General features: G+C 44.7%; 2 protein-coding genes, 2 long non-coding RNA genes and 6 other non-coding genes across 11 annotated transcripts; 8 read left to right on the top strand and 2 right to left on the bottom strand.

Moving 5' to 3' along the window:
• Positions 1-26937: 26937 nt before the first annotated feature.
• On the bottom strand, positions 26938-27008 carry LOC142661330 (small nucleolar RNA SNORD31). The gene has a single exon (XR_012850697.1). It is a non-coding gene; the product is annotated as a small nucleolar RNA SNORD31 (small nucleolar RNA).
• Positions 27009-32761: 5753 nt separating this feature from the next.
• Positions 32762-50818, top strand: LOC142660624 (uncharacterized). Its single transcript, XR_012850539.1, has 11 exons — positions 32762-32806; positions 33180-33204; positions 41988-42034; positions 42207-42248; positions 47127-47171; positions 47448-47478; positions 47647-47685; positions 48723-48790; positions 49757-49801; positions 50407-50428; positions 50627-50818. It is a non-coding gene; the product is annotated as an uncharacterized LOC142660624 (long non-coding RNA).
• On the top strand, positions 38758-38829 carry LOC142661328 (small nucleolar RNA SNORD26). The gene has a single exon (XR_012850695.1). It is a non-coding gene; the product is annotated as a small nucleolar RNA SNORD26 (small nucleolar RNA).
• Positions 47200-47327, top strand: LOC142661335 (small nucleolar RNA SNORD22). The gene has a single exon (XR_012850702.1). It is a non-coding gene; the product is annotated as a small nucleolar RNA SNORD22 (small nucleolar RNA).
• Positions 47516-47583, top strand: LOC142661333 (small nucleolar RNA SNORD31). The gene has a single exon (XR_012850700.1). It is a non-coding gene; the product is annotated as a small nucleolar RNA SNORD31 (small nucleolar RNA).
• On the top strand, positions 47717-47782 carry LOC142661326 (small nucleolar RNA SNORD29). The gene has a single exon (XR_012850693.1). It is a non-coding gene; the product is annotated as a small nucleolar RNA SNORD29 (small nucleolar RNA).
• On the top strand, positions 50480-50548 carry LOC142661332 (small nucleolar RNA SNORD31). Its single transcript, XR_012850699.1, has one exon. It is a non-coding gene; the product is annotated as a small nucleolar RNA SNORD31 (small nucleolar RNA).
• A 6160-nt stretch (positions 50819-56978) lies between the features above and the next one.
• LOC142660273 (uncharacterized) lies at positions 56979-60592 on the top strand. Of its 2 annotated transcripts, XR_012850442.1 has the most exons (4): positions 56979-57641; positions 59591-59670; positions 59756-59866; positions 60051-60592. It is a non-coding gene; the product is annotated as an uncharacterized LOC142660273 (long non-coding RNA). The 2 variants fall into 2 exon arrangements; XR_012850441.1 differs by lacking the exon at positions 56979-57641 and having other exon boundaries at positions 58999-59670.
• A 3916-nt stretch (positions 60593-64508) lies between these two features.
• LOC142660272 (uncharacterized) lies at positions 64509-66422 on the bottom strand. Its single transcript, XM_075836862.1, has 3 exons — positions 65776-66422; positions 65290-65453; positions 64509-64594 (listed from the first exon to the last, which is right to left on the bottom strand). The coding sequence occupies exons 1-2, from the start codon at positions 66413-66415 to the stop codon at positions 65419-65421; spliced, it is 675 nt and encodes a 224-aa protein (XP_075692977.1). The 5' UTR covers positions 66416-66422; the 3' UTR covers positions 64509-64594; positions 65290-65418.
• A 386-nt stretch (positions 66423-66808) lies between these two features.
• Positions 66809-69369, top strand: LOC142660271 (uncharacterized). Its single transcript, XM_075836861.1, has 3 exons — positions 66809-68102; positions 68425-68588; positions 69284-69369. Exons 1-2 carry the CDS (start codon positions 67022-67024, stop codon positions 68457-68459), a joined length of 1116 nt encoding a protein of 371 aa, XP_075692976.1. The 5' UTR covers positions 66809-67021; the 3' UTR covers positions 68460-68588; positions 69284-69369.
• The last annotated feature ends 1889 nt before the right edge of the window (positions 69370-71258 follow it).

Raw genomic sequence — 71258 nt, 5'->3', positions numbered from 1 at the left:
GATGAAGTGGCGTAGGTAGTTCTCCAAAATCTGGTTGATCCTCTCGACCTGACCATTAGACTGAGGATGGTAGACAGAAGAAAAGTCCAACTTCACGCCAAGAAGTCCGCAGAGTGCTCTCCAGAACCTCAAGGTAAACTGAACCCCCCCGATCAGACACAATATGCTGTGGCAAGCCGTGCAGGCGGAAGATGTGTTGGATGAATAACTTGGCCAACTGAGGAGCAGAAGGAAGACCGGTCAGAGGAACAAAGTGGGACAACTTGGAAAATCGGTCCACCACCACCCAGACAGCACTGCATCCAGCAGGTCCGTGATAAAGTCCATCGTTATATGCTGCCAGGGAGCATTGGGTACAGGCAATGGCTGGAGCAAGCCAGCAGGTCTGGAGTGGGTGGCTTTGTTGGCTGGACATACAGCACAGGAAGAAACGAAGTCCACAATATCCTTGGGCAGAGTGGGCCACCAGAAATGACGAGCAATCAAATTCTGGGTCTTACGTAACCCCGCGTGACCTGCCAGTCTAGAGGAGTGTCCCCAGCGGAGGATTCTTCCATGATCAGCCAGGCGCACAAAAATCCTCCCTGGTGGAATGTCCCCAATTTGCAGCGGATTGACCGGGACAATGCAAGATGGATCGATAATGTTCTGTGGACTCTCAATGGTGTCTTCTGTCTCGAAAGACCTAGACAAGGCATCGGCCCTCACATTCTTGTCGGCCAGGCGATAATGAAGCTCAAACTGAAACCTTGCAAAGAACAGTGACCACCTGGCCTGACTAGGGTTCAGCTGTTGGGCCGTCTGGAGGTAGGTCAGATTCTTGTGGTCCGTAAATATCAAGATCGGATGAGCTGCGCCCTCTAGTTACATAGTTACATAGTTTGTATGGTTGAAAAAAGACACAAGTCCATCAAGTTCAACCAAGGGATGGGAAAGGGGAAGTAAAAAATTTCTACACATTGGAGCTAATATTTTTTTGTTCTAGGAAATTATCTAAGCTTTTTTTAAAGCCATCTACTGTCCCTGCTGTGACCAGCTCCTGCGGTAGACTATTCCATAAATTCACTGTTCTCACAGTAAAGAAGGCTTGTCGCCTCTGCAGGTTGAACCTTTTTTTCTCCAGAGGGAGGGAGTGCCCCCTTGTTTTTTGAGGGGGTTTTACATGGAACAGGATTTCACCATATTTTTTGTATGTGCCATTCATATATTTATATAAGTTAATCATGTCCCCCTTAGTCGTCTTTTTTCAAGGCTAAGTAGGTTTAATTCTTTTAATCTTTCCTCATAACTTAGATTCTCCATGCCCCTTATTAGCTTCGTTGCTCTTCTTTGTATTTTTTCCAACTCCAGGGCTTCCTTTCTATTAACTGGAGCCCAGAACTGAACTGCATATTCTAGATGAGGCCTCACTAATGCTTTGTAAAGTGGTAATATTACATCCCTGTCCCGTGAGTCCATGCCTCTTTTAATACATGACAATATCTTGCTGGCCCTTGAAGCAGCTGATTAACATTGCATGCTGTTATTTTGTTTATGATTTACAAGTACACCCAGATCCTTCCCAACAAATGACTCCCCCAGTGTAGCTTCCCCTAGGACATATGATGCATGCAGGTTGTTCGTACCCAGGTGCATAACTTTACATTTATCTACATTAAACTTCATTTGCCAACTGGATGCCCAAACACTTCGTGAATTGCTAGTGGATTTAAACAAACTAACATTTTCCATAGACAACTATATTACATAGCTTGATGTCATCTGCAAAAATAGAAATAGTGCTATTAATCCCATCCTCTATCATTAATAAATAAGTTGAATAATAGTGGTCCCAGCACTGAACCCTGGGGTACTCAACTTATAACCGGGGACCATGCAGAGTAGGAATCATTTACCACAACTCTCTGGATACGGTCCTTGAGCCAATTCTCAATCCAATTACAAACTATACTTTCTAAACCTATAGTCCTTAATTTACCCATTAGACGTCTATAAAGAACAGTGTCAAATGCCTTTGCGAAGTCCAAAAACACTGTATCCACAGCGGCCCCTCTGTCTAGGCTTCTGCTCACCTCTTCATAAAAACAAATCAGGTTGGTTTGACAGCTTCTGTTCTTAGTAAAACCGTGCTGGCTGTCACTTATAATACAATTTTGTGTCACATAATCCTGTATATAGTCCCTCAATAGCCCGCCAAACATTTTCCCCACAATGGATGTTAAGCTTACTGGTCTATAATTACCCGGGGAAGACGTAGAGCCGTTTTTGAAAATAGGCACAACATTTGCCCTGCACCAGTCCCTTGGCACTATCCCAGTCACTAGGGATTCTCTAAATATTATGAAGAGGGGGACAGAAATAAATGAACTAAGCTCCTTAAGAACTCTAGGGTGTAACCCATCTGGTCCCGGGGCCTTGTGTACGTTTATTTTATTTAATTTAGCTTGCACCATATCTACATTCATCCAATTCAGTATATTAACGCATATATTAACAGCACTGGCAGCGGCTATATCAGCTGCTCTTTCTTCTGTTGTATATACAGAGCTGAAGAACCCATTTAGTAACTCTGCCTTCTCTTGATCCCCTGTGACCAACTCCCCATTACCACTATCTAGGGGTCCTACATGTTCAGACCTTGGCTTTTTTACATTTATATACTTGAAGAATTTTTGGGGATTTGTTTGTAGATGTCTCCACTCCTCCAGAGCCAATTTGATGGCCAGTAACTCGCGATCCCCAATCGAGTAGTTGCGTTCTGCATAAGAGAAGAGCTTGGAAAAGTATCCACATACCCTTGACTTGCCCTTGGGACCTCTCTGGAAGAGGAGTGCACCAGCACCAACAGAGGATGTGTCCACCTCGAACGAGAACTGCAGAGAGACAACCGGATGATGGAGGATAGAGGCTGACGTGAAGGAACTCTTCAGGCTATTGAATGCGGACTCTGCCTCGGGAGTCCACATCTTGGCGTTCATACCCTTCTTAGTAAGGTTAGAGATTTGAGAAGTCAGTGAGAAATTCGGAATAAACTGCCTGTAAAAATTAGCAAATCCCAAAAAGTGCTGTATGGCCCTCAAGCCTTGAAGACGTGGCCACTCCAGGACAGACTTTACCTTTTCAGGATCCATCTCGAGGCCTCGATTTGAGACGATGTAGCCCAGGAAGGGTAACGCATCCTTGTCAAATACGCACTTCTCCAACACAGACGTACAGACGATTCTCCCTTAAGTGTAGCAGAACCTGACGGACATGTTTCTGGTGCGTCATAGGATCTGGGGAGAAAATCAAGACGTCATCAAGGTAGACTACAACACAATCATAGAGGAGGACAGGGAAAATGTCATTCACAAACTCCTGGAAGACCGCGGGAGCATTACACAGGCCGAAGGGCATTACTAGATACTCATAGTGTCCATCACGGGTGTTAAATGCAGTCTTCAATTCATCACACTGGGAAATCCGGACTAGATTGTAAGCCGCATGCAGGTCTAGTTTAGAGAAAAAAATTGCACCACGTTCTCTTTCACATAGGAGGACATGGACAGAGTCTCTGGCAAGGAGAGAGGATATACGCTACCACAGGAAAGGGATGCACCAGGAATCAGTTCAATAGGGCAGTCATACGCCCGATGTGGGAGCAATGTCTCCGCCTCCCTCTTGCTGAAGACGTCCGAAAAGGCAGCATAATGACCCAGCAATCCTGCCAATGACCGAGGCAGCGAAGGCTGAGCCGAAAGAATCCGCACCAGGCAACGACCTTGACACTCAGGGCCCCACTAGAGAACGTCTCCAGAATTCCAGTCCAGAACTGGGGCATGCAGTCGGAGCCAAGGCAGGCCCAGCAACACAGGGTTAACAGCTTTGGGCAGGGCATAGAAAGACAGAAGTTCGGAGTGAAGGGCTCCCACTTGGATCCTCAGTGGCTTGGTCACAGCTATAACAGGATCTGGCAGAGTTAGTCCATTTACTGAAGCAACTGTCAATGGGTTCTCCAGAGGGGTGGTGGGCAATTGCAGAAGGTCCACCAGATCTCTGCGGATGAAATTAGCAGCGGATCCAGAGTCCAGATACGCAGAGACCTGATGCGTTTTCTCGCCAGACACTATGGTCACAGGTAGGGACAATTTAGACGGAAGTCCATCTTTACCCAAGGTCGTCACTCAAAGCAACCCTAGGTTTTGGGATTCATAGGGGCACAGGTGCACAAGATGGCTATCGAGACCGCAATAAAGACAGAGTCCAGATGTGCGTCTGCGTTGTCTCTCTTGGGTAGATAACATATACTGGTCCTGTAAAGGATCTGCCAGGCACAGCTTCTGTGTCAACGCCCATAGGTAATCAGTCTGCACCTGCTTCTATGTCTGTAAGACAACCTCCATCTTCCACCACTCAGGATGGCAGGCTTAGGAGTGGGAGAGCCTATCACAGCCTGGCCAGACGGAGCTAGCTCCCGCCCTCTGTCTATTTATACCTGCCTTTCCTGTTCCTCCTTGCTTGTGATTCTTCTCGTTTGGTTTCCTGGCCCTGCTGCAGCTTCTTGAACTATTTGTCCCTGCTTCATACTGACCCTGGCTTACTGACTAATCTCCTGCTCTGCGTTTGGTACCTCGTACTCTCCTGGTTTTACTCGGCTTGTTCACTACTCTCCTGCTCTGCGTTTGGTACCTCCTACACTCCTGGTTTGACTCGACTCGTTCCACTCTTGTTGCTCACGGTGTCGCCGTGGGCAACTGCCCAATTTCCCTTAGCTTCTGTGTACCCTTGTCTGTTTGTCCGTCGTGCACTTATTGAGCGTAGGGACCGTCGCCCAGTTGTACCCCGTCGCCTAGGGCGGGTCGTTGCAAGTAGGCAGGGACTGAGTGGCGGGTAGATTAGGGCTCACTTGTCTGTTTCCCTACCCCCATCATTACATAATCACAAGCCCATATACCTAGTCTACCCTGGTCCCGGACACTACTATGGACCCCCTTGAGACCCTGGCTCAGCAAATGCAGGGTCTCTCCTTACAGGTCCAGGCCCTGGCTCAGAAGGTCAACCAGCCTGATGCTACCATGGTAGTGCCCCTCACCTAACCTCTTGAACCCCACCTCAAGTTGCCTGACCGGTTCTCAGGGGACCGGAAGACTTTTCTCTCCTTTCGGGAGAGTTGTAGGCTCTATTTTCGCTTAAAGCCCCACTCCTCAGGTTCTGAGAGCCAGCGGGTGGGTATAATTATGTCCCGGCTCCAGGAAGGGCCCCAAGAATGACGCCCCTGAACTTTCCTCCGTTGATCTTTTCTTTTCTGCTCTCGGACTCATTTATGACGAGACTGACAAGACTGCTTTTGCCGAGAGTCAGCTGGTGATCTTACGTCAGGGTAAGAGACCTGTTGAGGAGTATTGTTCTGACTTTAGGAAGTGGTGCGTAGCTTCTCGGTGGAATGACCCTGCCTTAAGGTGCCAGTTTAGGTTGGGTCTGTCGAACGCCCTGAAAGACCTGCTAGTTAGCTATCCCTCTTCTGACTCCCTAGACCAGGTTATGGCTTTAGCGGTACGACTTGACCGACGTCTCAGGGAACGACAACTTGAACGTTTTTGTGTTTTCTCCTCTGACTCCCCCATGATGCTTCCCAAGATTCCATTGCTTCGTTCATCCACGGAAGACTCGGAGGTACCTATGCAACTCGGGGCCTCCGTTTCCCCCCAACAACGTAGAGAGTTCCGCAGGAAGAATGGTCTCTGCTTCTATTGTGGGGATGACAAGCATCAAGTGAACAACTGTCCTAGGCGTAGGAATAAGCAGCCGGAAAACTTCCGCACCTAAGTGATCATCGGGGAGGTCACTTGGGCGCACAGGTATTTCCCGTAAATATGAAACGTAATAAAATCTTGCTTCCCTTTCAGGTCTCTTTTGGGGGTAGGTCTGCTACCGGCAGTGCCTTCGTGGATTCAGGGTCTTCCGCTAATATCATGTCTGTGGAATTTGCTATGTCTCTAGCCATGCCTTTGATTGATTTGCCTAAACCTGTCCCGGTAGTGGGTATCGACTCCACTCCTCTTGCTAATGGTTATTTTACACAGCATATGTAATGATGGGGGTAGGGAAACAGACAAGTGAGCCCTAATCTACCCGCCACTCTGTCCCTGCCTACTTGCAACGACCCGCTCTAGGCGACGGGGTACAACTGGGCGGCGGTCCCTACGCTCAGTAAGTGCACGAGACAAACAGACAAGGGTACACAAAGCTAAGGGAAATGGGGCAGTTGCCCATGGTAACACCGTGAGCAACAAGAGAGGTAAACGAGCCGAGCCAAACCAGGAGTGTACGAGGTACCAAACGCAGAGCAGGAGAGTAGTCAGTAAGCCAGGGACAGTATGGAGCAGGATCAAATAGTAGAAGCTGTAGCTGGGCCAGGAAACCACACGAGAAGAATCACAAGCAAAGGAGGAACAGGAAAGGCAGGTATAAATAGACAGAGGGCGGGAGCTAGCTCCTTCTGGCCAGGCTGCGATAGGCTCTCCCACTCCTAAGCCTGCCAGCCTGAGTGGTGGAAGATGGAGTCAGCCTCAGAGACATAGACTCAGGTGCAGACTCATTACCTATGGGCGTATCCACAGAAGTTGTGCATGGCAGATCCTTTACAGTACCCACCCTTTTATGAGGGGCCACCGGACCCTTTCTAAGTAGACCTGTTTTATTGGGGAAACGAAGGTGAAACTTCCTGACCAATACCCCAGCGTGAACATCTCGGGCGGGTACCCAAGTCCTCCCCTCAGGCCCGTATCCTCTCCAATGAACCAGGTACTGGAGGGAGCCTTGGACCATCTTGCTGTCCACAATCTTGGCCACCTCGAATTCCACCCCCTCAGGGGTGAGAACGGGAACAGGAGGTTTCCTCGAGGGAGCCAATGACGGGGAGCAGCGTTTAAGGAGGGAGGCATGAAACACGTCGTGTATTCGAAAAGATGGGGGCAGCTCCATTCGGAAGGAGACAGGATTGAGGACTTCAATGACCTTATATGGCCCAATAAACCGGGGAGCAAACTTCTTGGACGGGACCTTAAGGCGCAAGTTCCTAGACGATAACCACACCAGGTCCCCGACCATAAACAAGGGGTTAGCAGAACGTCTTCTATCAGCCTGAGTTTTTTGTACGCTCTGGGACGCCTCTAGGTTCTTCTGAACCTGGGCCCAGACTGTGCACAGTTCCCGATAAACGACCTCTACCTCGGGATTGTTGGAACTACCAGGTGAAACGGAGGAGAACCGTGGCTTAAACCCAAAATTACAGAAAAAGGGGGAGACCCCTGACGAGTTACTGACCCAGTTATTAAGGGAAAATTCGGCGAGGGGAATGAATGAGACCCAATCATATTGACAGTCAGAGATAAAACACCTTAAATATTGTTCTAAAGATTGATTAGTCCTCTCAGTTTGGCTATTAGTTTCAGGATGGAAGGCAGAGGAGAAGGACAGATCAATCTCCAACTTTTTACAGAAGGCTCTCCAAAACAATGAAACAAATTGTACCCCTCTGTCCGAAACAATATTGACAGGGACCCCATGGAGACACAGGATGTGTTTGACAAACAAGGTAGCTAACGTCTTGGCATTGGGTAGTTTCTTGAGGGGCACAAAGTGGCACATCTTACTGAAGCGGTCTACTACAACCCACACCACCGACTTGCCTTGAGATGGAGGCAAATCGGTGATAAAATCTATGGAGATATGGGTCCAAGGTCTCTGGGGAATGGGCAAAGAACGTAGTAAGCCCACTGGTCGGGACCTGGGAGTCTTGGACCTAGCACAAACCTCACAAGCGGCGATGTAGACCTTAACGTCTTTAGGCAACCCAGGCCACCAATAGTTTCTGGCAATGAGGTGCTTGGTACCCAGGATGCCTGGATGACCAGATAGTGCGGAGTCATGATTTTCCCTAAGTACCCTTAGCCGGAATTGCAGGGGAACAAACAGCTTGTCCTCAGGAAGGTTCCCGGGAGCTGAACCTTGATCAGCCGCAATTTCAGAGACTAAATCAGAATCAATAGAAGAAATGATTATACCAGGAGGCAAAATACAAGCAGGATCTTCCTCCGAAGGAGGGCTGGCCATGAAGCTACGCGATCGGCCTTAATATTTTTAGACCCAGCCCTATAGGTAACCAAAAAGTTGAATCTGGTAAAACATAGCGCCCATCGAGCTTGTCTTGGGTTTAGCCTCCGGGCAGATTCTAGGAAAACCAGATTCTTGTGGTCGGTAAGGACCGTTACCTGGTGCCTAGCCCCCTCCAGGAAGTGGCGCCACTCTTCAAATGCCCATTTAATGGCTAAGAGTTCGCGGTTGCCAATATCATAGTTACTCTCAGTGGGCGAAAATTTCCTGGAGAAGTAGGCACAGGGACGGAGATGGGTGAGGGACCTGGTACCCTGGGCAAGACAGCCCCCACTCCCACCTCGGATGCGTCAACTTCCACGATAAATTGCTCCATTTGGTTGGGCTGAACCAGCACCGGGGCCGAGATAAAGCACTTCTTAAGGACCTCAAAAGCCTGGACAGCCCCAGGAGGCCAGTGGAGGAGATCAGCACCTTTGCGAGTGAGGTCCGTAAGAGGCTTAGCGATGACCGAGAAGCTAGCAATACATCTCCTGTAATAATTAGCGAACCCCAAGAAACACTGTAACGCCTTCAGGGAGGCAGGTTGGACCCATTCCGCTACAGCCTGGACCTTGGCGGGGTCCATGCGGAATTCATGAGGAGTGAGGATTTGACTGAAAAATGGTATCTCCTGTACCCCAAACACACATTTTTAGGTTTTCGCAAACAGTTTGTTTTCCCGAAGGACCTGGAGCACCTTCCTGACATGCTCAATGTGGGAGGACAAGTCCTTGGAAAACACCAGTATGTCATCAAGGTACACTACACTAAATACCCCCAGGTAATCTCTTAAAATCTCATTTATGAAATTCTGGAATACCGCAGGAGCATTACACAACCCAAAGGGCATGACGAGGTATTCGAAATGACCTTCGGGCGTGTTAAACGCAGTCTTCCACTCATCCCCCTCTTTGATGCGGATAAGGTTATACGCCCCCCGTAGATCAAACTTAGCGAACCATTGGGCCCCCTGAACCTGATTAAAGAGATCAGGAATCAAAGGAAGGGGATACTGGTTCCTTACAGTGACCTTATTCAAGTTACGGTAGTCAATGCATGGCCTAAGACCACCATCCTTCTTCCCTACGAAGAAGAAGCCAGCACCTACCGGAGAAGTAGAGGGGCGAATGTAACCCTTGGCCAGGCATTCCTGGATATACTCTCTCATGGCTTCACGTTCGGGACAAGACAGATTAAATATCCTACCCTTAGGGAGCTTAGCTCCTGGTACCAATTCGATAGCGCAATCGTATTCTCTATGAGGAGGTAACACTTCGGAGGCCTCCTTAGAGAAAACATCAGCGAAGTCCTGAACAAACTCAGGTAGCGTGTTCACCTCTTCAGGGGGAGAAATAGAATTAACAGAAAAACATGACGTCAAGCATTCATTACCCCATTTGGTAAGCTCCCCAGTATTCCAGTCAAACGTGGGATTATGCAACTGCAACCAGGGAAGGCCTAAAACCAAATCGGACGATAGTCCCTGCATCACCAGTACAGAGCACTGCTCCAAATGCATGGAGCCAACAAGGAGTTCGAAAACAAGGGTATGCTGTGTAAAATAACCATTAGCAAGAGGAGTGGAGTCGATACCCACTATCGGGACAGGTCTAGGCAAATCAATCAAAGGCATAGCTAGAGACATAGCAAATTCCACAGACATGATATTAGCAGAAGACCCTGAATCCACGAAGGCACTGCCGGTAGCAGACCTACCACCAAAAGAGACCTGAAAGGGAAGCAAGATTTTATTACGTTTCATATTTACGGGAAATACCTGTGCGCCCAAGTGACCTCCCCGATGATCACTTAGGCGTGGAAGTTTTCCGGCTGTTTATTCTTACGCCTAGGACAGGTGTTAACTTGATGCTTGTCATCCCCACAATAGAAGCAGAGACCATTCTTCCTGCGGAACTCTCTACATTGTCGGGGGGACACGGAGGCCCCGAGTTGCATAGGTACCTCCGAGTCTTCCGTGGAAGAGCGAAGCAACGGGACCTCGGGAGGAGTCATGGGGGAGTCAGAGGAGAAAACACATAAACGTTCACGTTGTCGTTCCCTGAGACGTCGGTCAAGTCGTACCGCTAAAGCCATAACCTGGTCTAGGGAGTCAGAAGAGGGATAGCTAACTAGCAGGTCTTTCAGGGCGTTCGACAGACCCAACCTAAACTGGCAACTTAAGGCAGGGTCATTCCACCGAGAAGCTACGCACCACTTCCTAAAGTCAGAGCAATACTCCTCAACAGGTCTCTTACCCTGACGTAAGGTCACCAGCTGACTCTCGGCAAAGGCAGTCCTGTCAGTCTCGTCATAAATGAGTCCGAGAGCAGAAAATAAAAGATCAACGGAGGAAAGTTCAGGGGCGTCAGGAGCCAAGGAGAAGGCCCATTCTTGGGGCCCTTCCTGGAGCCGGGACATAATTATACCCACCCGCTGGCTCTCAGAACCTGAGGAGTGGGGCTTTAAATGAAAATAGAACCTAAAACTCACCCGAAAGGAGAGAAACGTCTTCCGGTCCCCTGAGAACCGGTCAGGCAACTTGAGGTGGGGTTCAAGAGGTGAGGGGTACCATCAGGCTGGTTGACCCTCTGAGCCAGGGCCTGGACCTGTAGGGAGAGACCCTGCATTTGCTGAACCAGGGTCTCAAGGGGGTCCATAGTGGTGTGTGGGACCAGGGTAGAGTAGGTATATGGGCTTGTGATTATGTAATGACAGGGATAGGGAAACAGACAAGTGAGCCCTAATCTACCCGCCACTCAGTCCCTGCCTATTTGCAACGACCCGCCCTAGGCGACGGGGTACAACTGGACGACGGTCTCTACACTCAATAAGTGCACGACAGACAACCAGACAAGGAAACACAGAACAAAGGGAAACGGGGCAGTTGCCCACGGCAACACAGTGAGCAACAAGAGTAGTAAACGAGCCGAGTCAAACCAGGAGAGTACGAGGTGCCAAACGTAGAGCAGAAGAGTAGTCAGTAAGCCAGGGTCAATACGAAGCAGGGACAAGTAGTTCAAGAAGATGCAGCAGGGCCAGGAAACCAACAGAGAAGAATCACAAGCAAGGAGGAACAGGAAAGGCAGGTATAAATAGACAGAGGGCGGGAGCTAGCTCCGTCTGGCCAGGCTGTGATAGGCTCTCCCACTCCTAAGCCTGCCATCCTGAGTGGTGGAAGATGGAGTCAGTCTCACAGACATAGAAGCAGGTGCAGACTGATTACCTATGGGCGTGGATACAGAAGCTGTGCCTGGCAGATCCTTAACAATACCCCTGTTTTTGAACTCCTTGTTGGCTCCATGCATTTGGAGCAGTACAGATACTGTTGATGCAGGGATTATCGTCCGATTTGGTTTTAGGCCTTCCCTGGTTGCAGTTGCATAATCCCACGTTTGACTGGAATACTGGGGATCTTACCAAATGGGGTAATGAATGCTTGACGTCATGTTTTTCTGTTAATTCTATTTCCCCCCCTGAGGAGGTGAACACGCTACCTGAGTTTGTTCAGGACTTCGCTGATGTTTTCTCTAAGGAGGCCTCCGAAGTGTTACCTCCTCATAGAGAATACGATTGCGCTATCGATTTGGTACCAGGAGCTAAGCTCCCTAAGGGTAGGATATTTAATCTCTCTTGTCCCGAACGTGAAGCCATGAGAGAGTATATCCAGGAATGCCTGGCCAAGGGTTACATTCGCCCCTCTACTTCTCCGGTAGGTGCTGGCTTCTTCTTCGTAGGGAAGAAGGATGGCATTGACTACCGTAACTTGAATAAGGTCACTGTAAGGAACCAGTATCCCCTTCCTTTGATTCCTGATCTCTTTAATCAGGTTCAGGGGGCCCAATGGTTCTCTAAGTTTGATCTACGGGGGGCGTATAACCTTATCCGCATCAAAGAGGGGGATGAGTGGAAGACTGCGTTTAACACGCCCGAAGGTCATTTCGAATACCTCGTCATGCCCTTTGGGTTGTGTAATGCTCCCGCGGTCTTCCAGAATTTCATAAATGAGATTTTAAGAGATTACCTGGGGGTATTTCTTGTAGTGTACCTTAATGACATACTTGTGATTTCCAAGGACTGATTGAGCATGTCAGGAAGGTGCTTCAGGTCCTTCGGGAAAACAAACTGTTTGCGAAGACCGAAAAATGTGTGTTTGGGGTGCAGGAGATACAATTTTTGGGTCAAATCCTCACTCCTCATGAATTCCGCATGGACTCCGCCAAGGTCCAGGCTGTGGCGGAATGGGTCCAACCTGCCTCCCTGAAGGCGTTACAGTGCTTCCAAGGGGTTCGCTAATTATTACAGTAGATTTATTGCTAACTTCTCGGTCATCGCTAAGCCTCTTACGGATCTCACTCGCAAGGGTGCTGAACTCCTCCTCTGGCCTCCTGAGGCTGTCCAGACTTTTGAGGTCCTTAAGAAGTGCTTTATCTCGGCCCCGGTGCTGGTTCAGCCCAACCAAATGGAGCCATTTACCGTGGAGGTTGACGCGTCCGAGGTGGGAGTGGGGGCTGTCTTGTCCCAGGGTACCAGGTCCCTCACCCATCTCCGCCCCTGTGCCTACTACTCCAGGAAGTTTTCGCCCACTGAGAGTAACTATGATATCGGCAACCGCGAACTCTTAGCCATTAAATGGGCATTTGAAGAGTGGCGCCACTTCCTGGAGGGGGCTAGGCACCAGGTAACGGTCCTTACCGACCACAAGAATCTGGTTTTCCTAGAATCTGCCCGGAGGCTTCACCCGAGACAAGCTCGATGGGCGTTTTTTTTTACCAGATTCAACTTTTTGGTTACCTATAGGGCTGGGTCTAAAAATATTAAGGCTGATGCACTGTCGCGTAGCTTCATGGCCAGCCCTCCTTCGGAGGAAGATCCTGCTTGTATTTTGCCTCCAGGTATAATCATTTCCTCTATTGATTCTGATTTAGTCTCTGAAATTGCGGCTGATCAAGGTTCAGCTCCCGGGAACCTTCCTGAGAACAAGCTGTTTGTTCCCCTGCAATTCCGGCTAAGGGTACTTAGGGAAAATCATGACTCCGCACTATCTGGTCATCCTGGGTACCAAGCACCTCATTGCCAGAAACTATTGGTGGCCTGGGTTGCTTAAAGACGTTAAGGCCTACGTCGCCACTTGTGAGGTTTGTGCTAGGTCCAAGACTCCCAGGTCCCGACCAGCGGGCTTACTACGTTCTTTGCCCATTCCCCAGAGACCTTGGACCCATATCTCCATGGATTTTATCACCGATTTGCCTCCATCTCAAGGCAAGTCGGTGGTGTGGGTTGTAGTAGACCGCTTCAGTAAGATGTGCCACTTTGTGCCCCTCAAGAAACTACCCAATGCTAAGACGTTAGCTACCTTGTTTGTCAAACACATCCTGCGTCTCCATGGGGTCCCTGTCAATATTGTTTCTGACAGAGGGGTACAATTTGTTTCATTGTTTTGGAGAGCCTTCTGTAAAAAGTTGGAGATTGATCTGTCCTTCTCATCTGCCTTCCATCCTGAATTTAATGGCCAAACTGAGAGGACTAATCAGTCTCTAGAACAATATTTAAGGTGTTTTATCTCTGTCAATATGATTGGGTCTCATTCATTCCCCTCGCCGAATTTTCCCTTAATAACTGGGTCAGTAACTCGTCAGGGGTCTCCCCCTTTTTCTGTAATTTTGGGTTTAATCCTCGGTTCTCCTCTGTGTAATGGCAGGAAGGAGGTGAAGGGAAAGTGAGCCCTAATCTACCCACCGCCCTGTCCCTGCCTACTTGCAACGACCCGCCCTAGGCGACGAGGTACAACTGGGCGGCGGTCCCTACGCTGGCTAAGTGCACAGGAAGACAAACAGGGAACACGCAAGGGAAGGGGCAGTAGCCACGGAACGCCACGAGGAAACGGGGCGGCGAACGAACAGTCAGGACCAGGACGAAGTGAGTACACCCGAGCAGGCACAGAGACAGAAGCAAGCCAGGGCAAGCAAGCAGGTCAAGCAGAACTGCAGCAAGGCAGAAGCACGGCAGAAGCAGGCTGGAGCAAGCAGCAGAGGCCAGGAATCCAAAAGAATTACAAGCACTGAGGGAGAGCACAGGGCAGGTAATAAAGGGCAGGGGGCGGAGCTAACTCCGAGAGACCAGGCCGCGATAGGCTCTCCCACTCCTGAGCCTGCCACCCTGGTTGGTGGGAGATGGTGTCAGTCGAGCAGGTCTGGCCTCAGGTGTGGATTGATTAATCCCAGGAGTATAGCTAGATGAAGTACCTGGCAGATCCCTAACAGTACTCCCCCTTTTATGAGGGGCCACCGGACCCTTACTAAGGGGACCCGGTTTAGTGGGGAAGAGGAGGTGGAACCTCCTGATCAATACCCCAGCATGAACATCACGGGCAGGTACCCAAGTCCTCTCCTCCGGCCCGTATCCTCTCCAATGGACCAGGTACTGGAGGGAGCCCTGGACCATCCTACTGTCCATAATCTTGGCCACCTCGAATTCCACCCCCTCAGGGGTGAGAACGGGAACAGGAGGTATCCTCGAGGGGGACCAGGACGGGGAGCAGCGTTTAAGGAGGGAGGCATTGAAGACGTCATGTATGCGAAAGGATGGGGGGAGCTCCAGACGGAAGGATACAGGGTTGAGGACTTCAATGATCTTATAAGGTCCAATAAATCGGGGAGCAAACTTCCTGGACGGGACCTTAAGGCGCAAGTTCCTGGACGACAACCAGACCAAATCCCCGAAGACAAACCGGGGGTTAGCAGAACGTCTACTATCCGCCTGAATCTTTTGTGCGCTCTGGGACGCCTCTAGGTTCTTCTGAACCTGGGCCCAGACAGTGCACAGTTCCCGATGAACCTCCTCTACCTCAGGATTATTGGAACAACCAGGGGAGACGGAGGAGAACCTTGGGTTAAACCCGAAATTACAGAAAAACGGGGAGACACCTGACGAGTTACTGACCCGGTTATTCAGGGAAAATTCAGCAAGGGGAAGGAAAGAGACCCAATCGAATTGACAGTCAGAGATGAAACACCTTAAATATTGTTCCAGGGATTGGTTGGTCCTTTCCGTTTGGCCATTAGTTTCGGGATGGAAGGCGGAGGAGAAGGACAGATCAATCTCCAACTTTTTACAAAAAGCTCTCCAAAATAAGGAAACAAATTGTACCCCTCTGTCAGAAACGATATTGACTGGGGCCCCATGGAGACGCAGGATGTGTTTCACAAACAAAGAAGCTAACGTCTTGGCGTTAGGTAGCTTCTTAAGGGGCACAAAGTGGCACATCTTGCTGAAGCGGTCGACTACCACCCACACCACCGACTTGCCCTGAGATGGAGGCAAATTGGTGATAAAATCCATGGAGATATGGGTCCAAGGTCTCTGGGGAATGGGCAAGGAACGTAGTAGGCCCGCAGGTCGGGACCTAGGGGTTTTGGACCTAGCGCAAACCTCACAAGCGGCGACGTAAGCCCTAACATCTTTAGGCAACCCAGGCCACCAATAGTTTCTGGTAATGAGGTGTTTGGTGCCCAAGATGCCAGGATGACCAGATAGAGCGGAGTCATGGTTTTCCCTGAGTACCCTCAGCCGGTATTGCAGGGGAACAAACAGTTTGTCCCCAGGGGCGTTCCCGGGAGCTGCACCCTGATCAGCCGCGATATCAGAAGCTAAATCAGAATCCGTGGCAGAGACGATTATACCAGGGGGTAAAATACAAGCGGGATCCTTCTCGGAAGGAGGTTTGGCCATGAAACTACGTGACAGAGCGTCAGCCTTAATATTCTTGGACCCAGCCCTATAGGTAACCAAGAAATTAAATCTGGTAAAGAATAGTGCCCACCGAGCTTGTCTAGGATTAAGCCTCCGGGCCGATTCTAGGAAAACCAGATTCTTGTGATCCGTAAGGACCGTTACCTGGTGTCTGGCCCCCTCCAGGAAGTGCCGCCACTCCTCAAAAGCCCATTTAATGGCTAGAAGTTCGCGGTTGCCAATATCATAGTTACTCTCCGTGGGCGAAAACTTCCTAGAGAAGTAAGCACAGGGGCGGAGATGGGTGAGGGAGCTGGTACCCTGGGACAAGACGGCCCCTACTCCCACCTCGGAAGCGTCAACCTCCACAATAAATGGCTCCTCTTGGTTGGGCTGAATCAGCACGGGGGCCGAGATAAAGCACTTCTTGAGAGTCTCAAAGGCCTGGACGGCCTCAGGGGGCCAATGGAGGACATCGGCACCCTTGCGGGTAAGGTCCGTAAGAGGCTTAGCGACGACCGAGAAGTTGGCAATAAATCTCCTGTAATAGTTGGCGAACCCTAAAAAACACTGTAACGCCTTAAGGGAGGCAGGTTGGACCCATTCCGCCACAGCTTGAACCTTGGCAGGGTCCATGCGGAATTCATGAGGAGTGAGGATTTGCCCTAAAAATGGTATCTCCTGTACCCCAAAGACACATTTTTCAGTCTTAGCAAACAGATTATTCTCCCGAAGGACCTGGAGCACCTTCCTGACATGCTCCACGTGGGAGGACCAGTCCTTGGAAAACACCAGTATGTCATCAAGGTACACAACAAGAAAATTACCCAGGTACTCTCTCAGGATTTCATTAATAAAATTCTGGAAGACAGCAGGGGCATTACACAACCCAAAGGGCATGACCAGGTATTCGAAATGACCCTCGGGTGTGTTGAACGCCGTTTTCCACTCATCCCCCTCTTTGATGCGGATAAGGTTATATGCCCCCCGTAGATCGAACTTAGAAAACCATTGGGCTCCCTGAACCTGATTAAAAAGATCCGGAATCAAAGGAAGTGGGTACTGGTTCCTTACGGTGACCTTATTCAGGTTACGATAATCAATGCACGGCCTAAGACCACCATCCTTCTTCCCCACGAAGAAGAAGCCAGCACCTACAGGAGAAGTCGAGGGGCGAATGAAACCCTTGGCCAGGCATTCTTGGATATACACCCTCATCGCTTCACGTTCAGGACATGAAAGATTAAATATCCTACCCTTAGGAAGCTTGGCACCAGGCACCAAATCGATAGCGCAATCGTAATCTCTATGGGGGGGCAACACCTCAGAGGCCTCCTTAGAAAACACATCGGCGAAGTCCTGAACAAACTCAGGAAGCGTGTTTACCTCCTCCCGGGGAGAAATAGTGTTAACAGAAAGACATGACATAAGACATTCATTACCCCATTTGGTGAGATCCCCAGTATTCCAATCAAATGTGGGATTATGCAACTGCAACCAGGGAAGACCTAATACCAGATCAGACGATAATCCCTGCATCACCAGTACAGAGCACTGCTCCACATGCATGGAGCCAACCAGGAGTTCAAAAACAGGAGTATGCTGAGTAAAATAACCATTAGCAAGGGGGGTTGAGTCGATTCCTACTACAGGGATGGGATAAGGTAAATCAATACAAGGCATCTTTAGAGACATAGCAAAATCCACAGACATGATATTAGCAGATGAGCCAGAATCCACGAAAGCACTGCCCGTGGCAGACCGGCCAGCAAACGAGACCTGAAAGGGAAGCAAAATTTTATTGCGTTTCACATTAACGGGAAATACCTGTGCGCCCAAGTGACCTCCCCGATGATCACTTAGGCGCGGAAGTTTTCCGGCTTCTTATTCTTGCGCCTGGGGCAGGTGTTCAGTAGATGCTTGTCGTCCCCACAGTAGAAGCAGAGACCATTCATTCTGCGAAACTCTCTACGTTGTCGAGGGGACATGGAGGCCCCGAGTTGCATAGGTACCTCCGAGTCCTCCGTGGAGGGGCGAGGAGACGGGACCTCGGGGGGAATCACAGAAAAGTCAGAGGGGAGCACACTGAAGCGTTCTAGCTGACGTTCCCTGAGACGTCGGTCAAGTCGTACTGCTAGGGCCATAACCTGGTCAAGGGAGTCAGGCGAGGGGTAGCTAACCAGCAGATCCTTCAGGGCGTCAGATAATCCTAACCTAAACTGGCACCTTAGGGCCGGATCGTTCCACTGAGAAGCTACGCACCACTTCCTAAAATCAGAACAGTATTCCTCAACCGGTCTCCTACCCTGACGTAAGGTCACCAGCTGACTCTCGGCTAAAGCAGTCCTGTCAGTCTCGTCGTAAATGAGTCCGAGGGCAGAGAAAAAACGATCAACAGAGGAAAGTTCAGGGGCGTCAGGAGCCAAGGAGAAGGCCCACTCTTGGGGCCCTTCCTGGAGTCGGGATATGATGATACCCACCCGCTGGTTCTCGGAACCTGAGGAGTGGGGCTTTAGGCGGAAATACAGTCTGCAACTCTCCCGGAAGGAGAGAAACGTCTTACGGTCCCCTGAGAACCGGTCAGGTAACTTGAGGTCGGGTTCTAGAGGTGAGGTGAGGGGTACTACTAAAGCAGCGTCACCCTGGTTGACCCTTTGGGCCAGGGCCTGGACCTGTAGGGAGAGGCCCTGCATCTGCTGGGTCAGGGTCTCAAGGGGGTCCATGATAGCGTCAGCGTAGGAGAAATGGTAGACTAGGTAAGGGCTTGTAATTATGTAATGGCAGGAAGGAGGTGAAGGGAAAGTGAGCCCTAATCTACCCACCGCCCTGTCCCTGCCTACTTGCAACGACCCGCCCTAGGCGACGATGTACAACTGGGCGGCGGTCCCTACGCTGGCTAAGTGCACAGGAAGACAAACAGGGAACACGCAAGGGAAGGGGCAGTAGCCACGGAACGCCACGAGGAAACGGGGCGGCGAACGAACAGTCAGGACCAGGACGAAGTGAGTACACCCGAGCAGGCACAGAGACAGAAGCAAGCCAGGGCAAGCAAGCAGGTCAAGCAGAACTGCAGCAAGGCAGAAGCACGGCAGAAGCAGGCTGGAGCAAGCAGCAGAGGCCAGGAATCCAAAAGAATTACAAGCACTGAGGGAGAGCACAGGGCAGGTAATAAAGGGCAGGGGGCGGAGCTAACTCCGAGAGACCAGGCCGCGATAGGCTCTCCCACTCCTGAGCCTGCCACCCTGGTTGGTGGGAGATGGTGTCAGTCGAGCAGGTCTGGCCTCAGGTGTGGATTGATTAATCCCAGGAGTATAGCTAGATGAAGTACCTGGCAGATCCCTAACACTCTGTTTCACCTGGTAGTTCCAACAATCCCGAGGTAGAGGTCGTTCATCGGGAACTGTGCACAGTCTGGGCCCAGGTTCAGAAGAACCTAGAGGCGTCCCAGAGCATACAAAAAACTCAGGCAGATAGAAGACGTTCTGCTAACCCCTTAATCCTGTCTCCTTCCGACTGGAGTTGCCCCCATCTTTTCGAGTACACGACGTGTTTCATGCCTCCCTCCTCAAACGCTGCTCCCCGTCCTTGGCTCCCTCGAGGAAACCTCCTGTCCCCGTTCTCACCCCTGAGGGGGTAGAATTCGAGGTGGCCAAGATTGTGGACAGCAAGATGGTCCAAGGCTCCCTCCAGTACCTGGTCCATTGGAGAGGATACGGACCTGAGGAGAGGACTTGGGTACCCGCCCGGGATGTTCACGCTGGGGTATTGGTCAGGAGGTTCCACCTTCGTTTCCCCAATAAATCAGGTCCATCTAGAAAGGGTCCGGTGGCCCCTCATAAAAGGGGGGGGGTACTGTTAAGGATCTGCCAGGCACAGCTTCTGTATCCACGGCCATAGGTAATCAGTCTGCACCTGTTTCTATGTCTGTGAGACTGACTCCATCTTCCACCACTCAGGATGGCAGGCTTAGGAGTGGGAGAGCCTATCACGGCCTGGCCAGAAGGAGCTAGCTCCCACCCTCTGTCTATTTATACCTGCCTTTCCTGTTTCTCCTTGCTTGTGATTCTTCTCTTTTGGTTTCCTGGCCCTGCTGCAGCTTCTTGAACTATTTGACCCTGCTTCATATTGACCCTGGCTTACTGACTACTCTCCTGCTCTGCGTTTGGTACCTCGTACACTCCTGGCTTGACTCGGCTCGTTCACCTCTCTTGTTGCTCACGGTGTTGCCGTGGGCAACTGCCCCATTTCCCTTAGCTTTTGTGTACCCTTGTCTGTTGGTCTGTCGTGCACTTATTGAGCGTAGGGACCGTCGCCCAGTTGTACCCCGTCGCCTAGGGCGGGTCGTTGCAAGTAGGCAGGGACTGAGTGGCGGGTAGATTAGGGCTCACTTGTCTGTTTCCCTATCCCCATCATTACAGGTATGTTTATTGTGAGGTGCTGGGCAAGAAGGCCTTTCACCCTGATAGCTAGGGAAGCTGTATGTTTAGTTAGAGGATGAACGGCCTAGGGTTTATTTTTTAACTGTTTTGTAAAACTGCTTTTCCTGTATGAAGACAATAAAGCTGGTTGCGGCCAGTTTCGTACTGAATCCACTGTGTTGGAGTGAAAATTCATAAGTGTGCCAACCATCTTACCCTGGAGGTGGCGATCCTATGAGCTAACTTACCTCAAGTTGTCACAATATATACTCACCAGAACCAAGCTCAGTACATAAATACAGCACCAAACCAAGCTCATTACTGTATTTATGTACTGAACTTGGTTTTGGTATTGTATTTATGTACCGAGTTTGGTTCTGGTGCTGTATATATGTACTGAGCTTGGTTCTGGTGAGTATATATGTACTGAGCTTGGTTCTGGTGTATATATGTACTGAGCTTGATTCTGGTGAGTATATATGTACTGAGCTTGGTTCTGGTGAGTATATATGTACTGAGCTTGGTTCTGGTGTATATATGTACAGAGTTTTTTCTGGTGCTGTATTTATGTAATGAGTTTGGTTATGGAGCTAAATATATGTACTGAGTTTGGCTCTGGTGTTGTATATATGTACTGATCTTGACTCTGGAGTTGCATATATGGTATGAGTGTAAAGGATCTGCCAGGCACTGCTTCAGGGTTAACTCCCAGAATTAATCAGTCAACACCTGAGTGTACATCCCTGAGACAGACACCAGCTTCCTCCACTCAGGCTGGCAGGCTTAGGAGTGGGAGAGCCTATCGCAACCTGGCCAGACTCAGCTAGCTCCCGCCCTCGGTCTATTTAAGCCTGCTCTTCCTGTCCATCTGTGCTTGTGAATTCTTTCCTTGAGGTTTCCTGGCCCAGCTACAGCTCCTGCTACTTTTTGATCCTGCTCCATACAGACCCCGGCTTACCGACTACTCTTCTGCTTTTCGCTTTGTACCTCGCACTCTCCTGGCTTGACTCGGCTCGTTCACTACTCTGTTGCTCACGGTGTTTCCGCGAGCAACTGCCCATTTCCCTTGCTTGTATTCCCTTGTTTGTTTGTCGTGTTTGTCATGCACTTACTGAGCGCAGGGACCGCCGCCCAGTTGTACCCCGTCGCCTAGGGCGGGTCGTTGCAAGTAGGCAGGGACAGAGTGGCGGGTAGATTAGGGCTCACTTGTCCGTTTCCCTACCCCCCCCCACCATTACAAATTCACAAGCCCTATACCTAGTCTACCCTGGTCCCTGACACCATTATGGAACCCCGTGAAACCCTGGCTCAGCAAATGCAGGGTCTCTCCCTACAGGTCCAGGCCCTGGCTCAGAGGGTCAACCAGCCTGATGCTACCTTGGTAGTTCCCCTCACCGCACCCCTTGAACCCCACCTCAAGTTGCCCGACCGGTTCTCAGGTGACCGGAGGGCTTTTCTCTCCTTTCGGGAGAGTTGTAAGCTTTACTTTCGCTTAAAGCCTCACTCCTCAGGTTCTGAGAGCCAGCGGGTGGGTATAATTATGTCCCGGCTCCAGGAAGGGCCCCAAGAGTGGGCCTTCTCCTTGGCTCCTGGCGCCCCTGAACTTTCCTCCGTTGATTGTTTCTTTTCTGCCCTCGGACTTATTTATGACGAGACTGACAGAACTGCCTTTGCCGAGAGTCAGCTGGTGACCTTACGTCAGGGTAAGAGACCTGTTGAGGAGTATTGCTCTGACTTTCGGAAGTGGTGCGTAGCTTCTCGGTGGAATGACCCTGCCTTAAGGTGCCAGTTTAGGTTGGGTCTGTCGAACGCCCTGAAAGACCTGCTAGTTAGTTATCCCTCTTCTGACTCCTTAGACCAGGTTATGGCTTTAGTGGTACGACTTGACCGACGTCTCAGGGAACGACAACGTGAACGTTTATGTGTTTTTTCCTCCGACTCCCCCATGATGCCTCCCGAAGTCCCGTTGCTTCGTTTCTCCCCTAAAGACTCAGAAATACCTATGCAACTCGGGGCCTCCGTGTCCCCTCAACAACGTAGAGAATTCCGCAGGAAGAATGGTCTCTGCTTCTACTGTGGGGATGTCAAGCATCAAGTAAACAACTGTCCCAAGCGTAAGAATGCTGCCAGAGAGCTCCCGCGTCTAAGTGATCATCGGGGAGGTCACTTGGGCGCACAGGTATTTCCCGTAAATATGAAACGTACTAAGATATTGCTTCCCTTTCAGGTCTCTTTTGGTGGTAGGTCTGCTACCGGCAGTGCCTTCGTGGATTCAGGGTCCTCTACTAATATCATGTCTGTGGAATTTGCTATGTCTCTCGCTATGCCTCTGATTGATTTGCCTAAACCTGTTCCGGTAGTGGGTATCGACTCCACTCCTCTTGCTAATGGTTATTTTACACAGCATACCCCTGTTTTTGAACTCCTTGTTGGCTCCATGCATTTGGAGCAATGCTCTGTACTATTGATGCAGGGATTATCGTACGATTTGGTTCTAGGTCTTCCCTGGTTGCAGCTGCATAATCCCACGTTTGACTGGAATACTGGGGAGCTAACCAAATGGGGTAATGAATGTTGTACGTCATGTTTTTCTGTTAATTCTATTTCTCCCCCTAAGGAGGTGAATACGCTACCCGAGTTTGTTCAGGACTTCGCTGATGTTTTCTCTAAAGAGGCCTCCGAAGTATTACCGCCTCATAGAGAATACGATTGCGCTATCGAATTGGTACCAGGAGCTAAGCTTCCTAAGGGTAGGATATTTAACCTTTCTTGTCCCGAACGTGAAGCCATGAGGGAGTATATCCAGGAATCCCTGGCCAAGGGTTACATTCGTCCCTCTTCTTCTCCGGTAGGTGCTGGCTTCTTCTTCGTAGGGAAGAAGGATGGGGGTCTTAGGCCATGCATTGACTACCGTGGCCTGAATAAGGTCACGGTAAGGAACCAGTATCCCCTTCCTTTGATTCCTGATCTCTTTAATCAGGTTCAGGGGGCCCAATGGTTCTCTAAATTGGATCTACGGGGGGCGTATAACCTTATTCGCATCAAAGAGGGGGATGAGTGGAAGACTGCGTTTAACACGCCCGAAGGCCATTTCGAATACCTCGTCATGCCCTTTGGGTTGTGCAATGCCCCTGCGGTCTTCCAGAACTTCATAAATGAGATTTTGAGAAATTACCTGGGGATATTTCTTGTAGTGTACCTTGATGACATATTGGTGTTTTCCAGGGACTGGTCCTCCCACATAGAGCATGTCAGGAAAGTGCTCCAGGTCCTTCGAGAAAACAAACTGTTTGCCAAAATCGAAAAATGTGTATTTGGGGTACAGGAGATACCATTTTTAGGTCAAATCCTCACTCCTCATGAATTCCGCATGGACCCTGCCAAGGTTCAGGCTGTGGCTGAATGGGTCCAACCTGCCTCCCTGAAAGCGCTACAGTGTTTTTTGGGGTTCGCTAACTATTACAGGAGATTTATTGCTAACTTCTCGGTCGTCGCTAAGCCTCTTACGGACCTCACTCGCAAGGGTGCTGATGTCCTCCATTGGCCCCCTGAGGCCGTCCAGGCTTTTGAGACCCTCAAGAAGTGCTTTATCTCGGCCCCCGTGCTGGTTCAGCCCAACCAAAGGGAGCCATTTATTGTGGAGGTTGACGCGTCCGAGGTGGGAGTGGGGGCCGTCTTGTCCCAGGGTACCAGCTCCCTCACCCATCTCTGCCCCTGTGCTTACTTTTCTAGGAAGTTTTCGCCCACGGAGTGTAACTATGATATTGGCAACCGCGAACTTTTAGCCATTAAATGGGCATTTGAAGAGTGGCGCCACTTCCTGGAGGGGGCTAGGCACCAGGTAACGGTCCTTACCGACCACAAGAATCTGGTTTTCCTAGAATCTGCCCGGAGGCTAAACCCGAGACAAGCTCGATGGGCGTTGTTTTTTACCAGATTCAATTTTTTGGTTACCTATAGGGCCGGGTCTAAAAATATTAAGGCGGATGCACTGTCGCGTAGCTTCATGGCCAGCCCTCCTTCGGAGGAAGATCCTGTTTGTATTTTGCCTCCAGGTATAGTCATTTCCTCTATCGAGTCCGATTTAGTCTCTGAGATTGCTGCTGATCAAGGTTCAGCTCCTGGGAACCTTCCTGAGAACAAGCTGTTTGTTCCCCTGCAATTCCGGCTAAGGGTACTTAGGGAAAATCACGACTCCGCACTATCTGGCCATCCAGGCATCCTGGGTACCAAACACCTCATTACCAGAAATTATTGGTGGCCTGGTTTGCCTAAAGACGTTAAGGCCTACGTCGCCGCCTGTGAGGTTTGTGCCAGGTCCAAGACTCCCAGGTCCCGACCAGCGGGCTTACTGCGTTCGTTGCCCATTCCCCAGAGACCTTGGACACATATCTCCATGGATTTTATCACCGATTTGCCTCCATCCCAAGGCAAGTCGGTGGTGTGGGTGGTGGTAGACCGCTTCAGTAAAATGTGCCACTTTGTGCCCCTCAAGAAACTACCCAACGCCAAGACGTTGGCTACCTTGTTTATCAAACACATCCTGCGTCTCCATGGGGTCCCCGTCAATATTGTTTCTGACAGAGGGGTACAATTTGTTTCATTGTTTTGGAGAGCCTTCTGTAATAAGTTGGGGATTGATCTGTCCTTCTCCTCTGCCTTCCATCCTGAAACCAATGGCCAAACGGAGAGGACTAATCAGTCTCTAGAACAATACTTAAGATGTTTTGTCTCTGACTGTCAATTTGATTGGGTTTCTTTCATTCCCCTCGCCGAATTTTCCCTTAATAACCGGGTCAGTAACTCGTCAGGGGTCTCTCCCTTTTTCTGTAATTTTGGGTTTAATCCACGGTTCTCCTCCGTTTCACCTGGTTGTTCCAACAATCCCGAGGTGGAGGTCGTTCATCGGGATCTGTGCACAGTCTGGGCCCAGGTTCAGAAGAACCTAGAGGCGTCCCAGAGCATACAGAAGGCTCAGGCCGATAGAAGACGTTCTGCTAACCCCCTGTTTGTGGTCGGGGATCTGGTGTGGTTGTCATCCAGGAACTTGCGTCTCAAGGTTCCGTCCAAAAAGTTTGCTCCCCGGTTTATTGGCCCGTATAAGGTCATTGAGGTCCTCAGTCCTGTCTCTTTCCGGCTGGAGTTACCCCCGTCTTTTCGTATACACAACGTGTTTCATGCCTCCCTCCTGAAACGCTGCTCCCCGTCCTTGGCCCCCTCGAGGAAACCTCCTGTTCCCGTCCTCACCCCTGAGGGGGTGGAATTTGAGGTGGCCAGGATCGTGGACAGCAAGATGGTCCAAGGCTCCCTCCAGTACCTGGTCCATTGGAGAGGATACGGGCCCGAGGAGAGGACTTGGGTACCCGCCCGGGATGTTCACGCTGGGGTATTGGTCAGGAGGTTCCACCTGCGTTTCCCCAGTAAGCCAGGTCCACTTAGAAAGGGTCCGGTGGCCCCTCATAAAAGGGGGGGTACTGTAAAGGATCTGCCAGGCACTGCTTCAGGGTTAACTCCCAGAATTAATCAGTCAACACCTGAGTGTACATCCCTGAGACAGACACCAGCTTCCTCCACTCAGGCTGGCAGGCTTAGGAGTGGGAGAGCCTATCGCAACCTGGCCAGACTCAGCTAGCTCCCGCCCTCGGTCTATTTAAGCCTGCTCTTCCTGTCCATCTGTGCTTGTGAATTCTTTCCTTGAGGTTTCCTGGCCCAGCTACAGCTCCTGCTACTTTTTGATCCTGCTCCATACAGACCCCGGCTTACCGACTACTCTTCTGCTTTTCGCTTTGTACCTCGCACTCTCCTGGCTTGACTCGGCTCGTTCACTACTCTGTTGCTCACGGTGTTTCCGCGAGCAACTGCCCATTTCCCTTGCTTGTATTCCCTTGTTTGTTTGTCGTGTTTGTCATGCACTTACTGAGCGCAGGGACCGCCGCCCAGTTGTACCCCGTCGCCTAGGGCGGGTCGTTGCAAGTAGGCAGGGACAGAGTGGCGGGTAGATTAGGGCTCACTTGTCCGTTTCCCTACCCCCCCCACCATTACAATGAGCTTCTCTTTGGTGGTGTTTATATGTATTGAGAATGGTTGTTATGGTGTATATAACTCCAGAACCAAGCTCAGTACATATATACAGCATCAGAACTAAGCTCTGTACATAAATACAGCACTATCACAAATGCAGCTCAGTACAGAGATCATTTTCAAATTCAGTTTAACCCCTGTCATATAAGTTTGTACGGCATAAAACTGCACCTCCCAGTATAGCCAGAATAATGGTAAGGATATGCTGGGAGACCTGTCCCTCTGACAAAGGGGAATAGTTGCACCCAGTTGTGAATTTATTTGTACATTTCCAAGTTCTATGTTAATTTGCTCCAGAATAAGGTTATATTGTGGGGAATACAAGTATTTACTACAACAGACATGTCAATGAAAATGTGTGAACTAATGAGCAGTTTCTGTTCTCTAAAGAAAACCGGTCACCTCTACTATGATAACAAAGTGAGCTAGATTGACTCATCATTGTAGGTCCCCAAAGTAAAGGAAGATTTACAGTTATGTAGTGGTGTGGACCCACCTTCTCCAGTAACCCTGCAAGGACACATCAGTTTAGGATTCTACTTTACTCTCTAAATCATTGCCAAGTTTTACTGACAGAAACTCAGTGTATACCAGTCAGTCATAGAATATCAGACTGGGGCGGTAATAAAGTTCATCACAAATCTCACAACTATAAGCAAAGTCAATAAATGCTAAATGAGTTAGGCTTCGTTCACATCTACATCAGGGTTCCATCAGACCTTTCCATCAGGGGAACCCACGAACGGAAACCATAGCTTTCCGTTAGCATTACCATTCATTTCAATGGTAACGTTTCCATTGCTAATGTTTTCCGTTTGTCTCCGTTCCGTAAGGTTTCCTTTTTTGTGAAGCTGAAAGGAAAAAAATGGTGCAAACATAGGGCATTACCCACAAGCTAGGAGCACGACACCCCTGTAGATTGGGTCTTTGATATATGGATTATCCAGGGAAGTGCAGGCTTGTGCCGGATTCAAAGCTCTTTGTCCGGTTTCCAGAAATGGTTGCAGTGTAGTGGGAGGTCACAAATATCAGCCCTACTAACGGCACTGTTCCCTTTTAAAAGTATGTGAAATTGGTTCCTTGGTGCCGCATGGCAAGGAAGCAAACAATATGATATCTCGAAAGTTCTTTAATGATATGGATACATACAAGCGACGCGTTTCGGAGCCGTACTGGCTCCTTCCTCAGGCAGTATCACAGAGATAAAGGAACTCAACAGGACGTACAAACATTTATACAGAAAAAAAACGTGAAAAAGACAATGGGAAAAGGTCAAAGGTCAGACTGTCTGTCTAATTTGCATAATGACTTCATTATGTGCGGCACATGGAAGGACATATATTATTAGTGACTTGAGTGTAGAAATAACGTTTACGTGGACTGACAGAAGATATTAGTTAGAACTAGTGTTGAAGTTTGCAGAGAACGGCTACATGCCGTTCTCCTTTTATTGTCGGTGAACTGATATGACAGTTGACTCAGTTACATGCTGGAGCGGGGCTGGATTTTTCAAACTGAAAAATTGTGAGTATCCAAGGGGGGATTAATATTTAGGAGAAGAAAGTATTTTGGGAAAGGAGAGGACCGTAGAGCAAACACATGTGCAGTTCAAGTTTATTGTACATGCGTTGGAGATCAGCGCTAAGTGAGTGAAGTAGCGGCGTCCTTAGCAACCGTGGTTGCTAGGCGCTATGTGAGGAAGCCAAACTATAAGGAGATGTTTTGTTACCGAAAAAAAGTATGTATATTTATTTCTATTTTAACCCCTTCCCGACATTTGTCGTAAATATACGACATGGAAACCCAGTGCTTCCCGCAAAATGTCGTATATTTACGACAAATGCATGGCACCGGCTCAGAAGATGAGTCGGTGCCATCATCCCCGGATGTCAGCTGTATCTGACAGCTGACATCCTCCTGTAACGGCGGGGACCGAAGTTAGATTCGATCCCCACCATTAACCCCTTAAATGCAGCCGTCAAAAGCGATGGCTACATTTAAGGTGTTTGCAGCTCATAGACGCCCCAGCAATGAAATCGCCGGGTGTCGGTGGCTGCAATGGCAACTGGAGGCCTAATACTGGCCTCCCGGTGTGCCTAGCACGGAAAAATTCCAGCCCGGGGGCGGGGCCTGAAAGGCTTCTGTAGCCGCCGGCAAGACATCCACCTGTAGCATCAGGAACCGGAGCTAGCTCCGATCCCTGCCATTAACCCCTCAGATGCAGCGATTGAATGCTATCGCTGCATCTTTGTGGTTGCTAGCAGATCGGCAGCTGTGCCCTTCAATCGCACGACTGCCGACTGCTATTATGACACCAGGAGACCTAACAATGGCCTCCTATTTGCCATTACGAAAGCCGATTAGGCAGACTGATAGATATAATACATTGCACTACGTAGGTCGTGCAATGTATTAGAAAAAAAATCTGACAGTTGGACCTTCAAGTCCCATAGTGGGACTAAAGTAAAGTGTAAAAAAAAAGTTTTTTATTTTTTTTATTTAAGTAATAAAATAAAACACAATCGCCCTTTTTCCCTTATCAAGTCCTTTATTATTGAAAAAAAAAAATAAACCATACATATTTGGTATCGCTGCGACCGTAACGGCCTAAACGATAAAAGTATTATGTTATTTATTCCACGCGGTCAACGGCGTAAAAAAAACGTAAAAAATATTGCCAGAATTTCAGGTTTTTTTGTCACTACAAAAATTTAAATAAAAAGTGATCAAAAAGTCACATCTACCCCAAAATGGTACCAATGATAACTACAGCTCGTCCCGCAAAAAAATAGCCCTCATACCAGTACGTCTATGAAAAAATAAAATTAGTTAAGGCTCCAATAAGTCAGGAAAGAAAAAATATGCAGTTGTGCAGATCAGACGGGAACATTTAGTCTGTTTCAAGAGGCGATTTATCCGGGCCCTAAAATTAGGGAACCAGGAAGGGGGGGCCAAACATATCTGCTAGAAGCGAGGGTGCCCGTATTATACCAGGACAACACTTCCTAGCAAAATTCCCCAAACTGCAAAGGTACGGTGTGTGGACCAAAAGGGGGATAAGTAAAGACACCGTTTATCAGTGCGACACCGGCCTGTGCAGAAATGATTGCTTCACAGCGTAACACACATCTATGGATTATTTTATTGTTTACCCCATTATTATACACCCTGACTATGCCCCTGATGTACTCTGTCCAGCTTACATATGCCCCACATTATAAACTGAAACACCAGTAAAACTCCAAACGAAACTACCACCAAGCAAAATCCACGCTCCAAAAGCCAAATGGCGCTCCCACCCATCGGAGCCCTATAGTGTGCCCAAACAGCAGTTTACTTCCACATATATGGCACCGCCATACCTGGGAGAACCCTTTTAACAATTTTTGGGGTGTGTGTCTCCAGTGGCATAAGCTGGGCACGACATACTTGCCACTGAATTGGCAATTCTGGGGAAAAATGAAAATGTTTACTTTGCACCATACACAGCCCATTTATTTATGGAAAAGACTTGTGGGGTGAAAATGTTCACTACACCCCTTAATAAAGGCCTTGAGGGGTGTAGTTTCTAAAATTGGGTCACTTCTGGGGGTTTCTTTTATTATTTCCCATCTGATCCTCTGCAATTGTGCACCAATTCTGTGTAAATCGCCAAATTAGGCCTCAATTTCGCATGGAACTCTTTCACTGCTGAGCCCTGTCAAATGTCGAGGCAAAAGATTAGGGCCCCATGTAGGGTGATTCTAAAACTGGGAAACACAGATTAATAATTAGAGAGCTGTCTTATTATGGTGGCACAAGCTGGGCACCACATATTGGCATATCTATTGAAAAATCCAATTTTTACTTTGCAATATCGAGTGCACACTAATTTATGCAAAACACCTGCGGCGTTAACATGCTCACTTCACACCTGGGTGAATACCTTGAGGGGTGTAGTTTCCAAAATGGGGGTCACTTTTGGGGGGTTTCCACTGTTTTGGTCCCACAGGGGTTTTGCAAATGCTACATAGCGACCAGAAACCAATCCAGCAAAATCTGCAGTCCGAAAGCCAAATGGCACTCCTTCCCTTCTGAGCCTTGCCGTGTGCCCAAAAATGAGTTTATAACCACATATGGGGTATTGCCATACTTGGGAGAAATTGCTTAACAAATGAAATTTTGCAGTAAAGCTACGTCTTATTGGAAAAAAAAAATTTTTTTTATTTTCACTGCCCAATTCAAATAAAATCTATGAAACAGCTGTGGGGGTCAAAATGCTCACTACACCCCTAGATTAATTCCTCAAGGGGTGTAGTATCACACTTGTGAGGGGTTTCCACTGTTTTGGTCCCTCAGGGGCTTTGCAAATGCGACATGGCCTCTGAAAACCATTCCTGCTAAATTTGAGCTCCAAAAGCCAAATGGCGCTCTTTCTCTTCTAAGCCCTGCCCTGGGTCCAAACAGCTGTTTATTACCACATATGGGGTATTGTTTTACTCAGGAGAAATTGTTCTACAAATGTTGTGGTAATTTTTCTCCTTTAGTCCTTTTGGAAATTAAAAAAAAATTAGCTAAACCTACATTTTATTTTAAAGAATGTAGATTTTCATTTTCATGGCCTAATTCCAAAAATTTCTGCAAAAAAACTGTCTGGTCAAAATTCTTACTATACCCCTAAAGAAATTCCTCGAAGGGTGTAGTTTCCCAAATGGGGTCACTTTTGGGGGGTTTCCACTGTTTTGGTACCATAAGACCTCTTCAAACCTGACATGGTGCCTAAAATATATTCTAATAAAAAGGAGTGTCCAAAATCCACTAGGTGTTCCTTTATTTCGGAGGCCGGTGTTTCAGTCCATTACCACGCTAGGACCACATGTGGGATATTTCTAATAATGGCAGAATCTGGGCAATAAATATGGAGTTGCGTTTCTGTGTTACAAAAAAAATGGATTAAAAATGAATTTCTGCAACAACAAAAAATGAAATTTGTAAATTTCACCTCTAGTTTGGTTTAATTCCTGTGAAACGTCTAAAGGGTTAAAAAAAACTTTCTAAATGCTGTTTTGAATACTTTGAGGGTGGGGTTTTTAAAATGGGGTGACTTTTTGTGTCCCCTGTATAAATAGCCTTATGAAAATTTTTTGAAAATGTGAGAAATTGCTGCTAAAGTTCTAAGCCTTGTAACGTCCTAGAAAAATAAAATAATGTTCAAAAAACGATGCTTATATAAAGTAGACATATAGGGGATGTTAATTAGCAACAATTTTTGTGTGGTATTACTATCTGTTTTACAAGTAGATTACATTTAAAATTAGAAAAATTATAATTTTTGCAAATTTTCTTCAAATTTTTGTGTTTTTCACAAACAAGCTATGAATTTATTGACCACATTTTTCCACTAACATAAAGTCCAATGTGTCACGAGAACACAATCTCAGAATCGCTTAGATAGGTAAAAGCATTCCCAAGTTATTACCGCATAAAGTGAAACATGTCAGATTTGAAAAATGAGGCTCGGTTAGGAAGCTCAAATGTGGCAAAAGAGGGAAGGGGTTAAAATCATGAGAGAAGTGATGCTTCGACATTCATTGCGAGCAACCATGTATAGTGATCAGTTTACTTGCTGAAAATATATTGGTTACAAAGGACGGACTCCTCAAAACTGTGGGAATATGATTACTTAGACATTTTGTTGATATCAAAGTGCAGGTCTTACATATGTAAGCATATAGTTCAGTGGACGTGTATATTACAATAGAGGAGTGGGTGGATGGTATGCCAGGGCACATACATATAAATATTAGAATAACAGACACCGTAGTACAAGAACTCGCATGTATACATAGATGTTTGAAGACGATTGAAGACAAATAAAATAGCACAATATATAGGGTTAACGCTTGATCCGGATGGAATAAAATGATATAAAATACTATTAAACGTAGATGAAGGAGGCAGTGGATTAGCGATGCATGAGCACATATACATGTAAATAAATGAATAAAAATCAGTAAAAGGATATGAAAGAAAAAACGATAAAAGAAAAGCCCTAGAAATGGGATAGCCACTGATAATAATAATAATAGTGAAGTGGCTGACTGTTTGGGTCATTGCGTTCCCTGTTGGGGATATTCGGGGGTCCATTATATTTACAGTATAACTATAATTTCGGATGAGCATTTCCATTCTGTTGGAAGCCCACCGTTCATGAATTCGTCACCAATGGACTATGATCTCATTCTACAAACAAGCACATCCAAAGAGCGGTCTATAGCCGCTTACTGCGCCTGCGCGATTGTCGGTAAAGTTTATTTTAAAAAAAAGAAAGAAAAAAAAAAAAGAAAATGTGAATGGTTCTGCGCATACTCATGCCCTCCCAACATGCTTTACGGTGTCGTTTGCTATAAAAGCGCCCGCTCACTTACATTCGGTCATTTGGGGGCGGCTTCTTTCCTGGGATGGTGAGTTGTAATCTTGCGGCAGCCTGTGGGTTGCCGTGAGGTAATGTCCGTGGTACGTTAGGGTAGTATGAAGAATCGCTTTGTTACAAGTTGGAGCGTATATTGTGTGCATTGGATGGATGCATGTCTGATTATCTGCGGTCACGTGGGAGGTGTGCTGCGGTGCCGCCATGTTCTGCGGCGTGTCTAGGATGAGACTTTCACAGACCTGTTCTGAGACCTGTGAGGACAACTAACTTCTCTGAGCCGCGCAGTCGTTTCATTGATTTTTTTTTTTTTTTTACATTTTATTTTTTCTTGCTAGTGGCTTTCGCTTTTCTATTACTTGTTTTCGTATTGACTTTGTTACCAACGTTTACTTTGTTTCCTTTAGGTGCAAGTCATTCCTGAGCTGACCGGTAAGCGCGCGTTTATTTCTCCCCCCCCCCCCCACACACCAAATGCTTAAATGACTATTTCCTGTAATATTTGTTAAGCAGACCAGGTCTGCTGATGGATTAATGTATAACACTTTAAAGAGGCTCTGTCACCACATTAGTGCCTGGTCTAGATAAGGAGATGGCTGCTATAATGTAGGTGACAGCAGTGCTTTTTATTTTCACCACTTTATTAGTGATTTTAGATTTATGCTAATGATTTGCTTAATGCCCAAGTGGGCGTTGTACAGGGGACTGTGACGCTGATCAATTAGCGTCATGCACTCTCCATTCATTTACACAGTGCATAGGGATCCTGCTAGATCCTTATGTGCTGTCTTACACACTAACAATACTGAGGTGTTTAGACAGTGAATAGACATTCCATGGGATGTCTATTCACAATCCCTGCACTTCGTTACTCTGTCTGTGATAGTTACAGCAGAGCACAGCGTAATCTCGCGAGACTACGCGGTAAATGACGGGTTACAATGAGATTACGCGTCCTCTGGTGTAACTACCACAAACAGAGTAATGAAGTGCAGAGATTGTGAATAGACATCCTCAGAATGTCTATTCACTGTCTGAACACCAGTATTGTAAATGTGTTAGTATAAGACAGCACATAGTGATCTAAAAGGATCCCGATGCGCTGTGTAAATGAATGGAGAGGAGTGCATGATGCCGATTGGTCAGCATCATACACCTCTGTACAACGCCCACTTGGTCTAAAGTAAAAATACGCCCACTTGGGCATTGAGCAACTCATTAGCATAAATCAATCTATAAGTGGTAAAAATACAGTTTTTTTAAATAAAAAGCACTGCTGTCACCTACATTATAGTGCCGATCTCCTTATGTAGGAAATAGGGCACTTATGTGGTGACAGAGCCTCTTTAAAGAGGCTCTGTCACCAGATTCTCAAATCCCTATCTCCTATTGCATGGGATCGTCGCTGCAATGTAGATAACAGTAACGTGTTGTTTTTTTTAAAAAACGTTCATTTTTGGCCAAGTTATGAGCTATTTTATATATATATATATATATATATATATATATATGCAAATGAGGTTTGAAATGGACAACTGGGCGTGTATTGTGTTTTTAACTGGGCGTGTTTACGTGTAACGCTGACCAATCAGTGACCGGTCAGCATCATACACATCTCCATTGATTTACACCGCAGCGATGTGTTGCCACATACAGAGACTAACGTTAATCAAGTGTCCTGATAATGAATACACATTACCATCCAGCTTGGACGTCATGTGTATTCAGAATCCTGACACTTCTGAATCTTTTCTGAGACTCCGGCAAGGGAAGCGAAATCTCGCGAGATTACGGAGGTAAACGAGATTTCGTTTCCCTTGCTAGAAATCTCAAAGAAAAGAGTCAGGATTCTGAATACACATGACGTCCAGGCTGGATGATCATGTGTATTCATTATCAGGACACTTGATTAACGTTAATCTCTGTATGTGTCTGCACATCGCTGCGGTGTAAATCAATGGAGATGAGTGTGATGCTGACTGATTGGTCAGCGTCATATACATAAACACGCCCAGTTAAAAACACAATACACGCCCAGTTGGACATAACGAAAAAAAAACGCCCAGTTGTCCATTTCAAACCATTTGCATAAATATAAAATAGCTCATAACTTGGCCAAAAATGAACGTTTAAAAAAAAAACACGTTACTGTTCTCTACATTGCAGCGCCGATCCCATGCAAGAGATAGGGATTTGAGAATCTGCTGACAGAGCCTCTTTAAGCTTTGCTTTCAAGAGCTCCAGGTAAAAATCAGGGGGACCTGATGGCTCTGTAGTGCTGTAACCCTTTGTTACTAGTCTACGTTGTGGCTCCGTTCATGGGTTCTTTCGGCGTTCAGTCAGGGGAACCCGTGAACAAACCATAGGCTTCCCTTTGTATCACTATTGCGTTCAATGGTGAAGGATCTGTTGCTGCTGGATTTTGTCACCTTTGTGTAACTGTTCTGTTTTGACTGAGTCGCTAGTACATAGTTGGCTACGCTATTGATTCAATTTGGTTTCTGTTCGTGGGTTCCCCTAACAGAAAGCTCCAAAGGAACCCATGAATGGAGCCCTGATGCAGATGTGAACAAAGCCTTACATTAGATGTGATCTCATAGCTTTGCCCAGTAACTGCTTTCCATCAACTTTAAAGGGAATATGTTGCCAGAAAAACATGTTTTTTTTTAAAAATTAAACATTTAGTGTGTGGGTGATTAAACATTGTTCAAATTTTTTTTATTTTTTTCACGAGTCAGGAAATATTATAAATTAATACTACCCATTTTTGGTCACTAGATGGAGCTATTCCCAAAATTGCAGCATTGCAACATTGGGTTAAAAGCCCTCGCTCTAGTGAGCTCTCAGCATCCCCCCCTCCTTTATCCTGGCTAGTGCCGGGATAAACGAGGGGTTTGAACGGTGTAACCTCCTACACTGTGTGTCGCCATTTTTTGAGCTAACACAAAGTGTAGTAGGTTTACATACAGTAGTAAACACACACAAACACGAACATACATTGAAATCTCTTACCTGCTCCTGCCGCCGCGGCTCCCTCCGGCCCGTCCGCTCCGTTTGCTGCCGCTGGTCCAAGTGCACAAATCCGGAAGCCGCGACCGGAAGTAGTAATATTACTGTCCGGCCGCGACTTCCGGTCCACAGGAAAATGGCACCGGACGGCGCCAATTTCGAATTGGACTGTGGGAGCGGCGCATGCGCCGCTCCCACACAGACGCCGTACACTGAAGTCAATGGGACGGGAGCCGTTCGCAGTCCCTATGGGACTGTGGCTGCCGTATTCCATGTCTGTATGTGTCGTTAATCGACACAGACAGAAATGGAACAAAAAATGGCAGCCCCCATAGGGAAGAAAAAGTGTAAAAATAAGAAAGTAAAACACAAACACACAAATGAATATAAACGTTTTTAATAAAGCACTAACATCTTTAACATATAAAAAAATAATTTGTGATGACACTGTTCCTTTAAGTGAGCAATGCCACATGGCCCAAGTCTATAGCCATTTAAGAGTGATCAGGCCATTCCTCAGCTACTGATGTGACCTCGGATAATCTTTTACTTTATTTTCTCTTTAAGGGGGAGATCACATTTTTATTTTTTTTGTTTTTCTTTACGTGGAAACTGTCGGAAAACTTGCCAACAAATTCCTCCCATTGATTTTATTGGGAGGCGGAGGTTTTTTTTTCTGAGAGGATAAACAGTCTTTGGGGAAAAAAAAGATATGTCTTGTCTTCGGTCTTTTACGCCTTTGACCTCCCATTTAAATCAATGGGAGGCAGCTTATTTCGTGGCGGTTTTTTGCCAACGGCGCTCAAAGGCCGCAAGTAATAAATGCAGCGAAAATCTGCACGCAGGCAGAGCAGAATCTACCACAATTCCAAACGGAATTTTGAGGCAGATTTTCCACCTGCGAAAATTCTGTGAACCCAGCCTAAAGCAGCTTTCTTTTAACCCCTTAGTGACCAGCCCATTTTAGGCCTTAATGACCAAGCTATTTTATTCATTTTTCTATAGTTGCATTCAAAGAGCTATAACGTTTGTTTTTTTTCGTCTACATAGCTGTATGAGGACTTATTTTTTGCGGGATTAGTTGTGCTTTTTAATGGCACCATTTTTGGGTACATATAATTTTTATATTAACTTTTATTAACCTTTTTGGGGGGGATTATAAAAAAAACCTGAAATTCCGCCATTGTTCTATGCGTTTTTAAATTGACGCCGTTCACTGTGCGACGTAATTAACATGTGACCTTTATTCTATGGGTCGGTACGATTACGGCGATACCACATATGTGGAGGTTTTTTTATGTTTTACGACTTTTGCACAATAAAAACACTTTTGAACTAAAATTATTTGTTTTTGCATCGTCGCTTTCTAAGAGCCGTAATTTTTTTATTTTTCCATCAATGTAGTGATTTTTTGGGCTTGTTTTCTGCGGGACAAGACGTAGTTTTGAATGGTACTGTTTTGGGGTACATGGGACTTATTGATTCATTTTTATTATGACTTTTTTGGGGGGCAATGGAAAAAAATTGCAATTTCGCCATAGTTTTTGGCGTTTTTTTTTTACGGTGTTCACTTTGCGGTTTAAATTACATATTAACTTTATTAATGGAGTCATTACGGTCGCGGCGATACCACATATGTGTACTTTTTTTTTTTTTTACACTTTTACTAAATAAAACCACTTTTTATGGAAAAAAATGGTTTGATTTATTTTTTTACTGTACTTTTTATTAATAATCTTTATTTCACTTTGATTGATTTTATTAGTCCCACTAGGGGACTTTACTGTGCGATGTTCCGATCGCTGCTATAATGCTCTGGTATACTTCGTATACCAGAGCATTATTGCCTGTCAGTGTAAATCTGACAGGCAATCTGTTAGGACGTGCCTCCGGCGCGTCCTAACAGGCATATGTCCAGGGCAGACCTGGGGGCTTTTATCAGTCCCCCGGCTGCCATGACACCCCATCGGAGACCCGCGATTGCATTCGCGGGCCGCCGATGGGTGAGAGAGGGAGCGCACTCCCTCTGTAAACAAAGTTAAATGCCGCGGTCGCTATTGACGGCGGCATTTAACGGGTTAAACGGCCGCGATCGAAGTAAACTTCGATCGCGGGCGTTGGAGCAGGAGCTCAGCTGTCATCAGACAGCAGAGCCCCGGCTCCTGCCTGCACGGGAGACCCGTGCAGGACTTAGACTAGGCTGACGTGAAAAGGCGTCAGCCTAGCCTAAAGCCCAGTAGTGAATCACGTTAAAAGGCGTATTAGTGGTCACTAAGGGGTTAAAGGGTTATTACTATTTTACATTGTATGGCTGTGACTATTACTGCAACAGCTTCATAAGTTAATGGGGTTGTTTAATATTTCTGCATGTGCATGAATTGCTGGGAATGGGCAGTAGCACTTAGTGTTTTTTCCAGCCCTAAAAAACTGTTGACCGGTCAGGACAGGTCATCAATATATGCTTGGTTGGGGTTTGATTCCCAGCGCCCCCTGCCAATCAGCTGTTTTGGAGGCGCCGCAGCATTAATTCAAGTGCTGCTTCCCCCCTTTTCTTATACTTATAGCACTGAATCGCCAAGGCCCCTGTAGCAGCAATTCACTGTACTACAGCCTTCTCCCATTGAAGTGAGTGGGAGAAGTCTGTAATACTGTGAACCGCTTCTACAAGCGTAGAAGCGATTCAGTGAAGTGGAAGCGGCACTCGAACGAAGTCAGTGGCCCCTTCAAAACATTAGAGTGTAGTCGTAGTACTAATCCCAGTGGACTTCAACTGATCAGATTGATGGCTGATCCTGAGGATAAACCATTTCTTAGGACTAGAATACCTTTAACTTGTGCTGTAGCCCCTTTCATTCTGAGGTGGGACTGTCAGACCTCCACCGATTAGGAAGTGTTGAGCTGGCATTGTGAAGCCATCACTTACTATTGTGGGGATAATGTCCCATACTTGTATTGAGAGTCCGTCCTGTACATGAGCCACAAAGATGATAACGCTTGAACTCTCTCTTCCTGAGTTGACAGTGGAGACAAACTCACTGGCTGAGTGGTGACTGTACTTGCAATGGTCTAATGCTTAGGCGAACTGTCTAGAAAGAAATTCAGGGCTGGTTTGCCTAAAATAGTTCTTATACTTAAAATGGCCAATGCTTGATATGTGGAACTTCAACCTCTGGGACTCCTGCTAGTTGGCATGATGTCAGTGGTGCCTGTATGTAAGGCCCCATGCGCGCTAGTGTCTTTGCGGCCAGTTTCCACAGTCCGTGCATTGCCCAGGAGCCTGGACTGCAAAAAGATAGGACATGTCTTATTATGGCTGCGTTTTTTGCGGTCCAGGCTCATAGAAATGAATGCACGCGGCCATGTGCACAGCCCACGACACCAACACTTTCAGAGCCGAAAATCATGGATGTGCACACCACTACGGTCGTGTGCATGAGGCCTGAGTTTTGTCTGTGGTGACACAACTTAGAGGCTCTGTCACCATGAAAGTGCCCTATTTTCTACATGATGTGATTGGTGCTGTAATGTAGATTACATTAGTGTTTATGAAAAATTATCAATTTTGACAGTTATGACCTATATTAGATTTATGCTAATGACTATGTCCAACTAGGAGTTGTTTAGCTTTTGAATAAGTGGGTGTTGTAAAGAGAAGTGTGTGTGTGTGTGTGTGATGACCAATCAGCATCATACACTTCTCTCCATTCATGTGTTCAGCACATAGTAATCTTGCTATATCATGTGCTGTCACTTACTCACACTAACATTACTGAAGTGTCTTGAGAGTGAATAGACATAGCTTCCAGCCAGGACGCCATGTCTAGTCAAAATCCTGACACTTCGGTAATGTTTGTGGGACTTAATGACAACAAGCGTGGTCTTGCGAAATCCTACTGTAAGCAGTCATTTACGGCGTGATTACTCACGAGATCACGCTTGCTGTCATTAACTCCCACACAAACGTTACCGAAATGTCGAGTGTGAATGGACATCGTGTCCTGGCTGGAAGCGATGTCTAGTCACTCAAGACACTACTTTTTGCATTTAGTGTTATATATATATATATATATATAGCCCTTCCATTCCATTGTGACTTTAGAAATAAATAAATATTTCTTATACAGTTTTGCTTACTGTGTTTTATTTGTGCATGACAATATCTATAAATTTCTTTTACTAAATAAATGCTTCTAAGATTCTCAAAGGTAGTCGGTGTTCCATTAATAAACAAATCCTTAATGTGTTTAATACCATTTTAACCACCCCCTTACATCTTGAATACTTTCCAATTCCTTCAAGTTTTTATTGTGCCCTATTGGTGTAATGTGTCGATTTCCCCCCCCCCCCCTAATCTCCAATATTTTATTCCACGCTGCAAATCTTTCTGTCAAGTTTATTTATCGGCCAACCCTTATTACCTGCTCTTAATTGCCCTTATTCTAACAGCTCATGTTACTAATTTGATCTTTGTTTTCGCTCACCAATCCCCTTGGAGTGCTAACCTCATACCATCTAGTTAGAGGTTTAAGCTGAAATGCTATGTAGTACCCAAAGGGAATTTCCATACCACCCTCACTCAGTGGTCTGCATAGAAATTTTTGCTTGAGTCTTACCTTCTTACCCCAAATACTATCTTGTTATAGTTTCTATTAGTTTAAGTAAGTTTATTAATCCCAACTGGGCTAGCAGCCAGAACATACAGTAATTGTGGTTGTATCATTTTAAGTAGTGCTACCCTGTCTGCTCTAGATAAAGGTAGCTGAATACAAATGGGGATTTTAGACAGAGTTCTGGCCATGAGAGGCATGACATTAAGCAGAGTGAATTTCCCAATATCTGCATTGATTTTTATACCTAAGTATTCAAGGTTAACTGTTGGTTGCATAACCTTCAATTTGCTATGAGGCAGTTTGAATATTAATTGGAGTAAATCTACATTACTCCCCTTGGATAATTTCAAAGTGTAGGTAAACGTTCGACAAACTTCTGACATGTCATAGTGCCATGTTAGAAGTTTGGATTGGTGGGGGTCCGAGCACTGAGACCCCCCCCCCCCCCCAATCGCTAGAACAAAGAAGCTGAAGCACTCTGAGCGTTCAGCTTAGTTTCTGTTCGGCTTTTTCCAGAAAGCCGATGTATCGGAGTACGGGCTCAGACTTTCTATTGAGTCCGTACACCAATACATTTATTTCCGGAAATAGCCGAACAGACACTAAGCTGAGCGCTCACACGAGCACTTCAGTTGCTTTGTTCTAGCGATTGGTTTGGGTCTCCGTGCTCAGACCTCCACCAATCCAAACTTCTGACATGTCACTATGACATGTCAGAGGTTTGCCGAACGTTTAGCTACACTTTAAACCAGATAATCTTCCAAACGCGTCTATTTCATAGACTGCCCTAGGCACAGTATTTTCAGAAATATTCAGACACAGTAATATGTCAGTGTAGAGCAGGATTTTCTCTCCTGCTGCTGCTGAAGCCCTCTATCGAGGGGACATCCTTGTCAAGTGCCACGGGAAAGAGAGGTGGTAAGCTCCCCATTTCTTCTAACTAGCGCTGGGATTGACTTACATTTTTCTTACATATCCAACAAATTCCTGACCCAGGCCGAACCTGTCCATCACTTTCCATAAATATCCCCACTCCACCCTGTCAAATGCGTTAGAGGCATCAAGAGACTGGATGGAGCAGGTCCTCCCATCCCCTAGCTGCATATTACCAAAGAATCTACCAAGGTGATCATTGACGTTTCTTCCTGGAACAAACCCACTCTGGTCAGGATGTATTATTGATACATCTTCAGTAACGTTAATGTGAGTAAGTGACCGCACATGATCTAGCAAGATCGCTATGTGCTGAGCAAATGAATGGAGAGAAGTGTATGACGCTGATTGGTCAGCGTCATACACCTCTTTACAAAGCCCATTTGCACAAAAGCTAAACGTCCAGTTGGGCATTAAGAAACTCATTAGCATAAGTCTAAAATAGGTCATAACTGTCAATAGTTTTTCTAAATGACCTACTGCTGTAATCTACATTACAGCACCAATCACATTATGTAGCAGATAGGGCACTTATAATGTGCTGACAGCCTCTTTGTATAAAGCTAGGCAATCTACTTCTAATGAGTTGTGGAATAAAGCTGTACTTCAGTTATGTGGCTATGTTGTACAACACTAACTATTTATTGCCTATTTTTTTTGTAGGACTTCACTGCTGTCGTCATAAAGATGTTGACTGACTGCTGTTGCAGGTGCGTCTTAAACTAACTTTGTTTTTTTGTTATGCCTCATCGATGATGATTGACTTAGACAAGCATATGGCTGACTTGTTAGTGATGCCACCTTACACTCTGAGATAAGGCTGCGTGTGCTTGCAGAACACCAATATCTCTGGCATGTATTAACCATCTTGTCTTTCCTCAGGTCTTTCACATTTCAAGCTTTAACAATGCTCTGAAGAAAGAGGTAAGCACCACAGAAGGCTCTTATCAGTCCAGTGTGCATGAACAGCCCCTTCTCTTTATAGACAAGGCCCCTCACACCTATTCATTGTGCAGAGTGCAGTAGTCACTGGTAGCAGGATTGCAGTCCTACAGGAATAGTTTTGTGCACTTGTGGAAAGCTTTATAAAGCATAGCCAAAGCTTGGTATGAAAGTGGCCTTTGTCTTTTCTCAATAAAAAATATATATATATATTTGTGGAATACCCAGTCTGGAGAGAATCCATGTGGACACTATTGCTTGCCATACTTGAGTAACTTGGTGCTAATCGGGCAAGTATTCATTAAAATATCCTAGTTTTCCTATAAAAGTTTATGGTGCGATGCATGTTACTTTCTGGTGGTTTAGACATTTGCATCAGGGTCCCGTTCATGGGTTCCCCTGATGGAAAGCTCTGAACGGATGAGATGTGAAACAGATGTGAACAAAGCCTTAACTGGGTGATCTTTTCATAAGCAAAAACAATTGAATTGCCAGTGTATGGCTATGTTCATACGGAGTATTTTGCAGGAGGTATATCTGCCTCAAAATTCAGTTTGGAAGTTTGAGGCAGATTTTCCTCTCCCTGCACGCCGATTTTTGCGGCGTTTTTCGCCCACTGCCATTGAGCGCTGCGGGCATAAAACACCGCGAAATACGCTTTCTCTGCCTCCCATTGAAGTGAATGGGAGGTCAGAGGCGGAAGCGCCCGAAGATAGGGCATGTCGCTGCTTTTTCCCGTGAGGCAGTTTTATTGCTCACGGGAAAAAGACGCCGACTCCTCCCATGGAAGGCATTTTCGGGCCGTTTTTTGCTGAGTTTTGCAACGCGATTTCCACGTCAAAACTCTGCAAAATACTCTGTGTGAACATAGCCTATGACTGCCTTTTTCTGACTTCATAGGTTTTATATGCCGCTCAAAGGAGTTGTCCCATGCTTATTGGATTTCATGTTCAGTTAATGCTCCTATCTGCATATTGCTAATGCATGTTATGGCACCCCATGGTGGTTCGATTCCCACTCAGTATGTCCGCCTAATGTGTCCAGAGCCAGTGAAGTCTTCTAGTGCACCAATTTATTAAAAAGGGTAACAAGTACCTGCATCAACCTCCCATTTTAGCTATAAGTGAAGAATGGAGAACCTCTAGCAAAGAGTCAACTTAGGAAATGGGACAGAATCCAAGAACAAGGAGTTGAAAGTGCCCCTCTGAGGCTTGGGTCGAGAGCGATAAGTGGAAGTGGTAGAAAGAGGGCAAGTCGGTTAGCACCACAGTAACTATATGTTGTCGCTGTAATTGCACCAATTTGCAGCATGAAGTAAAACTTAATTTATTGTGCACAGTGATTGCCTAAAGAATTTAAAACTCCAAAATTGCAGGGTTTTTCACTATTTATGTACCAATATTAGCTACAGCTCGTCCCCACAAAAATAAGCCCTCACACCACTCAATTGACCAATAGTTAGTTATGGCTCTCAGAATGGTGATACAAAACAATTTTATTTTTTTACAAATAGTTTTTTGTCTTAGTGATACCAGATTTAAAAGTTTTATATTTTAGTCTTGATGTAGAATAATAAGTTGTCATTTTTACCGCACAGTGAGACTTAAATTTCAGCCCACAGACCTTTTTCAATTTCCCAATACGTTGTATAGTACTCTATATGGTGTCAATGGAAACTACTACACCCACAAAAAATAGGCTATTGACGGAAAAATGAAGTTCTGGCTCTTGGAAGGCGGGGACTGGAAAACGAAAGTGAATCAGCAAAGACCAGTCCTGAAAGGGTTAATTACTAATAAACCAGTTATGACCAATTAAGGTATTGCTGTACTCCTGAGAAATTTCTTTTTCTCCTTTAAATTAAAATTCAGAAAAGTTTAATTTTTAAAAGGAATAATCTTCAAACGAATTCAACTAAATTCTGCAAAAAAACAATGCTTACTATAGCCCTAAACTCCTTGAGGGGTGTAGTTTCCAAAATGGGGACACTTTTGGGTGTTTTGGCACCACAAGATCTCTTCAAACCTGATGTGGCACCGAACATATTTTCCTACAAAAAGGGAGACCCCAAAATCCACTAGGTGCTCCTTTGCTTCTGAGGCCTGTATTTCAGTCAATTAGCACACTAGGGCCACATGTGGGACATTACTAAACTGCAGAATCTGGGCATTAAATATTGAGTTGCGTTTCTCTGGTAAAAGAGAAAATTTTGGCAAAAAAATATTAATTTGTAAATTTCACCTTTACATTTCTTTAATTCCTGTGAAATGCCTAAAGGGTTAAAATACTTTCAGAATGCTGTTTTAAATACTTTGGGGGGGTGTAGTGTTCAAAATGGGGTGATTTTTGGGGACTTAATAATAAAAATAATAATCTTTATATAGCGCCAACATATTACGCAGCACTTTACAATTTAGAGGGGACATGAAACAAACAATATCAGACATTACATGGTGACAAAGTTCATTTATAATTCAAACCTGGGGACTGAGGACCCTGCTCGCAAGAGCTTACGATCTATGAGGACATAAGGGAGACACATAGTGTTTGTTCTGTACAATGGTCCTGCCATTTTTATACACATGCGGTGGTAACATAAAGCTGCATGAGCCGGTCACCAGCCAGTATCCGTATATGACGGACATGAAGAGAAGGAGTGTGAGGGAATCTTATTCTGATGACTAATCTAAAAAGAGGGCCATGGAAAGGAGTCAGATTAGGGAATGTTATAGGCCTGTCTAAATAGATGTGTTTTCAGGGCACGTTTAAAACTGTGGATATTGGGAATTAATCTGATTGTCTGGGGTAACACATTCCAGAGGACGGGTGCAGCACGAGAGAAATCTTGGAGACGGGAGTGGGATGTTCGGATTATGGAGGATTTTAATCTAAGGTCGTTGGCAGAACGTAGAGCCCGAGTAGGCTGGTAGACAGGGATGAGGGAGGAGATGTAAGGACTGTGGAGAGCTTTGTGGGTGAGAGTAATAAGTTAGAATTTTATTCGGAAGGGGATGGGCAACCAGTGCAGTGACTGGCACAGATTAGAGGCGTTGGTGTAGCGGTTGGTCATAAAGATGAGCCTGGCTGCTGCATTGAGGATAGATTGGAGAGGGGAGAGTTTAGTGAGGGGAAGACCGACTAGTAATGAGTTACAGTAGTCAAGACTAGAGTGAATCAGAGCAACAGAGTTTTGGCTGTTTCCTCCGTAAGAAAAGAGTGGATTCTGGAGATGTGTTTGAGGTGAAAATAACAGGAGCGTGAAAGTGATTGTATGTGAGGAGTAAAGGAAAGATCTGAGTCAAAAATAACCCCGAGACAGCGGGCATGCTGCTTAGGAGTGATGGTAGTGTCACACACCGAGATGGAGACATCAGGTTTAGGGAGGTTAGTAGATAGTGGGAACACAAGGGGCTCAGTTTTAGAAAGATTCAGTTTCAGATAGAGAGAGGACATGATGTTAGAGACAGCGGACAGACAATCACTGGTGGTCTGTATTAGAGCAGGGGTGATGTCACGGGAAGAGGTATATAATTGGGTGTCATCAGCGTAGAGATGGTACTGGAAGCCAAATCTGCTGATGGTTTGTCCAATAGGAGCTGTGTAGAGAGAAAAGAGCAGCGAACCTAGGACTGATCCCTGAGGAACCCCGATAGCAAGGGGAAGAGAAGTGGAACCAGCAAATGACACACTGAACGAGCGGTCAGAGAGATAGGAGGAAAACCAAGAGAGCCGTGTCCTGGAGGCCAATAGAGTGGAGCATGTTAAGTAGGAGTTTGTGGTCTACAGTGTCAAAGGCTGCAGAGATCCAAAAGAATAAGAGGATTTACCGTCCGATTTAGCCACCAAAAGATCATTTGAGACTTTAGTAAGGGCAGTTTCTGTGGAGTGTAGAGTGCGGAAACCAGATTGTAAGGGGTCTAGAATGGAGTTAGCAGAGATAGCGGATAAGGCGAGAGTAGACCAAGCGTTCCAGGACTAACTAATATGACCCTCAAAATAGCCTTTTGAAATTTTCTTGAGTATTACAAAGCTTAGAAATTGCCACTGAAGTTCTAACGTCCTAGAAAAATAAAAGGACATGAAGAAAACGATGCAAACAAAGTAGACATATGGGAAATGTTAACTAGTAACTATTTTGTGGGGTATTACTATCTGTTTTACAAGTAAATACATTAAAGTGTAAATATTAATTTTCACAATTTCTCTAGCATTGAGTTTCACAAATATTGAATATCAACCATTTTCAGTAACATACAATACATCATGAGAACAATCTCAATCGTTTGGATAGGTAAAAGCATTCCCAAGTTATTACCACATAAAGCAACGTGTCTGATTTGAAAATCATGTGGCCAAAACAGGCTGCATCTTAAAGGGGTTAAGATCTTTGACAGGAGGCAGTGAGTTCAATCACTAAGGGATGGCCGTATATAAGTAGTTGCGATTAGATCTCTTTTGGGGTTCCAACCAGGTCTTGCTGAACTTGTCAAGGGACCTGTATATGGAGGTCAAGGATTCCATATTCATCCTATCATGAATGTTCAGCCAGAGGCACCGTAGAAGGTCATTCTAGAACATATCTAAACACAAGTTCAATTATCCTTTTGAAAACAAATGGTTACAATTTGACCTAAATTCATATTTATGGCAAGACCCTTAAATAAGGAAAAATTTGTTAGGATTGACCTCTGTCCACAATGTATGCTCCAAATGATGACGTTATGAAGTCTCGTTCGTCTGAACTACTGTGAAGAACATCCTTAGCATGGTGGAGTTCTGATGGAGCTTATATGCTTTATATTCGGCTCAGTTTTATGTGAAATATACAGTTTATTGTAACTCTGCATTTGTTTTCTGCAGTGTGAACATGTCGTCGGATGCCTTCCAAAAGAACATCGGTGCTAGGTAAACTGCTACTTATTCAGTACTCATGCCCAAATGATGATACCTCCACATGTCCGACCTTCCGTATGGTGCCAGAGCCTGAAAAGGTGAACCCACTGGTGCTATCAGTAGGAGAGGAAGGATGTAATGTTCCAGCAGGAACAGTCTGACAAGGGTTGTGTACGTGTAGTAATAGCTGTATTGCCATGGTAGATTTTGGGATATTGTTAGACCAGCTTATTAGGAATTTACTTTGTGCGGGATTTGCTTATTACTAATATTTTTTTACTTTTATAGGAGTTTTCGGCCTCTGCATTGACTTTGCCAGGTAACCCCTTTTGCATTTATTGACCTTGCTTGTAGCTGAAACTTCTGATGATCTTTACCGCCCCAGTCTGATATTCCATGACTGACTGGTATACACTGAGTTTCTGTCCGTAAAACTTGGCAATGACTTGAAGAGTAAAGTAGAATCCTAAACTGAGTGTCCTTGCAGGGTTACTGGAGAAGATGGGTCCACACCACTACATAATGGGTAGGTAACTATACACCTTCACTGAGAGCACCTGCAATGATGAGTTGAACTAGCTCACTTTGATATCCTAATGAAAATGTGTGAACTTCTGAGCAGTTTCTGTTCTCTAAAGCGGATCGGTCACCCCTACTGACATGTCTGTTGTAGTAAATACTTGTATTTCCCCACAATATAACATTCTGGAGCAATTTTACTTGGAACTCTGCGCTGTACCATTCCTCTGTCTTGGCAATGTGAATAAATTCACAGCTGGGTGTAACTGTTCACCTTTGTCAGAGGTACACCTCACTGTCAGCATTGATTGACAACTGGGTATTAGTTTTGCCAGTATTTTATCACAAATTTCTAGGAGGAATAACCGATGAGCAGTACAATGCAGAGTTCTCAGTAAAGATGTTCCAGAATTGTTACATTATGGGTTACTGTAGTTACGTAAACAGATGTCAGGTGATCGGTGCCTTACAACTTTCATTCTTGTATATTGAAGAGAACCTTTCACCTGCCCATACATGTGCAGGGCTTCACAAACACTGTCTCACTTGAAATTTTCTCTGTTTACATATCTGTGCCGTTATATTTGGCACTCGATATGCAAATAAGCCCTTGAACTGTCAATGGGGCGTCTCCAAATGGCAATGTGATGTCTCTGCTCTGACAGTCAATCAGCTTAGGACTGTGTCAGGACGGCTTGCGCTGTTCCCTCCCACAAGAACACTGAGTGCGCTTTCTGCAGAACCACCAGTCTGTTCTCGCGGGAGGGAACACAGCGCAACCTGCCCTGACACTGTCTGTAGCTGATTGGACAGTGTCAGAATGGAGACATCACGCCCCCTTGATGTTTAGATATTAACGCCCCATTGACTGTTCAGGGGCTTATTTACATATCGGGTGGCAAATATAACTGCGCAGATATGTAAATATCAGAGGAAATTAGAAAAATTATTTCAAGTGAGACAGTGTGTGTGTGAAGCCCTGCACATGTATGGGCAGGTGAAAGGTTCTCTTTGTAAAAAGTCTAACTAATCTCTTTCCTGCAGGATACCACTGCACTGGAGAATGAATTAAATCTCCGCAAGCAATTTACATCTTGGAGCTGAACTCACTGGTAAGTCTTTACTACACACCACATATAAACTACATTCATTTTCACCATGGCCTACTATATTTCAGGTATGACCGTCCAACCACTATGTATTTTATCACAAAGCCACACCTAATATGGAAACAAGATGTTTGTTGGGCAAATGTTACTTTGCCAACTAAAAGGTTGCTGGGCTAGCTTTGCAGGGCTGAAGTTTAGGTAAATTCGGTTTCAATGAGCAGCACACTTCGGCCTCTTCAAAAGGCAGAATACTCAGATTCCAATGTGTTCTGTTTTGGAATCGGTGTGAAGTCTGCTTGTAAAGCCTCCCATTGCTTTCAAGGAGGCAGGTTGAATTGTAGTCCACCTTGCTGAGTAACATACCACTTCTAGACCTGTTCTCAGGCAGAGAACATATTAGTAAGCCACACTAGGCCCATTAAATATGGCTAATTGAAATGCCATACATACTGCAGCAGAAATCTGTCAACCGGACTTCTGCCGGGGATTCTCTGCCAAATCTGCTACTTATCTATCTTTAGGACTCTGTGTGAGTTCTGGGTTGTCTTTGGGATGTCTATCTTTAGGAAACATCAGTGGTGTGAGCAGGGCCTAAGACCAGAGTAGTCTTCTCAGAGAATCTGCACTACATTAAGTAGTCAAAATGGTAGTTACTGTATCACAAGCAAGACTAGTTTTAGTTTTTCTTAAGGTCTATGAGCACTTGGCTATAATCACACTTCTTGGGTGGTCTGCTTTCTGGCCCATGTTACTACTATTGTACTGTCAAGTCCTCCTCAGGCACACTTCTGTATGTAAACTACACTGACTCCCAAGGTGTCTTCTCTCCAGCTGAAATGATGAGTTTAATAATGGAATCTCGTTCGTCTGAATAGCACTGATGAGAATTACTGTTTCTGACAGCTTGGAGTTTGTGAATTTCCTCCAACTGTTTATTTCTGTACAACTTGTAATGATCTCCTCTTTCAGGGTGAGAATGGTGACTGCAGCACTGGACTGGATTGCTTTGCCCTGGTAAGGACTTGTTTAATCCCTGACTTTCATAGCTCAAGTAGCAGTTAAACTTGGGTGGCTTTATTGCATATACTTTATGGGACTGCACTACAAACTACCATTCCTGATATCTGCCTTGAATATAAGATTGGTCAGTCTTTGCATCAATTGACCTATCCGTACAAAATATTTTTCCTCGACTTCTATGCCTATGGCAACCAATAAAAGGCTCAACTTTAGTTTTTGGTTTATTCGGTTAAAGTCCACTCAACCATCTTGCATACAAGGCTCCTTCAGTAAAATTAGGTTTCATAGATGACTGAAGGCTCTAGTTTTGTACTGCATTATAGCATGCATGGGGCTTAAGTCTTAATGGGCAGAAGATGTATTTTCATACCATGAGGGTAACTCTTTGTAGAGATGAAAACTGGTTGTAGTTTGCTTGGATAAAAGTAGATAATTAGAGATTTGTAAAGGGACTCCAGTGATGAATATTCCACTATACCCTGAGCTGGCACTTGTGTTGGCTGTGACAAGGATCGTCGCTATCCTGATGAGACCCTCTAGTTTTGAGTGGTCCATTTTGTTAATCTTGAACTGTCTAATGTGCAATTCTCCCTTTGCAGGCCATGAAATGTCAGAGCTTGGGTAAGTGTCGGCTATAGCAGATTGACAAGGCATATATGAACATTTCTCATGGGAGGCTGGGATGATTTGTTCTACCGCCCCAGTCTGATATCTGTGACTGAGTGGTACTTTCTGAGCTACAGGGTTATAGAAATGTTATCAGCCATTATTTCTAGGTCTTGAATGGAACAACTTCAGATAACATTGTGTCTCTCACAGCTTCCCTGACCTTGATGCTGAAAAACCTGAACAGATGCATCTGCAGCTACCATATGGCTCAGTCCTTACGTGCCCAGCTGTTGTACACAAGTCTAAAATGGGGATCTACTGGTGAATTGAGTTGGTGAAGATGGAGGATCTTGTCCCTAACAGAACTGTGTGGACCATATGTTAAATAAACTATTGACAAAAGTTGGGGTATTTTTTTTTTATTTCCGGTCTTTTAGTTGCCATTGGCCACAGGTGTGTAAAATCCAGCACCTAGCCAGTCTACCTTTACAAATACTTGTTAAAGAATGAGTGTGCTCACGCTTCCTCTAACGCTGCCCTACACACCCCCAGTATGGGGAGGGGGGGGGGGGGAGTTTGTATAACGCTAAACTAAAACATGACTTAAAGGAACAGTGTCATCACAAATAATTTTTTGATATGTTAAAGATGTTAGTGCTTTAATAAAAACGTTTATATTCATTTGTGTTCTACTGTTTCTTATTTTTACACTTTTTCTTCCCTATGGGGGCTGCCATTTTTGTTCCATTTCTGTGTCGATTAACGACACACACAGACATGGAATACGGCAGCCACAGTCCCATAGGGACTGCGAACGGCTCCCGTCCCATTGACTGCCGTGTACGGCGTCTGTGTGGGAACTGCGCATGCGCCGCTCCCACACAGTCCTATTCGAAATTGGCGCCGGAAGTCGCGGCCACACAGTAATATTACTACTTCCGGTCGCGGCTTCCGGACTTGTGCACATGGAACAGCGGCAGCAAAGGGAGCGGACGGGCCGGAGGGAGCCGCGGCGGCAGGAGCAGGTAAGAGATTTCAATGTATGTTAGTGTTTGTGTGTGTTTACTACTGTATGTAAACCTACTACTGTGGGTTACCTCAAAAAATGGCGACACACAGTGTAGGAGGTTAAACCTTTCAAACCCCTCGTTTATCCCGGCACTAGCCAGGATAAAGGAGGGGGGGATGCTGAGAGCTCACTAGAGCGAGGGCTTTTAACCCAATGTTGCAATGCTGCAATTTTGGGAACTAGCTCCATCTAGTGACCAAAAATGGGTAGTATTATAAATTAGAAAAAATTTATATTTCCTGACTCGCGAAAAAAATTTGAACAATGTTTAATCACCCACACACTAAATGTTTAATTTTTAAAAAAAAAACATGTTTTTCTGGCAACACATTCCCTTTTAGTATAAATAAAATGTGAGATTGCCCTGGGAGGAATTTTAGAACCCTGAAGAATGTAGGTTGGGTGTGCCTCATGCACACAAACTTATTTTTTTCCTCCCATAAATACGGGTTCTTGGACATGCACGCACATTTTTGCTGCAAAGTTGCACTGCACTAATCGGCAGCACTTCTCTCTATCAGTGCAGGATAGAGAGGACAGCCCTTTCCGCAGTAAAAGTAAAAAAATGCATACTTACCCGGCCGTTGTCTTGGTGACACGTCCCTCTTTCAACTTCCAGCCCGACATCCCTGGATCATGTGGCAGTCTGACCGCTGCAGCCTGTGAGGCTGGACTGGAGGAAGAAACTGAGTTCAGGGTAAGTATGAATGTTTTTTAAAAAAAAAACAGTTGATCTATATTGTGATCGGTAGTCACTGTCCCGGGTGCTGAAAGTTTCTTCTGCTCGTTTCTCTCGGTACCCTGGACTGGGACTATCCCCTGACATTGCCTAGCAATGCTCCCATAATTACAGGTACACATGCACACGTGGGCCTGCTCGTGCTGTAATTACAACGTGAAATAGGACATGGTCTATATTTTTCTAACGGCATGCGCACCAGAGGAACAGACGCACACCTTACCTACAGTGCAGCCGGTTGTTATAATGGTACCTGGTATCGCCCTACAAACCAGCTTCTCTACTGTGTGACTCTGAACTGCATCTGCGCAGCAGGTGTCCTATGCCCTGTAGCTGCTGTGTTCCATCTTTGTGTCAAGAGACAAATACAAAGATGAAATAAAACATGGCAGCCCCCAGTACAGTAAGCGTCAATAAAAATTTGTGAAAAATGTGTCAATATATTTTATTAAATAAAACAAAAAATGGCACTATCCCTTAACACCTTCCCGGCATGCGCCGTACATGTACGGCGCTGTCGGGAGGTGCTTCCTGCAAAGCGCCGTATATGTACGGCGCAGTGATGGTGCGGGCTCAGAAGCAAAGCCGGCATCATCACCGTATTATACAGCTGGCACCCTCCTGTAACTGCCAGGACCGGAGCTACGCTCCAATCCGGCAGATTAACCCCTCAGATGCTGCACTCAATAGAGCGCAGCATCTGATAGGTTTTCACCTGATCGGCAACCCAGTGATGCAATCGCTGGGTTGCTGTGGCAATCGGGTGCCAGAAAATGGCGTCCGAGTCTGCCTTGTACTGGAGCCTGCGGCGTGTCCTCATAGGCTTGCTGTCAGTGAATAACTGACCGCTAATACACTGCACTACGTCTGTAATGCAGTGTATTCGAGTAGCGATCGGGGCATCAGGCCCTCATGTCCCCTAGTGGGACAAGTCAGAAAAGTAAAAAAAAGTTAATGTGGTAAAACAATAAAAACACACATTTCAAATAAAATAAAGCTAAACTGACACTTCCCATAGTAAGTCTTATTATGGGAAAAACCGTAAAAATTAAAAAAAACTATACATAATTTGTATCAGTGTCTAACGACCCAAACTACAAAACTATTATGTAATTTATCCCGCACGGTGAACGCCGTAAAAAAACAAACATGAAAAACAACGCCAGAATCTGTTTTTAGGTCACATCTCCTTCCAAAAAATGCTATAAAAAGTGATCAAAAAGTCACTTACTCCAAAATAATACTAATAAAAACGACAATCCGTCCCGCAAAAAATAATCCCTGACACAGCTTTGTGCACACAAAAATAATAAAGTTATGGGTCTTAGAATATGGCGACACAGAAAACAAATGATTTTATAAAAAAGTGATTATATTGTGCAGAAGCTGCAATACATTAAACTATACATAATTGGTATCGCCACGTACGTAACGACCCAAACTACAAAACTATTATGTAATTTATCCCGCACGGTGAACACCGTAAAAAAAAAAACACATGAAAAACAACGCCAGAATATTTGTTTTTAGGTCACATCTCCTTCCAAAAAATGCTATAAAAAGTGATCAGTCACATTTACTCAAATAGTACTAATAAAAAACGACAATCCGTCCTGCAAAAAATAATCCCTGACACCGCTTTGTGCACGCAAAAATAATTAAGTTATGGGTTTTACAATGTCGACACAGAAAACAAATGATTTTATAAAAAAAAGTGATTTTATTGTGCATAAGCTGCAATACATAAAAAAAAACTATATAAATTTGGCATCGCCGTAATCGTATCGACCATCAGAATAAAGCGAACATGTTATTTAGGGCACACTGTGGATGCCGATAAAAAATTAAAAAAAACCTATTCCAGAATTGCTTGTTTTTGGTAATTTCCTTTACCAAAAAATGAAATAAGTGATCAAAAAGTCGTATGTGTTCTAAAATGGTACCAATAAAATCTACAGCCCGTCTCGCAAAAAACAAGCCCGCACACCGCTCAATCAACTGAAAAACAAAAAAGTTATGGCACTAGTAATGCGGTGATGAAAAAAACATCTCCATGCGCAGGCCGGAGGGGAACATTCCTTCAGTTTCAGGGCCATAGTATTTAGGAACTAGGAAAGGGAAGGGACATCGCACATCCGCTGGAAGCGAGGGCGCCCGTATTATACCAGCGCAAAACTTTCCCAGTAATATTTCCCAAACTACGATGGGAAAAAGTCCCCAAAAGCTGCAGAGTGTTACAGAAGGGGGATAAGAAAGAAAACCGTTTATCAGTGTGACACCGGCCTGCGCATAACGGATCGCTTCACAGCGTAACACACACCTATGGAGAATTGTATTATTTACCCCATTATTATACCCTCTTATTATGCCCTGATGTACTCTGCACAGATTACATATACCCTGATATACGCCGCACAGATTACATATGCCACCACATTATAAGCGGAAATACCAGCAAAACTCAAACAAAACTACCAAGCAAAATCCATGCTCAAAATGGCGGTCTATTCCTTCTTAGCCCTACAGCGTGCCCAAACAGCAATTTATGGCCACAAGTAAGGCATTACCATACCCTGGAGAACCCGCTTAACAATTTATGGGGTAAGATTCTCTAGGGGCACAACATCTTGTGCGGTGAATGGGCAGATCAGTGGAAAAATTGCAATTTTCACTTTGCACAATCCACTGCGTATTCATTTCTGAAAAACACCTGTGGAGTCTAAATTCTCACTACACCCCTTGATAAATGCCTTTAGGGGTGTCGTTTCTAAAACGGGGTCACTTTTGTTTGGTACATCAGGGGTTTTGCAAATGCAACATGGCGTCCGCAAACCATTCCAGAAAAATCTACGCTCCAAAAGATAAATACCGCTCCTTTTCTTCTGAATGCTCCCATATATGTAAACAGCTGATTATAACCACATATAGGGTGTTACCGTACTCGGGAGAAATTACTTTACAAATGTTGGGGGGCTTTTTCTTCTCTATTCCTTGTAAAAATGAAAAATGTTGATCTAAAACTACATCGTGTTGGAAAAAAAAATTATTTTTCATTTTCGTAGCTTAATTCTAATTCAGCAAAAAACCTTTGGGATCAAAATTTTCACTATACCCCTAGATGATTCCTCAGGGGGTGCAGTTTCCCAAATGGAGTCAAATTTGGGGTGTTTCCACTGTACTAGTACTACAGGGGCTCAGCAAATGTGACATGGCGCCCAGAAACCATTTCCTTGTGGAAATGAAAAAAAAATACGTAAACCTACATTTTATTTGAAAAAATGTAGATTTTCATTTTTACGGCCTACTTCCAATAAGTTCTGTAAAACACCTGTGGGGTCAAACTGCTCACTGTACCCCTAGATAATTTCCTCATGGGGTGTTGTTTCCAAAATGGGGTCACTTGTTGGGGGTTTCCACTGTTTTGTCCCCTCAGGAGCTTTGCAAATGTGACATGGCCTCCGCAAACCATTCCTGCTAAATTTGAGTTCCAAAAGCCAAATGGCGCTCTTTCCCTTCTCAGCCTTGCCGTGTCTCCAAACAGCCGTTTATTACCACATGTGGGGTATTGTTTTACTCGGGAGAAATTTCTTTACAAATTTTATGGTGCTTTTTCTCCTTTAGTCCTTGTGGAAATGAAAAAAAAATGAGCTAAACCTACATTTTATTTGAAAAAATGTAGATTTTCATTTTCATGGCCTAGTTCCAAAAATTTTTGCAAAAAAACTGGCCGGTCAAAATGCTTGCTATACCCCTAGATAAATTCCTCGAGGGGTGTAGTTTCCCAAATGGGGTCACTTTTGGGGGGTTTCCACTGTTTTAGTTCCACAAGACCTGTTCAAAGCTGACATGGTGCCTAAAATATATTCTAATAAAAAGGAGAACCAAAATCCACTAGGTGCTCCTTTGCTTCGGAGGCAGGTGCTTCAGTCCAGTAGCATACTAGAGCCACATGTGGGATATTTCCTAAAACTGCAGAACCTGGGCAATAAATATTGAGTTGCATTTCTTGGGTAAAACATTCTGTGGTACAAAAAAATGGATTCAAAATGAATTTCTGGGAAAAAATAATTAACTTTGTAAATTTCACCTCTACTTTGCCTTAATTCCTGCGCAATGTCTAAAGGGTTAAGAAACTTTCTAAATGCTGTTTTGAATACTTTGAGGGGTGCAGTTTTTAAAATGTGGTGACTTATTGGGGGTTTCAATATCTAAGGACCTCAAAGCCACTTCACAACTGAACTGGCCCCTGTAAAAATAGCATTTTGAAATTTTCTTGGAAATGTGAGAAATTGCTGCTAAAGTTCTAAGCCTTGTAACGTCCTAGAAAAATAAAATGATGTTCAAAAAACAATGCCAATCTAAAGTAGACATATGGGGGATGTTAGTTAGCAACATTTTTGTGTGGTATAACTGCCTGTCTTACAAGCAGATACATTTAAATTGAGAAAAATGCTAATTTTTGCAATTTTTCGCTAAATTTTGGTGTTTTTCACAATTAAATACTGAATGTATCGGGCAAATTTTGCCAGTAACATAAAGTCCAATGTGTACGAGAAAACAATCTCAGAATCACTTGGATAGGTAAAAGCATTCCGGAGTTATTACCACATAAAGTGAAACATGTCAGATTTGAAAAATGAGGCTCTGTTAGGAAGGTCAAAAGCGGCCAAAGAGGGAAGGGGTTAAAGGGAATGTGTTGCCTGAAAAACATGTTTTTTTTATTTAAATTAAACATTTAGTGTGTAGGTGATTAAACATTGTTCCAATTTTTTTTATTTTTTTCACGAGTCAGGAAATATTATAAATTGGATTCAATTTTATAGTATTTACCATTTCTGGTCACTAGATGGAGCCATTCCCAAAATTGCAGCATTGCATGTGGTAAAGCAACCACATAGCTTTTCTGCTGCAAATTTTGGGAAAAGTGACTCGCTCTAGTGAGCTCACAGAATCCCCCCTCCCTTATCCTGGCAAGTGCCAGGAGAGGGAGGGGTTTCAATGTCTTCAAACCTCCTTACATTGTGTGCCGCCATTTTCAAAGCGACTACACAGTGGAAGGAGGTTGTACTGCGAGCATACCTGCGAGGAGACGCTCTGAGGAGGACCAGGACCATCGAGGCGGACCAGGACCATCGAGGCGGACCAGGACCATCGAGGCGGACCAGGACCATCGAGGCGGACCAGGACCAGCGAGGAGACACTTCGAGGACGAGGAAGGACGAGGTGTACCAGTGTGTCGGACGTGGAAGGACGAGCGAGGCGACGGAGGACGAGCAGCGAGTCGGGCGAGGAGGACAAGGAAGGACGAGGTGTTCCAGTGAGTCGGACGAGCGAGGCGACGGAGGAGGACGAGCGAGGCGACGGAGGAGGACGAGCGAGGCGACGGAGGAGGACCACCGTGGGGGAACAGCGAGGCGGTAAGTAACGCCGAAATAGGCATCATGTGTGGCATCATATACGGGAGGCCTGTGTCGGCATATACGGGAGCCCTGTGTCGGCATATATACGGGAGGCCTGTGCCATCATACGGGAGGCCTGTGGCATCATATCATGGAGGCATATCAGGGAGGCCTGTGACATATCATGGAGGCCTGTGTCATATAGGGGAGGTCTGTGGCATCATATCAGGGAGGCCTGTGGCATCATATACGGGAGGCCTGTGTCAGCATATCATGGAGGCCTGTGGCAGCAAAAGCAGTGTGTCATCATTTCCAGTGTGGCAGCATTTCCGGTGTGGCAGCATTTCCGGTGTGGCAGCATTTCCGATGTGGCAGCATTTACGGTGTGGCAGCAGTTACGATGTGGCAGCAGTTACGGTGTGGCAGCGTATACTTTGTGGCAGCGTATACTTTGTGGCAGCGTATACGTTGTGGCAGCGTATAGGTTGTGGCAGCGTATAGGTTGTGGCAGCGTATAGGTTGTGGCAGCGTATAGGTTGTGGCATCATACCATTGGAGGGCAGTGGCAGCATTTCCGGTGTGGCAGCATTTCCGGTGTGGCAGCATTTCCGATGTGGCAGCATTTACGGTGTGGCAGCAGTTACGATGTGGCAGCAGTTACGGTGTGGCAGCGTATACTTTGTGGCAGCGTATACTTTGTGGCAGCGTATACGTTGTGGCAGCGTATAGGTTGTGGCAGCGTATAGGTTGTGGCAGCGTATAGGTTGTGGCAGCGTATAGGTTGTGGCATCATACCATTGGAGGGCAGTGGCAGCATTTACAGTGTGGCAGCATTTACGGTGTGGCAGCAGTTACGATGTGGCAGCAGTTACGGTGTGGCAGCGTATACGGTGTGGCAGCGTATAGGTTGTGGCATCATACCATTGGAGGGCAGTGGCAGCATTTAGAGTGTGGCAGCATTTAGAGTGTGGCAGCATTTAGAGTGTGGCAGCATTTAGAGTGTGGCAGCATTTAGAGTGTGGCAGCATTTAGAGTGTGGCAGCAGTTCCGGTGTGGCAGCAGTTCCGGTGTGGCAGCAGTTCCGGTGTGGCAGCGTATACTTTGTGGCAGCGTATACTTTGTGGCAGCGTATAGGTTGTGGCAGCGTATAGGTTGTGGCAGCGTATACGTTGTGGCATCATACCATTGGAGGGCAGTGGCAGCATTTACAGTGTGGCAGCATTTCCGATGTGGCAGCATTTATGGTGTGGCAGCAGTTACGATGTGGCAGCAGTTACGGTGTGGCAGCGTATACTTTGTGGCAGCGTATACGTTGTGGCAGCGTATACGTTGTGGCAGCGTATACGTTGTGGCAGCGTATACGGTGTGGCAGCGTATACGTTGTGGCAGCGTATAGGTTGTGGCAGCGTATACGTTGTGGCATCATACCATTGGAGGCCTGTGTCATCATACCAAGGGAGGGCTGTGGCAGCATTTAGAGTGTGGCAGCATTTAGAGTGTGGCAGCATTTAGAGTGTGGCAGCATTTAGAGTGTGGCAGCATTTAGAGTGTGGCAGCATTTAGAGTGTGGCAGCATTTAGAGTGTGTCAACATTTACGGTCTGCCAGCATTTACAGTGTGGCAGCATTTAGAGTGTGGCAGCATTTAGAGTGTGGCAGCATTTAGAGTGTGGCAGCATTTAGAGTGTGGCAGCATTTAGAGTGTGGCAGCATTTAGAGTGTGGCAGCATTTAGAGTGGCAGCATTTAGAGTGTGGCAGCATTTACGGTCTGGCAGCATTTACAGTGTGGCAGCATTTACAGTGTGGCAGCATTTACAGTGTGGCAGCATTTACAGTGTGGCAGCATTTACAGTGTGGCAGCATTTACAGTGTGGCAGCATTTAGAGTGTGGCAGCATTTAGAGTGTGGCAGCTATTTGTACATCACTTTATCTAATCCCACAATGTGTGTGATTTTTTGAACTGCAGTTTACCAGGAGGAGAGGGAGCGCGCCAGTGAAAACACAACCGTGAGGAGTGTATTCGAGGAGCATAGATACTTTGAACAGGTGCGGGAGCAAGGGGACTACCCCAAACGTACAATAATTGCTAATTATGGTCTTTTATATATATATATTCTAATTTTTTTAATAGGAGGCAAAGCAGCGCGATCAGATACAGACGACGACAGCAGCAACCGGAGCGGATTACCACCGTGGAGACGAACAGGCCATTCTGAGCAGCATAAGTAACGAATTATAGAAAGTAAGTAAGCCCTAACATAGGGAGTTCATATAAACATACATGACACACAAGTTCACCAGAGGAGCCAAACTATGCAGAGTGATCAGACAGGGATGTCATTCTTCCAAAGCGACCATGTTGCGCATAGTGCAACGCTTGAAGTTGATCAATCCATTGATACATTTTTTATTTTATTCTTCTTTAGGAAATATAACTTTGACATGCCGCATGATTGGCTGAAACGTTCTGTAATACAATGTGAAGGTACGGTGGTATTATGTGACAAAGCAAGGTGTTTTCACCTGCTGCTAAAGGTCCGGTCGGATGATGAGATGAGAAAAAAAAGTTGTTTTCATCTGCTGATGAAGGTCCAGTTGGATGATGTGACAAAGCAAGGTGTTTTCACCTGCTGCTAAAGGCTCCGGTTTGATGATGAGATGAGAAAAAAAAGGTGTTTTCATCTGCTGGTGAAGGTCCAGAAACATGATGTGACGAAGCAAGGTTTTTTCATCTGCTGATAACTTCTTTGTGATTGTCGTTGACATCTGTGTCTTTTCAATGTAAATCTCTTTTACTGTTTCGTCTTCCAATTTCTACTTTTATATGTTGGTCCCTATCCGTCAATGTTGACTTTTTACCTGAACTCTTTTTTTGTGACTATGTAACAAAAACTTTTTTGGTTCTGCATGTAAATTTTATATTTGTGTTTATGATGGAACACTTCTTCTGTGTTACTTTGGAAGGCAGTTATGGCTTCATCAATAAAAAACATTTGGTTTATAAATGCTATTCTCTTTAATTCACTGTCTCTATTACATAAAAAAAAAAAAGAAAAATTGGGTTGGTCACACAAAAAAGCTATCCTCAAACATTGACATGGTGAAACTGTCTGGCACTGAGATCATTGACGGTTTTACAATGATCGTCTAAAACGACACACAATTTTGTGCATTGGTCAACCGTAAATTACCAGTGCCAAACAGTTACCTATAAACAATGTAACATGTTGAATACTCACTTCTCCACATGACAATCTACAACACACCATAGGCCACATTTGTGTGATAAACAAGGGTGACTTTGCACGCGGTGACCCAAGAACTTCCACAAATCTGATGTTATGTCTTCAAAAACACGCTGTGGTTAATATAATTTTATACAAACTCACAAGTTAGAATCTTGCACTTACAAAAGACAAACTCACACATCTAAATTGGAATTGTAAGTATGGTAGTACACAAATATACCTCATTCGGGGTATCAACTCTCTTGATGTAATCCCTCGTTATTACCGTAATGATCTTTTCTCATGCCATAATATTTACATTTACTTTTTTGATAGAAATGCTGTCGTGCATTGTCTCTGGTTGTGACAGTCGGTCTAATCGAGCTACTTACTCTCAAGGAGTGATCCTGCATGTTTTTCCAGGCAACATTGACAAGATTAAAGTTTGGCTCCAACAGGCCAGACAATCGTTGGAGAATCTAGATGCACTCTCACAAAGAATTTTGGATGGGAAAAAACAAGATTTATTTAGACTATGTTCAAAACACTTTGCAGAAGACTGTTATGTTTTTAAGTCGGAAAAGAAGATACGATGGCTGAAGGAAAGTGCAATTCCCACTATATTCCCTTATCAGGAAACAGAGTGTCCACCATCTAAACGGAAACGTACAGAACATGAACACAGTTATTCTTGTGCAACACAATGCATGCAATTGCCTTTGGCTACTACATCCACCAACAGAATTACATACGCTTCGACCGGTACCTCAATGCTAACGTCAATGTCCAAAGTCATGGGAGTGAAACATGTAAAAATTGGTGTCAAGAGAAAATTTTTTGAAAGAAATGCAGCAACAAACACCCGACAGACGACATTGGCAACGAGAGCCACCAACACACCTTTCAAAAGCAAAAGAGATGCAAGCACTCAATCACACATCTTCACAGTGGATACAGGATGCCAGTTTCCAGAGGAAGAACTTTCTTTTGATAACCAAATAACAATGAAGTTGGATCATTTTTACCCATCAAAGTTTTCAACCCCCCGCTTACAAAGAAACTGACAAAGAAAAAATGATCGACTTGAGGCACGTGAAGTACAAAAAATATATATACAATCTTTATTGAATAGAGACATGAGACAAGTAAAAAGATGGAAATAAGGATAAGTCACACAATAAAAAAGGACGTCGCATCAATCATAAATCAGATGTGCTAATTTGGTCAACATGTTGGAAACAATAGGGTATTATGGCAGCGAATAAATAAATAGCAGCATACCTGGCTAAAACACATATATGCATATATTTCGTACAGTAGTGGCGATTTAAGTAAAAAAGAAAATGTATAAACAACGCCAACAGGATACAATAGTATAAAGCAGTTTAGGTGTGCAAAAGCTGGTTTTGAAGTGTAATCAAAGAGTTATAGGCAAAGTTTTGTGCAAGCTGCTGAAGATGGCAAGTATTTGTTCAACATACCAGTAGACATTGTGATGCAAAGATGGGACGTCTACACCCGACGCGCGTTTCGGCACCTGCCTTCGTCCGGGGTTGGGGTCAAGCTACTCGTGCCCACTCTTATATACTGCGCATCCCAGGTGTTATGAGTCAAGAGGAGGAGGTGATATGACCGGATGGAGGATAGGTGGCGTCTGATGCGGGGTACAAAGATGGCGCTGCCCCACTTCCTGTACTGCGTCATCAGAGAGGATGTGGGGCGGCGAGGACTGACCGCGCCCCCCACAGCCTGCTCCAATTAGAGACAGCAGACGGAATGAGCCAGGACCACTCCCCCCCCGAGAGTTTAGTATTTTGTGCTTTCTCAAACTGCATCAGCGCACCCTCTCATCGTGGCTACGTCACCATAAGATGAAGAGAAATGTAGTTAATGGATAATAGGATAAGAGTATGTCTGCACTGATTACCGTGAACAATGGAATGTTGTGTGAGCAGTGAGAGAAAAGGAAGGGAGGGGGAGGGAGGGGGACGGCAGTCATGGTATGCCGTGTGAGTGTAAATAAACTGTGATGACAAGGGAGTGAGAGGAAATGCCCTGATGGATAAGAAGGGTGATAGTAGGAGAAATGTGGTGATATGTGTGTGTGGTGACATAAAGAGGGAATGCATAAGAACAAAGGTGTGAATGAATGAATATAATGAATATATGACGGTCCAGTATTAGTAATAACTAATATATTAATTATGGGACCGATGGTGGTGAATGAAAAAAAGGAAAAAAAGACCCTCAAACATCATGTGAATGTAACATGATAATGAAATAAATAAAGTGAGTGAATAAGAATGAATAAGTGACACAAAGTTGTTATAATATGACAATTAATAAATAAGACCATGACAGAATATTATATTCAATCATCAAAAGCTTTATAAAAACTGGTTAAAAACTTTTAATGTGAATACCAATAGGTGTATAAAAATACAGGGAAAGTGCATTATAAGATACATACTGGAACAATATGTTGTAATATGACATATGTATTAAAAACATAACCACAATGAATGAGTATAATATAAATGTGTCAACGAACAATTCAATGTAATATAAAATATACATACATAGAGGATATGTAGAATTTATTGTAATAATGCAAAATTACATAATAGCGGAACACACAAACATAGCATGCAGGACGATACTAAGGAATTCTTCCTTTGTCCTCTTAGATATGATCCCCTTAGTAACCTCCTCAGATAGACTCAATAGGTGATGCGAAGTTCTAGTTATATGAAAAAAAGAATGGACAAAACGAGAGTAGTTAGTACTATAAAATAACACAAATATAGAAAAGATTAAAAAACCAAGACCCACTGCGGAGTCAATGGTTACAGAAACGGAGCGTAGCTCAGAGATTCATTTAGCCCATGTGGAAACATTGTCCCAAGGGTCCATATCCAGCGAGTCTCGCATTGTGCAAGTTTTTGTTTAATAGCACCTCCTCTCATACCACATGCAATATGGTCGATTCCCCTCACCTTCAATTTTGACGGGTCACTGGAATGGTGCGTTTTGAAATGTCGGGCTACAGGTTTTAGATTTTCCAGATTTTCTGACCTTGATGCTCGCTTTATGTCGGCCATATGCTCTCGTACTCGAACCTTCAGCTCTCTGGAGGTGAGACCAACATAAATTTTTGGGCAAGGGCAGACTGCATAGTATACGACAGCTTTGGTGGTACATGTTATAGGGTGAGTAATATTGAAAATCTTAGTGCCAGAGGCATTAGTAAATGTAGTGGCTTTTTCAATGTTAGGGCACGCGATGCATTGTCCGCAGGGATTGCAACCCCACTTTGGACCCTTGGTCCCGAATGGGTATTTAGTTTTTATTGGGTCATAATGACTTTTCACCAAATGGTCCTTTAAATTCTTGGACCGTCTCGCAGTAATAGTTGGATATTTGGTAATAAATCTATCCAAGGTGGGATCTGTGAGTAATATCGGCCAATAGCGTTTGAAAATTTCTTTCATTTGTGGCCATCGGGAGTGATACCCAGTAATGTATCTTACCTGACTGTGTTTATCTGTCCTTTTCTTGGGAAAAAGCAAGTCGTCTCTGGGGGTACGCTTAGCTCTTTGGTAGGCTTTTTTGATAGATCTCATACTGTATCCCCGTTCTAAAAAACGATTTTTTAGATCCTCTGCCTGCTCTTCAAACAGTAAATCGGACGAGCATATCCTCTTTATCCGCAGAAATTGTCCAATAGGGACTGCTTGAATAGTCTGCGGAGGATGGGAAGAGGAAGAATGTAATAATGCATTTACGGAAGTTTCCTTACGGAAAACATCGCTGTGAAGAAAGCCATTTTCATCCGTAAAAATTTGAACATCCAAAAACTCCAAGAGACTGGGATGAGCTTTATAAGTAAATTTCAGATTTAGAACGTTTGTGTTTAGCCCAGTCATAAAGGAATCCAGGTCAGCCTGTGTGCCCTTCCAGATGACCAAAATGTCATCAATGTAACGGGCCCATAAAAGTACCCGTGCCATTGAGTCACCCCGGTCATCCGAGAAGAGATCCCTTTCCCAGAGGCCAAGGAAGAGGTTGGCGTACGAGGGTGCGCACGCTGCCCCCATGGCTGTACCTTGGAGCTGTAAGTGAAAACTGCCATTAAACACAAAGAAATTATGTGTTAAAATATACTCGAGCATCTGAATGATGAAAGAACAGAGTGGTTTTTCCAAGTCAGACATTGAAAGAAAATATTCAACCGCCCTAATCCCATCTGAATGTTTGATGCTCGTGTAGAGAGATTCTACGTCAATAGTGACAAGGAGCATGTCCCTGTCAATACTGACGCCACTGATTTTCTGTAACAAGTCGGCAGTGTCACGAATGTATGAGGGTAAATTAATGACCAAGTTTTTTAGATGGAAGTCGATAAATTTGCAGATACCCTCAGTCAAACTGCCCCTACCTGAAATGATGGGCCTTCCTGGTGGACTTTTCTCATTTTTATGAATCTTGGGTAGTAAATAAAGGGTTGGTATGGTAGGTTCGTCAATTGAAAGTGCCTTGCATAGTTCCTTTGAAATTATATTTTCTTCTACTGCTTGTGAGAGTTTGGCCTGTAAGTCAGATCTGAAAGATGACAGAGGGTTAAAGGTCAATTTCTTATAACAGTGTTTATCCCGCAGCTGTCTATTTGCCTCTGCCTCATACATATTGCTGGGCCAGACTACCACGTTACCCCCCTTATCTGCGGCCTTGAATACCACGTCATTTATTTTCTGTAATTGTTTCAAACTCTTTCTCTCCATAGGGGTTAGATTATCATATTTGATACTCCTTGGAATGTTCCAAAATTCTTGGGTCACTGACTTAATGAACAGGTCTACCGCCGGGCACAAGCTAAGAGCAGGGAAATTTTTAGATTTAATGCGAATGCATGCTGGAACATTACCTGTAGCTTCATCGTTCTTGTGCTCATCCAAAAGATCCTCTAGTGCTTTTAATGCCTGCTGTTCTTCTAACGTTGGAAAATGTTCACTATCCACTGGTTTGTCAAACCATTTTTTGAAGATGAGCGAACGACCAAAGATATGTAGGTCTTTCACTGCTGAAAACATATCAAAGCTAGCGCTTGGTGAAAAAGTTAAACCCTTAGCTATTAATTCTAAATCAATATTGGAAAACACATGTGTTGATAGATTAATTACCTTAGGGCGGCTGCTTTGGTCTCGTACATCAGGTCGCTTTTTGTTAGCCACTTGTCTTTGTGCTAATTTTCTTTTGGGTCGGATATTAAAATTTGATCTATAGGACGTGTTGTCAGTTTCACTCTGAGATGACACAGAGGAGATTGAAGGAGTACGACTCCGGCCTCCTGGGGCCTGATTTCTTCTCCACCTATATACTTTGTTGTTTTGAAAATCCCCAATATCTCTAGAGAATTTTTTTGATTTAACTTCCTGAATATCTTTTTCCCACTCCGCAAATTGTGCATCAAGATTATGTTTAAATTTGGACATGTTATCCATGGACATAAGTGGGAACAGTTGGGCCTGGACACTTTCTATTTCTTCATCCATTGACAATATCATTTTTTGATTGAGGTCAACCAGAAGTTCCATAAATTTCTGGTCTGTAGACGTCCCATCTTTGCATCACAATGTCTACTGGTATGTTGAACAAATACTTGCCATCTTCAGCAGCTTGCACAAAACTTTGCCTATAACTCTTTGATTACACTTCAAAACCAGCTTTTGCACACCTAAACTGCTTTATACTATTGTATCCTGTTGGCGTTGTTTATACATTTTCTTTTTTACTTAAATCGCCACTACTGTACGAAATATATGCATATATGTGTTTTAGCCAGGTATGCTGCTATTTATTTATTCGCTGCCATAATACCCTATTGTTTCCAACATGTTGACCAAATTAGCACATCTGATTTATGATTGATGCGACGTCCTTTTTTATTGTGTGACTTATCCTTATTTCCATCTTTTTACTTGTCTCATGTCTCTATTCAATAAAGATTGTATATATATTTTTTGTACTTCACGTGCCTCAAGTCGATCATTTTTTCTTTGTCAGTTTCTCATGCTAAAACTTTTGATCGACGCACCAAGTGTATCTTGGTCAATACTTAGGATATGATAACGTGCCGCTCACATAACTAGCAACAGTGCTTTACAGTGTAAATGTTGATGCTTCGAGCACTATTATCATCATCATATTCTGTCTGTTGGTATTCTTTTGGTCTATATCTAATTCTTGTCTGTGTTCTCACAGAGTTCAATACCTCGGGTCCTATGGATTATAAAGCCAGGGAATGTGCCTGGCGGTCTCAGATGGAACAGGTCTTCAAGGATGAGTCCCCAATATTTGGTTTTAATGTTTGCAGAAACGTTAGCGAGCTCCAGAATAAATACACAAATTTGTTACATCGCCGTATGAAAGTGTGGTGGAACAAAACTTTTCTGGAAAATTATATCCAGAGAAACCTTGTCCCAAGGGGTCTGAGAATCCAGATTTTCCCATCTTTTCCTATCATTGAAGAGGATTTTATCTCCAAATGGGAAGAGGTCTGTAACCAGGGCTCCAAGAAATTTATGGAACTTCTGGTTGACCTCAATCAAAAAATGATATTGTCAATGGATGAAGAAATAGAAAGTGTCCAGGCCCAACTGTTCCCACTTATGTCCATGGATAACATGTCCAAATTTAAACATAATCTTGATGCACAATTTGCGGAGTGGGAAAAAGATATTCAGGAAGTTAAATCAAAAAAATTCTCTAGAGATATTGGGGATTTTCAAAACAACAAAGTATATAGGTGGAGAAGAAATCAGGCCCCAGGAGGCCGGAGTCGTACTCCTTCAATCTCCTCTGTGTCATCTCAGAGTGAAACTGACAACACGTCCTATAGATCAAATTTTAATATCCGACCCAAAAGAAAATTAGCACAAAGACAAGTGGCTAACAAAAAGCGACCTGATGTACGAGACCAAAGCAGCCGCCCTAAGGTAATTAATCTATCAACACATGTGTTTTCCAATATTGATTTAGAATTAATAGCTAAGGGTTTAACTTTTTCACCAAGCGCTAGCTTTGATATGTTTTCAGCAGTGAAAGACCTACATATCTTTGGTCGTTCGCTCATCTTCAAAAAATGGTTTGACAAACCAGTGGATAGTGAACATTTTCCAACGTTAGAAGAACAGCAGGCATTAAAAGCACTAGAGGATCTTTTGGATGAGCACAAGAACGATGAAGCTACAGGTAATGTTCCAGCATGCATTCGCATTAAATCTAAAAATTTCCCTGCTCTTAGCTTGTGCCCGGCGGTAGACCTGTTCATTAAGTCAGTGACCCAAGAATTTTGGAACATTCCAAGGAGTATCAAATATGATAATCTAACCCCTATGGAGAGAAAGAGTTTGAAACAATTACAGAAAATAAATGACGTGGTATTCAAGGCCGCAGATAAGGGGGGTAACGTGGTAGTCTGGCCCAGCAATATGTATGAGGCAGAGGCAAATAGACAGCTGCGGGATAAACACTGTTATAAGAAATTGACCTTTAACCCTCTGTCATCTTTCAGATCTGACTTACAGGCCAAACTCTCACAAGCAGTAGAAGAAAATATAATTTCAAAGGAACTATGCAAGGCACTTTCAATTGACGAACCTACCATACCAACCCTTTATTTACTACCCAAGATTCATAAAAATGAGAAAAGTCCACCAGGAAGGCCCATCATTTCAGGTAGGGGCAGTTTGACTGAGGGTATCTGCAAATTTATCGACTTCCATCTAAAAAACTTGGTCATTAATTTACCCTCATACATTCGTGACACTGCCGACTTGTTACAGAAAATCAGTGGCGTCAGTATTGACAGGGACATGCTCCTTGTCACTATTGACGTAGAATCTCTCTACACGAGCATCAAACATTCAGATGGGATTAGGGCGGTTGAATATTTTCTTTCAATGTCTGACTTGGAAAAACCACTCTGTTCTTTCATCATTCAGATGCTCGAGTATATTTTAACACATAATTTCTTTGTGTTTAATGGCAGTTTTCACTTACAGCTCCAAGGTACAGCCATGGGGGCAGCGTGCGCACCCTCGTACGCCAACCTCTTCCTTGGCCTCTGGGAAAGGGATCTCTTCTCGGATGACCGGGGTGACTCAATGGCACGGGTACTTTTATGGGCCCGTTACATTGATGACATTTTGGTCATCTGGAAGGGCACACAGGCTGACCTGGATTCCTTTATGACTGGGCTAAACACAAACGTTCTAAATCTGAAATTTACTTATAAAGCTCATCCCAGTCTCTTGGAGTTTTTGGATGTTCAAATTTTTACGGATGAAAATGGCTTTCTTCACAGCGATGTTTTCCGTAAGGAAACTTCCGTAAATGCATTATTACATTCTTCCTCTTCCCATCCTCCGCAGACTATTCAAGCAGTCCCTATTGGACAATTTCTGCGGATAAAGAGGATATGCTCGTCCGATTTACTGTTTGAAGAGCAGGCAGAGGATCTAAAAAATCGTTTTTTAGAACGGGGATACAGTATGAGATCTATCAAAAAAGCCTACCAAAGAGCTAAGCGTACCCCCAGAGACGACTTGCTTTTTCCCAAGAAAAGGACAGATAAACACAGTCAGGTAAGATACATTACTGGGTATCACTCCCGATGGCCACAAATGAAAGAAATTTTCAAACGCTATTGGCCGATATTACTCACAGATCCCACCTTGGATAGATTTATTACCAAATATCCAACTATTACTGCGAGACGGTCCAAGAATTTAAAGGACCATTTGGTGAAAAGTCATTATGACCCAATAAAAACTAAATACCCATTCGGGACCAAGGGTCCAAAGTGGGGTTGCAATCCCTGCGGACAATGCATCGCGTGCCCTAACATTGAAAAAGCCACTACATTTACTAATGCCTCTGGCACTAAGATTTTCAATATTACTCACCCTATAACATGTACCACCAAAGCTGTCGTATACTATGCAGTCTGCCCTTGCCCAAAAATTTATGTTGGTCTCACCTCCAGAGAGCTGAAGGTTCGAGTACGAGAGCATATGGCCGACATAAAGCGAGCATCAAGGTCAGAAAATCTGGAAAATCTAAAACCTGTAGCCCGACATTTCAAAACGCACCATTCCAGTGACCCGTCAAAATTGAAGGTGAGGGGAATCGACCATATTGCATGTGGTATGAGAGGAGGTGCTATTAAACAAAAACTTGCACAATGCGAGACTCGCTGGATATGGACCCTTGGGACAATGTTTCCACATGGGCTAAATGAATCTCTGAGCTACGCTCCGTTTCTGTAACCATTGACTCCGCAGTGGGTCTTGGTTTTTTAATCTTTTCTATATTTGTGTTATTTTATAGTACTAACTACTCTCGTTTTGTCCATTCTTTTTTTCATATAACTAGAACTTCGCATCACCTATTGAGTCTATCTGAGGAGGTTACTAAGGGGATCATATCTAAGAGGACAAAGGAAGAATTCCTTAGTATCGTCCTGCATGCTATGTTTGTGTGTTCCGCTATTATGTAATTTTGCATTATTACAATAAATTCTACATATCCTCTATGTATGTATATTTTATATTACATTGAATTGTTCGTTGACACATTTATATTATACTCATTCATTGTGGTTATGTTTTTAATACATATGTCATATTACAACATATTGTTCCAGTATGTATCTTATAATGCACTTTCCCTGTATTTTTATACACCTATTGGTATTCACATTAAAAGTTTTTAACCAGTTTTTATAAAGCTTTTGATGATTGAATATAATATTCTGTCATGGTCTTATTTATTAATTGTCATATTATAACAACTTTGTGTCACTTATTCATTCTTATTCACTCACTTTATTTATTTCATTATCATGTTACATTCACATGATGTTTGAGGGTCTTTTTTTCCTTTTTTTCATTCACCACCATCGGTCCCATAATTAATATATTAGTTATTACTAATACTGGACCGTCATATATTCATTATATTCATTCATTCACACCTTTGTTCTTATGCATTCCCTCTTTATGTCACCACACACACATATCACCACATTTCTCCTACTATCACCCTTCTTATCCATCAGGGCATTTCCTCTCACTCCCTTGTCATCACAGTTTATTTACACTCACACGGCATACCATGACTGCCGTCCCCCTCCCTCCCCCTCCCTTCCTTTTCTCTCACTGCTCACACAACATTCCATTGTTCACGGTAATCAGTGCAGACATACTCTTATCCTATTATCCATTAACTACATTTCTCTTCATCTTATGGTGACGTAGCCACGATGAGAGGGTGCGCTGATGCAGTTTGAGAAAGCACAAAATACTAAACTCTCGGGGGGGGAGTGGTCCTGGCTCATTCCGTCTG

The sequence above is a fragment of the Rhinoderma darwinii genome, chromosome 9 (assembly GCF_050947455.1).
Source record: "Rhinoderma darwinii isolate aRhiDar2 chromosome 9, aRhiDar2.hap1, whole genome shotgun sequence".
Classification (NCBI taxonomy): Eukaryota; Metazoa; Chordata; class Amphibia; order Anura; family Rhinodermatidae; genus Rhinoderma; species Rhinoderma darwinii.
This window is presented reverse-complemented; position numbering and strand designations above follow the sequence as displayed.

Coding starts and splice junctions, on each gene's coding strand:
- LOC142660272 (XM_075836862.1), bottom strand. CDS start 66,415: ATGATATTGTCAATGGATGAAGAAATAGAAAGTGTCCAGGCCCAACTG. Junction 65,454..65,775: donor CAAGAACGATGAAGCTACAG/GTAATGTTCCAG, acceptor GTCATCTTTCAG/ATCTGACTTACAGGCCAAAC.
- LOC142660271 (XM_075836861.1), top strand. CDS start 67,022: ATGTTGATGCTTCGAGCACTATTATCATCATCATATTCTGTCTGTTGG. Junction 68,103..68,424: donor CAAGAACGATGAAGCTACAG/GTAATGTTCCAG, acceptor GTCATCTTTCAG/ATCTGACTTACAGGCCAAAC.